This window comes from Sus scrofa, chromosome 18 (genome assembly GCF_054392235.1).
Source record: "Sus scrofa isolate SSC_HxYL_T2T_F1_AM1 chromosome 18, Sscrofa_HxYL_maternal_Yorkshire_Landrace_v2.0, whole genome shotgun sequence".
Lineage (NCBI taxonomy): Eukaryota > Metazoa > Chordata > Mammalia > Artiodactyla > Suidae > Sus > Sus scrofa.
In genome coordinates, this window is record NC_139400.1 from 1,366,396 (window position 1) to 1,438,484 (window position 72,089).

Consider the following 72,089-nt stretch of genomic DNA (forward strand, 5'->3'; position numbering starts at 1 on the left):
ATAGAGCAGAAGAGAACAGAATACAATGGAATAGAATAGAACAGAACCGAACAGAACAGAATAGAATAGAATAAAACAGAACAGAATAGAACAGAACAGAACAGAATAGAATAGTAAAGAACAGAATAGAATAGAAATGAATAGAACAGAATACAATACAACAGAACAGAATAGAATAGATGGAATAGAATAGAATAGAACAGAATAGAATAGAATAGACGAGAATAGAATACAATAGAACAGAACAGAACAGAATAAAATAGAATAGAACAGAATAGAAGAGAACAGAACAGAACAGAATAGAATAGAATAGAACAGAACAGAACAGAATAGAATATAATAGAACAGAACAGAACAGAACAGAACAGAATAGAACAGAATAGAATTGAATAGAATAGAATAGAATAGAATAGAATAGAATAGAATAGAATAGAATAGAATAGAATAGAACAGAACAGAGTAGAGTAGAACAGAATAGAATAGAATAGAACAGAACAGAACAAAATAGAATAGAATAGAACAGAATAGAACAGAACAGGATAGAATAGAATAGAAAAGAACAGAATAGAACAGAGCAGAATAGAATAGAATAGAAGAGAACAGAATAGAATAGAACAGAACAGTATAGAAAACAATAGAACAGAATAGATTAGAATAGAACAGAACAGGCTAGAACAGAATAGAACAGAATACAAAAGAACAGAAAATAACAAAATAGAACAGAATAGAACAGAACAGAATAGAACAGAACAGAACGGAATAGAATAGAACAGAACAGATGAGAATAGAATAGAATAGAACAGAACAGAAAAAAATAGAATAGAACAGAACAGCACAGAACAGAATAGAATAGAATAGAATAGAATAGAATAGAACAGAACAGAACACAGTAGAATAATACAATATAGAATAGAATAGAACAGTACAGACCAGAATAGTATAGAACAGAATAGAACAGAATAGAACAGTACAGAATAGAACAGAACAGAACAGAACAGATTAGAATAGAATAGAATAGAATAGAACAGAATACACCAGAACACAATAGAATAGTATAGAACAGAACAGAATAGAATAGAATAGAATAGAATAGAATAGAATAGAATAGAACAGAAAAGAACAGAACAGAACAGAACAGAATAGAATAGAATAGAATAGAATAGATCAGAATAGAATAGAACAGAACAGAATACAATAGAATAGAATAGAAAAGAACAGAATAGAAGAGAACAGAACAGAATCGATATAATAGAACAGAATAGAACAGAACTGAATAAAACATAAAAGAATAGAATAAATTAGAATAGAACAGAACAGAAAAGAACAGAACAGATCAGAATAGAATAGAATAGAACAGAACAGAATAGAATATAACAGAATGGAACAAAATAGAATAGGACAGAATAGAAGGGAACAGAACAGAATAGAACAGAATAGAATAGAATAGAATAGAACTAAACAGAACAGAATGAATAGAATATAATAGAATAGAACAGAGCAGAATAGACTAGGACAGAACAGAATAGAATAGAATAGAATAGAATAGATCAGAAAAGAATACAACAGACAGAATAGAACAGAACAGAATAGAATAGAATAGAACAGAATACAACAGCATAGAATAGAATAGAATAGAATAGAATAGAATAGAATAGAATAGAATAGAATAGAATAGAATAGAATAGAATAGAATAGAACAGAATAGCACAGAATAGAATAGAATAGAACACAACACAACAGAACAGAACAGAATAGAACAGAACAGATCAGAACAGAACAGACTAGAATAGAACAGAACAGCACAGAACGGAATAGAACAGAATAGAATAGAATAGAACAGAAGAGAATAGACTAGAACGGAATAGAATAGAATAGAATAGAACAGAACAGAATAGAACAAAATAGAACTGAACAGAATAGAAGAGAATAGAATAGAATAGAACAGAATAGAACAGAATAGAATAGAATATAACAGAATAGAATAGAATATAATAGAACAGAATAGAACAGAAGAGGAAAGAACAGAATAGAACAGAACAGAATACAACAGTACAGAACAGTATATAATAGAACAGAATAGAATAGAATAGAAGAGAATAGAATAGAGCAGAACAGAATAGAAGAGAAGAGAAGAATAGAACAGAACGGAATAGAAAAGAACAGAATATAATAGAATAGAACAGAATAGAACAGAACGGAATAGAATAGAATAGAAGAGAATAGAACAGAATAGAATAGAATAGATCAGAATAGAGCAGAAATGAATAGAACAGAGCAGAACAGAATAGAATAGAACACAACAGTATAGAATAGAATGGAACAGAACAGAACAGAATAGAATAGAAAAGAATAGAATAGAATAGAATAGAATAGAACAGAACAGAATAGAATAGAATAGAATAGAACAGATCAAATCAGAATAGAATAGAATAGAACATAATAGAATAGAATAGAACAGAACAGAATAGAATAGAAAAGAACAGAACAGATCAGAAAAGAATACAATACAACAGAACAGATCAGAATAGAATAGAATATAATAGAACAGAACAGAAAAAAATAGAATAGAATAGAACAGAACAGAACAGAACAGAATAGAATAGAATAGAATAGAATAGAATAGAATAGAATAGAACATAACAGAACACAATAGAATACAAAATAAAATAGAATAGAACAGTACAGACCAGAATAGTATAGAACAGAATAGAACAGAATAGAACAGAACAGAATAGAACAGAACAGAATAGAACAGAACAGAACAGAACAGAACAGAACAGAATAGAATAGAATAGAACAGAATACACCAGAACAGAATAGAATAGAATAGAACAGAACAGAATAGAATAGAATAGAATAGAATAGAATAGAATAGAATAGAATAGAATAGAACAGAATAGCACAGAATAGAATAGAATAGAACACAACACATCAGAACAGAACAGAATAGAACAGAAAAGATCGGAACAGAACAGACTAGAATAGAACAGAACAGCACAGAACGGAATAGAAGAGAATAGAATAGAATAGAACAGAATAGAGCAGAAGAGAACAGAATAGAATAGAATAGAAAAGAATGAATAGTATAGAACAGAATAGAATAGAATAGAATAGAATAGAACAGAATAGAATAGAATAGAATAGAATAGAGTAGAAGAGAACAGAATAGAATAGAATAGATTACAACAGAACAGAATAGAATAAAACAGAACAGAATAGAATAGAATAGAACAGAACAGAATAGAATAGAATAGAACAGAACAGAATAGAATAAAATAGAATAGAACATAGCAGAATAGAGTAGAAGAGAATTGAATATAATAGAACAGAACAGAATAGAATAGAATAGAATAGAATAGAATAGAATAGAACAGAACAGAAGAGAATAGAATAGAATAGAATACAACGGAATATAATAGAATAGAAGAGAATAGAACAGAATAGAATAGAATACAACAGAACAGAACAGAATGTAACGGAATAGAATACAATAGAATAGAATAGAACAGAATAGAATAGAATAGAATAGAATAGAATAGAATAGAATAGAATAGAACAGAACAGAATAGAATACAACAGAACAGACAGAATAGAATAGAACAGAACAGAATAGAATAGAATAGAATAGTATAGAATAGAATAGAACAGAATAGAACAGAACAGAATAGAATAGAATAGAATAGAATAGAATAGAATAGAATAGAATAGAATAGAATAGAATAGTATAGAACAGAATAGAATAGAATAGAATAGAATGGAACAGAACAGAATAGAATAGCATAGAATAGAACAGAATAGAACAGAACAGAACAGAATAGAATAGAATACAATACAATACAATACAATAGAATAGTATAGAAAAGAATAGAATAGAATAGAATAGAATAGAACAGAACAGAATAGAATAGAATAGAACAGAACAGAATAGAACAGAACAGAATAGAATAGAATAGAACATAGCAGAATAGAGTAGAACAGAATTGAATATAATAGAACAGAACAGAATAGAATAGAATAGAATAGAATAGAACAGAATAGAATAGAACAGAACAGAATAGAGTAGAATAGAATAGAATAGAATAGAATAGAATAGAATAGAATAGAATAGAATAGAATAGAATTGAACAGAATAGAATAGAATAGAAAAGAATGAATAGTATAAAACAGAATAGAATAGAATAGAATAGAATGGAGCTGAACAGAATAGAATAGAATAGAATAGAACAGAGTAGAGTAGAATAGAAAAGAATAGAATAGAATAGAATAGAATAGAATAGAATAGAATAGAATAGAACAGAACAGAATTGAATAGAATAGAATAAAACAGAATTGAATAGAATACAATAGAACAGAATAGAATAGAATAGAATAGAATAGAATAGAATAGAACAGAATAGAACAGAACAGAATTGAATAGAATAGAACAGAATAGAACAGAACAGAATAGAATAGAATAGACAGAACAGAACAGAATAGAATCGAACAGAATAGAATAGAACAGAATAGAATAGAATAGAATAGAATAGAAGAGAACAGAATAGAATAGAATAGATTACAACAGAACAGAATAGAATAAAACAGAACAGAATAGAATAGAATAGAACAGAACAGAATAGAATAGAATAGAACAGAACAGAATAGAACAGAACAGAATAGAATAGAATAGAACAGAACAGAATAGAGTAGAACAGAATTGAATATAATAGAACAGAACAGAATAGAATAGAATAGAATAGAATAGAATACAACAGAACAGAATAGAATAGAATAGAATAGAATACAACGGAATATAATAGAATAGATGAGAATAGAACAGAATAGAATAGAATAGAATAGAACAGAACAGAATGTAACGGAATAGAATACAATAGAATAGAATAGAACAGAATAGAATAGAATAGAATAGAATAGAATAGAACAGAATAGAACAGAACAGAACAGAATAGAATAGAATAGAACAGAATAGAATAGAATAGAATTGAATAAAATGGAATAGAATAGTATAGAAAAGAATAGAATAGAATAGAATAAAATAGAACAGAATAGAATAGAATAGAATAGAATAGAATAGAATAGAATAGAATAGAACAGAACAGAATAGAATAGAATAGAATAGAATAGAAGAGAATAGAATAGAAAAGAACAGAATAGAATAGAATAGAACAGAATAGAATAAAACAGAACAGAAAGAATAGAATAGAACAGAATAGAATAGAATAGAATAGAATAGAATAGAATAGAACAGAATAGCACAGAACAGAATAGAATAGAATAGAATAGATTAGAATAGAATAGAATAGAACAGAACAGAATAGAATAGAATAGAATAGAATAGAATAGAATAGAATAGAACAGAATAGAACAGAACAGAACAGAAGAGAATAGAATACAATACAATACAATACAATAGAATAGTATAGAAAAGAATAAAATAAAATAGAACAGAACAGAATAGAATAGAATAGAATAGAAAAAAATAGAATAGAATAGAACAGAACAGAATAGAATGGAATAGAATAGAATAGAATAGAATAGAATAGTATAGGAAAGAACAGAATAGAATAGAACAGAATAGAAGGGAACAGAACTGAATAGAACAGAACAGAATAGAATAGAATAGAAGAAAACAGAACAGAATGAATAGAATAGAATAGAATAGAACAGAACAGAATAGAATAGGACAGAACAGAATAGAATAGATTAGAATAGATCAGAATAGAATACAACAGACAGAATAGAACAGAACAGAATAGAATAGAATAGAACAGAATACAACAGCATAGAATAGAATAGAATAGAATAGAACAGAATAGCACAGAATAGAATAGAATAGAACACAATACAACAGAACAGAACAGAATAGAACAGAACAGATTGGAACAGAACAGACTAGAATAGAACAGAACAGCACAGAACGGAATAGAAGAGAATAGAATAGAATAGAACAGGACAGTATAGACTAGAACGGAATAGAATAGAATAGAATAGAACAGAACAGAATAGAACAGAATAGAACTGAACAGAATAGAAGAGAATAAAATAGAATATAACAGAATAGAACAGAATAGAATAGAATATATCAGAATAGAATAGAATAGAATATTACAGAATAGAACAGAATAGAACAGAAGAGAAAAGAACAGAATAGAACAGAACAGATACAACAGTACAGAACAGAATATAATAGAACAGAATAGAATAGAACAGAACAGAGTAGAATAGAATAGAATAGAATAGAATAGAATAGAATAGAATAGAATAGAGTAGAAGAGAATAGAATATAATAGAACAGAACAGAATAGAATAGAAAAGAATAGAATAGAATAGAGTAGAACAGAACAGAATAGAATAGAATAGAACAGAATAGAACAGAATAGTATAGAACAGAACAGAATAGAACAAAACAGAAAAGAACAGAATAGAACAGAACAGAACAGAACCGAATAGAATAGAATAGAACAGAACAGAATAGATAAGAATAGAATAGAACAAAAAAAAAAACAGAACAGAACAGGACAGAATAGAATAGAATAGAATAGAATAGAATAGAATAGAATAGAATAGAATAGAATAGAACAGAATAGAATAGAAAAGAATAGAACAGAACAGAACAGAATAGAATAGAATAGAATAGAACGGAATATAATTGAATAGAACAGAACAGAATAGAATAGAATAGAACAGAACAGAACAGAATACATTAGAACAGAACAGAATAGAATAGAATAGAATAGAATAGACCAGAATAGAATACAATAGAAGAGAACAGAACAGAATAGAGTAGAATAGAACAGAATAGAATAGAACATAATAGAGCAGAAGAGAACAGAATACAATGGAATAGAATAGAACAGAACCGAACAGAACAGAATAGAATAGAATAAAACAGAACAGAATAGAACAGAACAGAACAGAATAGAATAGTAAAGAACAGAATAGAATAGAAATGAATAGAACAGAATACAATACAACAGAACAGAATAGAATAGATGGAATAGAATAGAATAGAACAGAATAGAATAGAATAGACGAGAATAGAATACAATAGAACAGAACAGAACAGAATAAAATAGAATAGAACAGAATAGAAGAGAACAGAACAGAACAGAATAGAATAGAATAGAACAGAACAGAACAGAATAGAATAGAATAGAACAGAACAGAACAGAACAGAACAGAACAGAATAGAACAGAATAGAATTGAATAGAATAGAATAGAATAGAATAGAATAGAATAGAATAGAATAGAACAGAACAGAGTAGAGTAGAACAGAATAGAATAGAATAGAACAGAACAGAACAAAATAGAATAGAATAGAACAGAATAGAACAGAACAGAATAGAATAGAATAGAAAAGAACAGAATAGAACAGAGCAGAATAGAATAGAATAGAAGAGAACAGAATAGAATAGAACAGAACAGTATAGAAAACAATAGAACAGAATAGATTAGAATAGAACAGAACAGGCTAGAACAGAATAGAACAGAATACAAAAGAACAGAAAATAACAAAATAGAACAGAATAGAACAGAACAGAATAGAACAGAACAGAACGGAATAGAATAGAACAGAACAGATGAGAATAGAATAGAATAGAACAGAACAGAAAAAAATAGAATAGAACAGAACAGCACAGAACAGAATAGAATAGAATAGAATAGAATAGAATAGAACAGAACAGAACACAGTAGAATAATACAATATAGAATAGAATAGAACAGTACAGACCAGAATAGTATAGAACAGAATAGAACAGAATAGAACAGTACAGAATAGAACAGAACAGAACAGAACAGATTAGAATAGAATAGAATAGAATAGAACAGAATACACCAGAACACAATAGAATAGTATAGAACAGAACAGAATAGAATAGAATAGAATAGAATAGAATAGAATAGAATAGAATAGAATAGAACAGAAAAGAACAGAACAGAACAGAACAGAATAGAATAGAATAGAATAGAATAGATCAGAATAGAATAGAACAGAACAGAATACAATAGAATAGAATAGAAAAGAACAGAATAGAAGAGAACAGAACAGAATCGATATAATAGAACAGAATAGAACAGAACTGAATAAAACATAAAAGAATAGAATAAATTAGAATAGAACAGAACAGAAAAGAACAGAACAGATCAGAATAGAATAGAATAGAACAGAACAGAATAGAATATAACAGAATGGAACAAAATAGAATAGGACAGAATAGAAGGGAACAGAACAGAATAGAACAGAATAGAATAGAATAGAATAGAACTAAACAGAACAGAATGAATAGAATATAATAGAATAGAACAGAGCAGAATAGACTAGGACAGAACAGAATAGAATAGAATAGAATAGAATAGATCAGAAAAGAATACAACAGACAGAATAGAACAGAACAGAATAGAATAGAATAGAACAGAATACAACAGCATAGAATAGAATAGAATAGAATAGAATAGAATAGAATAGAATAGAATAGAATAGAATAGAACAGAATAGCACAGAATAGAATAGAATAGAACACAACACAACAGAACAGAACAGAATAGAACAGAACAGATCAGAACAGAACAGACTAGAATAGAACAGAACAGCACAGAACGGAATAGAACAGAATAGAATAGAATAGAACAGAAGAGAATAGACTAGAACGGAGTAGAATAGAATAGAATAGAACAGAACAGAATAGAACAAAATAGAACTGAACAGAATAGAAGAGAATAGAATAGAATAGAACAGAATAGAACAGAATAGAATAGAATATAACAGAATAGAATAGAATATAATAGAACAGAATAGAACAGAAGAGGAAAGAACAGAATAGAACAGAACAGAATACAACAGTACAGAACAGTATATAATAGAACAGAATAGAATAGAATAGAAGAGAATAGAATAGAGCAGAACAGAATAGAAGAGAAGAGAAGAATAGAACAGAACGGAATAGAAAAGAACAGAATATAATAGAATAGAACAGAATAGAACAGAACGGAATAGAATAGATCAGAATAGAGCAGAAATGAATAGAACAGAGCAGAACAGAATAGAATAGAACACAACAGTATAGAATAGAATGGAACAGAACAGAACAGAATAGAATAGAAAAGAATAGAATAGAATAGAATAGAATAGAACAGAACAGAATAGAATAGAATAGAATAGAACAGATCAAATCAGAATAGAATAGAATAGAACATAATAGAATAGAATAGAACAGAACAGAATAGAATAGAAAAGAACAGAACAGATCAGAAAAGAATACAATACAACAGAACAGATCAGAATAGAATAGAATATAATAGAACAGAACAGAAAAAAATAGAATAGAATAGAACAGAACAGAACAGAACAGAATAGAATAGAATAGAATAGAATAGAATAGAACATAACAGAACACAATAGAATACAAAATAAAATAGAATAGAACAGTACAGACCAGAATAGTATAGAACAGAATAGAACAGAATAGAACAGAACAGAATAGAACAGAACAGAATAGAACAGAACAGAACAGAACAGAACAGAACAGAATAGAATAGAATAGAACAGAATACACCAGAACAGAATAGAATAGAATAGAACAGAACAGAATAGAATAGAATAGAATAGAATAGAATAGAATAGAATAGAATAGAATAGAATAGAATAGAACAGAATAGCACAGAATAGAATAGAATAGAACACAACACATCAGAACAGAACAGAATAGAACAGAAAAGATCGGAACAGAACAGACTAGAATAGAACAGAACAGCACAGAACGGAATAGAAGAGAATAGAATAGAATAGAACAGAATAGAGCAGAAGAGAACAGAATAGAATAGAATAGAAAAGAATGAATAGTATAGAACAGAATAGAATAGAATAGAATAGAATAGAACAGAATAGAATAGAATAGAATAGAATAGAGTAGAAGAGAACAGAATAGAATAGAATAGATTACAACAGAACAGAATAGAATAAAACAGAACAGAATAGAATAGAATAGAACAGAACAGAATAGAATAGAATAGAACAGAACAGAATAGAACAGAATAGAATAAAATAGAATAGAACATAGCAGAATAGAGTAGAAGAGAATTGAATATAATAGAACAGAACAGAATAGAATAGAATAGAATAGAATAGAATAGAATAGAATAGAACAGAACAGAAGAGAATAGAATAGAATAGAATACAACGGAATATAATAGAATAGAAGAGAATAGAACAGAATAGAATAGAATACAACAGAACAGAACAGAATGTAACGGAATAGAATACAATAGAATAGAATAGAACAGAATAGAATAGAATAGAATAGAATAGAATAGAATAGAATAGAATAGAACAGAACAGAATAGAATACAACAGAACAGACAGAATAGAATAGAACAGAACAGAATAGAATAGAATAGAATAGTATAGAATAGAATAGAACAGAATAGAACAGAACAGAATAGAATAGAATAGAATAGAATAGAATAGAATAGAATAGAATAGTATAGAACAGAATAGAATAGAATAGAATAGAATGGAACAGAACAGAATAGAATAGCATAGAATAGAACAGAATAGAACAGAACAGAACAGAATAGAATAGAATACAATACAATACAATAGAATAGTATAGAAAAGAATAGAATAGAATAGAATAGAATAGAACAGAACAGAATAGAATAGAATAGAACAGAACAGAATAGAACAGAACAGAATAGAATAGAATAGAACATAGCAGAATAGAGTAGAACAGAATTGAATATAATAGAACAGAACAGAATAGAATAGAATAGAATAGAATAGAACAGAATAGAATAGAACAGAACAGAATAGAGTAGAATAGAATAGAATAGAATAGAATAGAATAGAATAGAATAGAATAGAATAGAATTGAACAGAATAGAATAGAATAGAAAAGAATGAATAGTATAAAACAGAATAGAATAGAATAGAATAGAATGGAGCTGAACAGAATAGAATAGAATAGAATAGAACAGAGTAGAGTAGAATAGAAAAGAATAGAATAGAATAGAATAGAATAGAATAGAATAGAATAGAATAGAATAGAATAGAACAGAACAGAATTGAATAGAATAGAATAAAACAGAATTGAATAGAATACAATAGAACAGAATAGAATAGAATAGAATAGAATAGAATAGAATAGAACAGAATAGAACAGAACAGAATTGAATAGAATAGAACAGAATAGAACAGAACAGAATAGAATAGAATAGACAGAACAGAACAGAATAGAATCGAACAGAATAGAATAGAACAGAATAGAATAGAATAGAATAGAATAGAAGAGAACAGAATAGAATAGAATAGATTACAACAGAACAGAATAGAATAAAACAGAACAGAATAGAATAGAATAGAACAGAACAGAATAGAATAGAATAGAACAGAACAGAATAGAACAGAACAGAATAGAATAGAATAGAACAGAACAGAATAGAGTAGAACAGAATTGAATATAATAGAACAGAACAGAATAGAATAGAATAGAATAGAATAGAATACAACAGAACAGAATAGAATAGAATAGAATAGAATACAACGGAATATAATAGAATAGATGAGAATAGAACAGAATAGAATAGAATAGAATAGAACAGAACAGAATGTAACGGAATGGAATACAATAGAATAGAATAGAACAGAATAGAATAGAATAGAATAGAATAGAATAGAACAGAATAGAACAGAACAGAACAGAATAGAATAGAATAGAACAGAATAGAATAGAATAGAATAGAATAAAATGGAATAGAATAGTATAGAAAAGAATAGAATAGAATAGAATAAAATAGAACAGAATAGAATAGAATAGTATAGAATAGAATAGAATAGAATAGAATAGAACAGAACAGAATAGAATAGAATAGAATAGAATAGAAGAGAATAGAATAGAAAAGAACAGAATAGAATAGAATAGAACAGAATAGAATAAAACAGAACAGAAAGAATAGAATAGAACAGAATAGAATAGAATAGAATAGAATAGAATAGAATAGAACAGAATAGCACAGAACAGAATAGAATAGAATAGAATAGATTAGAATAGAATAGAATAGAACAGAACAGAATAGAATAGAATAGAATAGAATAGAATAGAATAGAATAGAATAGAATAGAACAGAATAGAACAGAACAGAACAGAAGAGAATAGAATACAATACAATACAATACAATAGAATAGTATAGAAAAGAATAAAATAAAATAGAACAGAACAGAATAGAATAGAATAGAATAGAAAAAAATAGAATAGAATAGAACAGAACAGAATAGAATGGAATAGAATAGAATAGAATAGAATAGAATAGTATAGGAAAGAACAGAATAGAATAGAATAGAATAGAATAGAATAGAACAGAACAGAATAGAATAGAATAGAACAGAAAAGAATAGAATAGAATAGAATAGAATAGAATAGAATAGAATAGAATAGAGTAGAACAGAACAGAATAGAATAGAATAGAACAGAAAAGAATAGAATAGAATATAACAGAATAGAATAGAATGGAACGGAACAGAACAGAATAGAATAGAATAGAACAGAATAGAACAGAACAGCATAGAATAGAATAGAATAGAATAGAACAGAACAGAACAGAAGACATTCGAACAGAATAGAATAGAATAGAACAGAAGAGAATAAAATAGAATAGAATAGAATAGAATAGAACAGAACAGGATAGAACAGAAAAGAATATAATAAAATAGAATAGAATAAAATAGAATAGAATAGAATAGAATAGAACAGAATAGAATAGAATAGAATAGAATAGAATAGAACAGGACAGAATGGAACGGAATAGAATACAATAGAATAGAATAGAATAGAACAGAACAGAATAGAATAGAATAGAAGAGAATAGAATAGAATAGAACAGAACAGAACAGAACAGAACAGAATAGAATAGAATAGAATAAAATAGAATAGAATAGAATAGAACAGAATAGAATCGAAGAGAATAGAATCGAAGAGAATAGCATAGAATAGAATAGAACAGAACAGAATAGAATAGAATAGAATAGAATAGAATAGAATAGAATAGAACAGAACAGAACAGAATGGAATCGAAGAGAATAGCATAGAATAGAACAGAACAAAACAGAGTAGAATAGAATAGAATACAAGAGAAGAGAATAGAATAGAATAGAACAGAACAGAATAGAACAGAACAGAACACAATAGAACAGAATAGAGTAGAACAGATTAGAAAGAACAGAAAAGAATAGAATAGAACAGAAGAGAATAGAACAGAACAGAACAGAACAGAACAGAATAGAATAGAATAGAACAGAACAGAATAGAGTAGAACAGAATTGAATAGAATATAACAGAACAAAATAGAATAGAATAGAATAGAATAGAATAGAACAGAATAGAATAGAATAGAATAGAATAGAACAGAACAGAATGTAACGGAATAGAATAGAATAGAATAGAATAGAATAGAATAGAATAGAATAGAATACAACAGAACAGAATAGAACAGAATAGAACAGAATAGAGTAGAATAGAATAGAACAGAACAGAATAGAATAGAATAGAACAGAATAGAATAGAATAGAATAGAATACAATAGAATAGAATAGTATAGAACAGAATAGAATAGAATAGAACAGAATAGAACAGAACAGAACAGAATAGAATTGAACAGAATAGAATAGAATACAACATAACAGAATAGAATAGAATAGAATAGAATTGAACAGAACAGAATAGAACAGAACAGAATATAATAGAATAGAACAGAACAGAATAGAGTAGAACAGAATAGAAGAGAATAGAACAGAATAGAATAGAATAGAACAGAACAGAACAGAATAGAATAGAATAGAACAGAAGAGAATAGAATAGAATAGAATACCACAGAATAGAACAGAATAGAAGAATACAACAGAATAGAAGAGAATGGAATTGAACAGAATAGAATGTAAGTGAATAGAAAACAATAGAATAGAATAGAATAGAATAGAACAGAATAGAATAGAATAGAATAGAATAGAATAGAATAGAATAGAATAGAATAGAATAGAACAGAACAGAACAGAACAGAACAGAGTAGAATAGAATAGAATAGAATAGAATAGAATAGAATAGAATAGAATAGAATAGATTAGAATAGAATAGAATAGAACAGAACAGAATAGAACAGAACAGAATAGAACAGAACAGAATAGAACAGAACGGAATAGAATAGAATAGAATAGAATAGAATAGAATAGAATAGAATAGAATAGAATAGAATAGAATAGAATAGAGTAGAGTAGAACAGAACAGAATACAATAGAATAGAATAGAATAGAACAGAATAGAATAGAATAGAATAGAACAGAACAGAATAGAATAGAATAGAATAGAAAAGAATAGAATAAAACAGAACAGAATAGAATAGAATAGAACAGAACACAACACAATAGAATAGAATAGAAGAGAAGAGAATAGAATAGAATAGAATAGAACAGAATAGAATGGAATAGAACAGAATAGAATAGAAGAGAACAGAACACAACAGAATAGAATAGAATAGAACAGAACAGGATAGAACAGAAAAGAATATAATATAATAAAATAGAATAGAATAGAATAGAATAGAATAGAATAGAACAGAATAGAATAGAATAGAATAGAATAGAATAGAACAGGACAGAATGGAACGGAATAGAATACAATAGAATAGAACAGAATAGAACAGAACGGAATAGAATAGAATAGAATAGAATAGAATAGAATAGAATAGAATAGAATAGAATAGAGTAGAACAGAACAGAATACAATAGAATAGAATAGAATAGAACAGAATAGAATAGCATAGAATGGAACAGAACAGAATAGAATAGAATAGAATAGAAAAGAATAGAATAAAACAGAACAGAATAGAATAGAATAGAACAGAATAGAATGGAATAGAACAGAATAGAATAGAATAGAACAGAACACAACAGAATAGAATAGAGTAGAATAGAACAGAATAGAAAAGAATAGAATAGAATAGAATGGAAAGGAACAGAATAGAACAGAACAGGTCAGAATAGAGTAGAATAGAATAGAATAGAATAGAATAGAATAGAATAGAATAGAATAGAATAGAATAGAATAGAACAGAACAGAACAGAACAGAATAGAATAGAATAGAATAGAATAGAATAGAATAGAATAGAATAGAATAGAAAAGAATGAATAGTATAGAACAGAATAGAATAGAATAGAATAGAATGGAACAGAACAGAATAGAATAGAATAGAATAGAAAACACTAGAGTAGAATAGATAAGAATAGAATAGAATAGAATAGAATAGAATAGAATAGAATAGAATAGAACAAAAGAGAAGAGAATAGAATAGAATAGAATACAACGGAATATAATAGAATAGAAGAGAATAGAACAGAATAGAATAGAATAGAATAGAACAGAACAGTATGTAACGGAATAGAATACAATAGAATAGAATAGAACAGAATAGAATAGAATAGAATAGAATAGAACAGAACAGAATAGAACAGAACAGAATAGAACAGAACAGAATAGAACAGAACGGCATAGAATAGAATAGAATAGAATAGAATAGAATAGAATAGAATAGAATAGAATAGAATAGAATAGAATAGAATAGAGTAGAGTAGAACAGAACAGAATACAATAGAATAGAATAGAATAGAACAGAATAGAATAGAATAGAATAGAACAGAACAGAATAGAATAGAATAGAATAGAAAAGAATAGAATAAAACAGAACAGAATAGAATAGAATAGAACAGAACACAACACAATAGAATAGAATAGAAGAGAAGAGAATAGAATAGAATAGAATAGAACAGAATAGAATGGAATAGAACAGAATAGAATAGAAGAGAACAGAACACAACAGAATAGAATAGAATAGAACAGAACAGGATAGAACAGAAAAGAATATAATATAATAAAATAGAATAGAATAGAATAGAATAGAATAGAATAGAACAGAATAGAATAGAATAGAATAGAATAGAACAGGACAGAATGGAACGGAATAGAATACAATAGAATAGAACAGAATAGAACAGAACGGAATAGAATAGAATAGAATAGAATAGAATAGAATAGAATAGAATAGAGTAGAACAGAACAGAATACAATAGAATAGAATAGAATAGAACAGAATAGAATAGCATAGAATGGAACAGAACAGAATAGAATAGAATAGAATAGAAAAGAATAGAATAAAACAGAACAGAATAGAATAGAATAGAACAGAATAGAATGGAATAGAACAGAATAGAATAGAATAGAACAGAACACAACAGAATAGAATAGAGTAGAATAGAATAGAAAGGAACAGAATAGAACAGAACAGGTCAGAATAGAGTAGAATAGAATAGAATAGAATAGAATAGAATAGAATAGAATAGAATAGAATAGAATAGAATAGAACAGAACAGAACAGAACAGAATAGAATAGAATAGAATAGAATAGAATAGAATAGAATAGAATAGAATAGAATAGAAAAGAATGAATAGTATAGAACAGAATAGAATAGAATAGAATAGAATGGAACAGAACAGAATAGAATAGAATAGAATAGAAAACACTAGAGTAGAATAGAAAAGAATAGAATAGAATAGAATAGAATAGAATAGAATAGAATAGAATAGAACAAAAGAGAAGAGAATAGAATAGAATAGAATACAACGGAATATAATAGAATAGAAGAGAATAGAACAGAATAGAATAGAATAGAATAGAACAGAACAGTATGTAACGGAATAGAATACAATAGAATAGAATAGAACAGAATAGAATAGAATAGAATAGAATAGAATAGAATAGAACAGAACAGAATAGAATAGAATAGAATAAAATAGAACAGAATAGAACAGAACAGAACAGAATAGAATAGAATAGAACAGAATAGAATAGAATAGAATAGAATTAAATAGAATAGAATAGTATAGAAAAGAATAGAATAGAATAGAATAAAATAGAACAGAATAGAATAGAATAGAATAGAATAGAACAGAATAGAATAGAATAGAATAGAATAGAAAAGAACAGAATAGAATAGAATAGAACAGAATAGAATACAACAGAACAGAAAGAATAGAATAGAACAGAACAGAGTAGAATAGAATAGAATAGAATAGAATAGAATAGAATAGAATAGAACAGAATAGAACAGAACAGAATAGAATAGAATAGAATAGAATAGAATAGAATAGAATAGAATAGAATAGGATAGAATAGTATAGAACAGAATAGCATAGAATAGAATAGAATGGAACAGAACAGAATAGAATAGCATAGAATAGAACAGAATAGAACAGAACACAACAGAATAGAATAAAATACAATACAATACAATAGAATAGAATAGTATAGAAAAGAATAGAATAGAATAGAATAGAATAGAACAGAACAGAATAGAATAGAATAGAACAGAACAGAATAGAACAGAACAGAATAGAATAGAATAGAACAGAACAGAATAGAGTAGAACAGAATTGAATATAATAGAACAGAACAGAATAGAATAGAACAGAATAGAATAGAACAGAATAGAACAGAACAGAACAGAATAGAGTAGAATAGAATAGAATAGAATAGAATAGAATAGAATAGAATAGAATAGAATAGAACAGAACAGAATAGAACAGAACAGAATAGCATAGAATAGAATAGAATAGAATAGAATAGAATAGAATAGAATAGAATAGAATAGAATAGAATAGAAAAGAATGAATAGTATAAAACAGAATAGAATAGAATAGAATAGAATGGAACAGAACAGAATAGAATAGAATAGAATAGAACAGAGTAGAGTAGAATAGAAAAGAATAGAATAGAATAGAATAGAATAGAATAGAATAGAATAGAATAGAATAGAACAGAACAGAATTGAATAGAATAGAATAGAACAGAATAGAATAGAATAGAATAGAATAGAATAGAATAGAATAGAATAGAATAGAACAGAATAGAACAGAACAGAATTGAATAGAATAGAACAGAATAGAACAGAACAGAATAGAATAGAATAGACAGAACAGAACAGAATAGAATCGAACAGAATAGCATAGAACAGAATAGAATAGAATAGAATAGAATAGAAGAGAACAGAATAGAATAGAATAGATTACAACAGAACAGAATAGAATAAAACAGAACAGAATAGAATAGAATAGAACAGAACAGAATAGAATAGAATAGAACAGAACAGAAAAGAACAGAACAGAATAGAATAGAATAGAACAGAACAGAATAGAGTAGAACAGAATTGAATATAATAGAACAGAACAGAATAGAATAGAATAGAATAGAATAGAACAGAAGAGAATAGAATAGAATAGAATAGAATACAACGGAATATAATAGAATAGATGAGAATAGAACAGAATAGAATAGAATAGAATAGAACAGAACAGAATGTAACGGAATAGAATACAATAGAATAGAATAGAACAGAATAGAATAGAATAGAATAGAATAGAATAGAACAGAATAGAACAGAACAGAACAGAATAGAATAGAATAGAACAGAATAGAATAGAATAGAATAGAATAAAATGGAATAGAATAGTATAGAAAAGAATAGAATAGAATAGAATAAAATAGAACAGAATAGAATAGAATAGAATAGAATAGAATAGAATAGAATAGAATAGAACAGAACAGAATAGAATAGAATAGAATAGAATAAAGGGAATAGAATAGAAAAGAACAGAATAGAATAGAATAGAACAGAATAGAATACAACAGAACAGAAAGAATAGAATAGAACAGAATAGAATAGAATAGAATAGAATAGAATAGAATAGAATAGAATAGAATAGAACAGAATAGCACAGAACAGAATAGAATAGAATAGAATAGAATAGAATAGAATAGAATAGAATAGAACAGAACAGAATAGAATAGAATAGAATAGAATAGAATAGAACAGAATAGAACAGAACAGAACAGAAGAGAATAGAATAGAATACAATACAATACAATAGAATAGTATAGAAAAGAATAAAATAAAATAGAACAGAACAGAATAGAATAGAATAGAATAGAAAAAAATAGAATAGAATAGAACAGAACAGAATAGAATGGAATAGAATAGAATAGAATAGAATAGAACAGAACAGAACAGAAGATATTCGAACAGAATAGAATAGAATAGAACAGAAGAGAATAAAATAGAATAGAATAGAATAGAATAGAACAGATCAGGATAGAACAGAAAAGAATATAATAAAATAGAATAGAATAAAATAGAATAGAATAGAATAGAAGAGAACAGAATAGAATAGAATAGATTACAACAGAACAGAATAGAATAAAACAGAACAGAATAGAATAGAATAGAACAGAACAGAATAGAATAGCATAGAACAGAACAGGAAAGAACAGAACAGAATAGAATAGAATAGAACAGAACAGAATAGAGTAGAACAGAATTGAATATAATAGAACAGAACAGAATAGAACAGAATAGAATAGAATAGAATAGAATAGAACAGAACAGAATAGAATAGAATAGAATAGAATACAACGGAATATAATAGAATAGATGAGAATAGAACAGAATAGAATAGAATAGAATAGAACAGAACAGAATAGAATAGAATAGAACAGAACAGGATAGAACAGAAAAGAATATAATAAAATAGAATAGAATAGAATAGAATAGAATAGAATAGAATAGAATAGAACAGAATAGAATAGAATAGAATAGAATAGAACAGGACAGAATGGAACGGAATAAAATACAATAGAATAGAACAGAATAGAACAGAACGGAATAGAATAGAATAGAATAGAATAGAATAGAATAGAATAGAACAGAACAGAACAGAACAGAAGAGAATAGAATAGAATAGAATAGAATAGAACAGAACAGAATAGAATCGAAGAGAATAGCATAGAATAGAACAGAACAAACCAGAGTAAAATAGAATAGAATACAAGAGAAGAGAATAGAATAGAATAGAACAGAACAGAATAGAACAGAACAGAACACAATAGAACAGAATAGAGTAGAACAGATTAGAAAAGAACAGAAAAGAATAGAATAGAACAGAAGAGAATAGAACAGAACAGAACAGAACAGAACAGAATAGAATAGAATAGAATAGAACAGAACAGAATAGAGTAGAACAGAATTGAATAGAATATAACAGAACAAAATAGAATAGAATAGAATAGAACAGAATAGAATAGAATAGAATAGAATAGAATAGAATAGAATAGAATAGAATAGAATAGAACAGAACAGAATGTAACGGAATAGAATAGAATAGAATATAATAGAATAGAGTAGAGTAGAACAGAACAGAATACAATAGAATAGAATAGAATTGAACAGAATAGAATAGAATAGAATAGAATAGAATAGAATAGAAAAGAACAGAATAGAATAGAATAGAACAGAATAGAATACAACAGAACAGAAAGAATAGAATAGAACAGAACAGAATAGAATAGAATAGAATAGAATTAAATAGAATAGAATAGAATAGAACAGAATAGAACAGAACAGAATAGAATAGAATAGAATAGAATAGAATAGAATAGAATAGAACAGAACAGAATAGAATAGAATAGAATACAATAGAATAGAATAGAACAGAATAGAACAGAACAGAACAGAATAGAATAGAATACAATACAATACAATACAATAGAATATTATAGAAAAGAATAGAATAGAATAGAATAGAATAGAACAGAACAGAATAGAATAGAATAGAACAGAACAGAATAGAACAGAACAGAATAGAATGGAATAGAACAGAACAGAATTGAGTAGAACAGTATTGAATATAATAGAACAGAACAGAATAGAATAGAATAGAACAGAACAGAATAGAATACAACAGAATAGAATAGAATAGAACAGAACAGAACAGAATAGAATAGAATAGAACAGAACAGAATAGAACAGAACAGAATAGAATAGAATAGAACAGAATAGAATAGAATAGAATATAACAGAAGAGAATAGAATGGAACAGAACAGAACAGAATAGAATATAATAGAACAGAATAGAGCAGAACAGCATAGAATAGAATAGAATAGAATAGAATAGAACAGAACAGAACAGAAGATATTCGAACAGAATAGAATAGAATAGAACAGAAGAGAATAAAATAGAATAGAATAGAATAGAATAGAACAGATCAGGATAGAACAGAAAAGAATATAATAAAATAGAATAGAATAAAATAGAATAGAATAGAATAGAATAGAACAGAATAGAATAGAATAGAATAGAATAGAATAGAATAGGACAGAATGGAACGGAATAGAATACAATAGAATAGAATAGAATAGAACAGAACAGAATAGATTAGAATAGAATAGAATAGAATAGAATAGAACAGAACAGAACAGAAGAGAATAGAATAGAATAGAATAGAATAGAATAGAATAGAATAGAACAGAACAGAACAGAATAGAATCGAAGAGAATAGCATAGAATAGAACAGAACAAAACAGAGTAGAATCGAGTAGAATACAAGAGAAGAGAATAAAATAGAATAGAACAGAACAGAACAGAATAGAATAGAATAGAATAGAATAGAATAGAATAGAACAGAACAGAACAGAATAGAATCGAAGAGAATAGCATAGAATAGAACAGAACAAAACAGAGTAGAATAGAATAGAATACAAGAGAAGAGAATAGAATAGAATAGAACAGAACAGAATAGAACAGAACAGAACACAATAGAACAGAATAGAGTAGAACAGATTAGAAAAGAACAGAAAAGAATAGAATAGAACAGAAGAGAATAGAACAGAACAGAACAGAACAGAACAGAATAGAATAGAATAGAACAGAACAGAATAGAGTAGAACAGAATTGAATAGAATATAACAGAACAAAATAGAATAGAATAGAATAGAATAGAACAGAATAGAATAGAATAGAATATAATAGAATAGAATAGAATAGAATAGAACAGAACAGAATGTAACGGAATAGAATAGAATAGAATATAATAGAATAGAGTAGAGTAGAACAGAACAGAATACAATAGAATAGAATAGAATTGAACAGAATAGAATAGAATAGAATAGAACAGAACAGAATAGAATAGAATAGAATAGAAAAGAATAGAATAAAACAGAACAGAATAGAATAGAACAGAACACAACACAATAGAATAGAATAGAATAGAATAGAATAGAATAGAATACAACAGAATAGAATGGAATAGAACAGAATAGAATAGAATAGAACAGAACACAACAGAATAGAATAGAATAGAACAGAACAGGATAGAACAGAAAAGAATATAATAAAATAGAATAGAATAGAATAGAATAGAATAGAATAGAACAGAATAGAATAGAATAGAATAGAATAGAATAGAACAGGACAGAATGGAACGGAATAGAATACAATAGAATAGAATAGAATAGAACAAAACAGAATAGAATAGAATAGAATAGAACAGAACAGAACAGAACAGAACAGAACAGAATAGAATAGAATAGAATAGAATAGAATAGAAGAGAACAGAACAGAATAGAATCGAAGAGAATAGCATAGAATAGAACAGAACAAAACAGAGTAGAATAGAATAGAATACAAGAGAAGAGAATAGAATAGAATAGAACAGAACAGAATAGAACAGAACAGAACACAATAGAACAGAATAGAGTAGAACAGATTAGAAAAGAACAGAAAAGAATAGAATAGAACAGAAGAGAATAGAACAGAACAGAACAGAACAGAACAGAATAGAATAGAATAGAATAGAACAGAACAGAATAGAGTAGAACAGAATTGAATAGAATATAACAGAACAAAATAGAATAGAATAGAATAGAATACAATAGAATAGAATAGTATAGAACAGAATAGAATAGAATAGAACAGAATAGAATAGAGTAGAACAGAATTGAATAGAATATAACAGAACAAAATAGAATAGAATAGAATAGAATAGAACAGAATAGAATAGAATAGAATAGAATAGAATAGAATAGAATAGAATAGAATAGAACAGAACAGAACAGAATGTAACGGAATAGAATAGAATAGAATAGAATAGAATAGAATAGAATAGAATAGAATACAAAAGAACAGAATAGAACAGAATAGAACAGAATAGAGTAGAATAGAATAGAACAGAACAGAATAGAATAGAATAGAACAAAATAGAATAGAATAGAATAGAATACAATAGAATAGAATAGTATAGAACAGAATAGAATAGAATAGAACAGAATAGAACAGAACAGAACAGAATAGAATCGAACAGAATAGAATAGAATACAACATAACAGAATATAATAGAATAGAATAGAATTGAACAGAACAGAATAGAACAGAACAGAATATAATAGAATAGAACAGAACAGAATAGAGTAGAACAGAATAGAAGAGAATAGAACAGAATAGAATAGAATAGAACAGAACAGAACAGAATAGAATAGAATAGAACAGAAGAGAATAGAATAGAATAGAATACCACAGAATAGAACAGAATAGAAGAATACAACAGAATAGAAGAGAATGGAATTGAACAGAATAGAATGTAAGTGAATAGAAAACAATAGAATAGAATAGAATAGAATAGAACAGAAGAGAATAGAATAGAATAGAATAGAAGAGAATAGAACAGAACAGAACAGAACAGAACAGAACAGAGTAGAATAGAATAGAATAGAATAGAATAGAATAGAATAGAATAGAATAGATTAGAATAGAATAGAATAGAACAGAACAGAATAGAACAGAACAGAATAGAACAGAACGGAATAGAATAGAATAGAATAGAATAGAATAGAATAGAATAGAATAGAATAGAATAGAATAGAGTAGAGTAGAACAGAACAGAATACAATAGAATAGAATAGAATAGAACAGAATAGAATAGAATAGAATGGAACAGAACAGAATAGAATATAATAGAATAGAAAAGAATAGAATAAAACAGAACAGAATAGAATAGAATAGAACAGAATAGAATAGAACAGAACAGAACAGAATAAAATAGAATAGAACAGAATATAATAGAATAGTATAGAAAAGAATAGAATAGAATAGAATAAAATAGAAAAGAATAAAATAGAATAGAATAGAATAGAATAGAATAGACTAGAAAAGAATAGAATAGAATAGAATAAAATAGAACAGAATAGAATAGAATAGAATAGAGTAGAATAGAATAGAATAGAACAGAACAGAATAGAATAGAATAGAATAGAATAGAATATAAAAGAACAGAATAGAATAGAATAGAATAGAACAGAATAGAATACAACAGAACAGAAAGAATAGAATAGAACAGAACAGAATAGAGTAGAACAGAATTGAATATAATAGGACAGAACAGAATAGAATAGAATAGAATAGAATAGAATAGAACAGAACAGAACAGAAGAGAATAGAATAGAATACAACGGAATATAATAGAATAGAAGAGAAGAGAACAGAATAGAATAGAATAGAATAGAACAGAACATATTGTAACGGAATAGAATACAATAGAATAGAATAGAACAAAATAGAATAGAATAGAATAGAATAGAATAGAATAGAATCGAACAGAACAGAACAGAACAGAATAGAATAGAATAGAATAGAATAGAATAGAATAGAACAGAACAGAACAGAATAGAATCGAACAGAATAGAATAGAATACAACATAACAGAATAGAACAGAATAGAATAGAATTGAACAGAACAGAATAGAACAGAACAGAATATAATAGAATAGAACAGAACAGAATAGAGTAGAACAGAATAGAAGAGAATAGAACAGAATAGAATAGAATAGAACAGAACAGAACAGAATAGAAAAGAATAGAACAAAAGAGAATAGAATAGAATAGAATACCACAGAATAGAACAGAATAGAAGAATACAACAGAATAGAAGAGAATGGAATTGAACAGAATAGAATGTAAGTGAATAGAAAACAATAGAATAGAATAGAATAGAATAGAACAGAAGAGAATAGAATAGAATAGAATAGAATAGAATAGAATAGAATAGAATAGAACAGAACAGAACAGAACAGAACAGAACAGAACAGAGTAGAATAGAATAGAATAGAATAGAATAGAATAGAATAGAATAGAATAAAATAGAATAGAATAGTATAGAAAAGAATAGAATAGAATAAAATAAAATAGAACAGAATAAAATAGAATAGAATAGAATAGAATAGAATAGAATAGAATAGAAGAGAAAAGAATAGAATAGAATAGAATAAAATAGAACAGAATAGAATAGAATAGAATAGAGTAGAATAGAATAGAATAGAACAGAACAGAATAGAATAGAATAGAATAGAATAGAATAGAATAGAATAGAAAAGAACAGAATAGAATAGAGTAGAATAGAATAGAATAGAACAGAATAGAATACAACAGAACAGAAAGAATAGAATAGAACAGAACAGAATAGAGTAGAACAGAATTGAATATAATAGGACAGAACAGAATAGAATAGAATAGAATAGAACAGAACAGAACAGAAGAGAATAGAATAGAATACAACGGAATATAATAGAATAGAAGAGAAGAGAACAGAATAGAATAGAATAGAATAGAACAGAACAGATTGTAACGGAATAGAATACAATAGAATAGAATAGAACAGAATAGAATAGAATAGAATAGAATAGAATAGAATAGAATAGAATAGAATAGAATAGAATAGAATAGAATAGAACAGAACAGAACAGAACAGAACAGAATAGAATAGAATAGAATAGAATAGAATAGAATAGAACAGAACAGAACAGAATAGAATAGAATAGAACAGAATAGAATAGAATAGTATAGAAAAGAATAGAATAGAATAGAATAAAATAGAACAGAATAAAATAGAATAGAATAGAATAGAATAGAATAGAAAAGAATAGAATAGAATAGAATAAAATAGAACAGAATAGAATAGAATAGAATAGAGTAGAATAGAATAGAATAGAACAGAACAGAATAGAATAGAATAGAATAGAATAGAATAGAATAGAATAGAATAGAATAGAATAGAATAGAAAAGAACAGAATAGAATAGAATAGAATAGAACAGAATAGAATACAACAGAACAGAAAGAATAGAATAGAACAGAACAGAATAGAGTAGAACAGAATTGAATATAATAGGACAGAACAGAATAGAATAGAATAGAATAGAATAGAATAGAACAGAACAGAACAGAAGAGAATAGAATAGAATACAACGGAATATAATAGAATAGAAGAGAAGAGAACAGAATAGAATAGAATAGAATAGAACAGAACAGATTGTAACGGAATAGAATACAATAGAATAGAATAGAACAGAATAGAATAGAATAGAATAGAATAGAATAGAATAGAATAGAATAGAATAGAATAGAATAGAATAGAACAGAACAGAACAGAACAGAATAGAATAGAATAGAATAGAATAGAATAGAACAGAACAGAACAGAATAGAATCGAACAGAATAGAATAGAATACAACATAACAGAATAGAATAGAATAGAATAGAATTGAACAGAACAGAATAGAACAGAACAGAATATAATAGAATAGAACAGAACAGAATAGAGTAGAATAGAATAGAAGAGAATAGAACAGAATAGAATAGAATAGAACAGAACAGAACAGAATAGAATAGAATAGAACAGAATAGAATAGAATAGAATAGAATACCACAGAATAGAACAGAATAGAAGAATACAACAGAATAGAAGAGAATGGAATTGAACAGAATAGAATGTAAGTGAATAGAAAACAATAGAATAGAATAGAATAGAATAGAACAGAAGAGAATAGAATAGAATAGAATAGAATAGAATAGAACAGAACAGAACAGAACAGAACAGAGTAGAATAGAATAGAATAGAATAGAATAGAATAGAATAGAATAGAATAGAATAGAATAGATTAGAATAGAATAGAATAGAACAGAACAGAATAGAACAGAACAGAATAGAACAGAACGGAATAGAATAGAATATAATAGAATAGAATAGAATAGAGTAGAGTAGAACAGAACAGAATACAATAGAATAGAATAGAATAGAACAGAATAGAATAGAATAGAATGGAACAGAACAGAATAGAATAGAATAGAATAGAAAAGAATAGAATAAAACAGAACAGAATAGAATAGAATAGAACAGAATAGAATGGAATAGAACAGAATAGAATAGAATAGAACAGAACACAACAGAATAGAATAGAGTAGAATAGAACAGAATAGAAAAGAATAGAATAGAATATAATAGAATAGAAAGGAACAGAATAGAACAGAACAGGTCAGAATAGAGTAGAATAGAATAGAATAGAATAGAATAGAATAGAATAGAATAGAATAGAATAGAATAGAACAGAACAGAACAGAACAGAACAGAACAGAATAGAATAGAATAGAATAGAATAGAATAGAATAGAATAGAATAGAATAGAAAAGAATGAATAGTATAGAACAGAATAGAATAGAATAGAATAGAATGGAACAGAACAGAATAGAATAGAATAGAATTGAACACAGTAGAGTAGAATAGAAAAGAATAGAATAGAATGGAATAGAATACAATAGAACAAAACAGAAGAGAATAGAATAGAATAGAATACAACGGAATATAATAGAATAGAAGAGAATAGAAGAGAATAGAATAGAATAGAATAGAACAGAACAGAATGTAACGGAATAGAATACAATAGAATAGAATAGAACAGAATAGACTAGAATAGAATAGAAGAGAATAGAATAGAATAGAATAGAACAGAACAGAATAAAATAGAATAGAATAGAATAGAACAGAATAGAACAGAACAGAACAGAATAGAATAGAATAGAACAGAATAGAATAGAATAAAATAGAATAAATTAGAATAGAATAGTATAGAAGAAATAGAATAGAATAGAATAAAATAGAATAGAATAGAAAAGAACAGAATAGAATAGAATAGAACAGAATAGAATACAACAGAACAGAAAGAATAGAATAGAACAGAACAGAATAGAATAGAATAGAATAGAATTAAATAGAATAGTATAGAATAGAACAGAATAGAACAGAACAGAATAGAATAGAATAGAATAGAATAGAATAGAATAGAATAGAATAGAACAGAACAGAATAGAATAGAATAGAATACAATAGAATAGAATAGAACAGAATAGAACAGAACAGAACAGAATAGAATAGAATACAATACAATACAATACAATAGAATATTATAGAAAAGAATAGAATAGAATAGAATAAAATAGAACAGAACAGAATAGAATAGAATAGAACAGAACAGAATAGAAGAGAACAGAATAGAATGGAATAGAACAGAACAGAATTGAGTAGAACAGTATTGAATATAATAGAACAGAACAAAATAGAATAGAATAGAACAGAACAGAATAGAATACAACAGAATAGAATAGAATAGAACAGAACAGAACAGAATAGAATAGAATAGAACAGAATAAACAGAACAGAAAAGAACAGAACAGAAAAGAACAGAATAGAATAGAACAGGACAGAACAGAATGGAATAGATTAGAACAGAATAGAACAGAATAGTATAGAATAGAATAGAAGAGAATAGAACAGAACAGAACAGAATAGAGTAGAATAGAATAGAATAGAATAGAATAGAATAGAATAGAACAGAACAGAATAGAACAGAACAGAATAGATTAGAATAGAATAGAATAGAATAGAAAAGAATGAATAGTATAGAACAGAATAGAATAGAATAGAATAGAATGGAACAGAACAGAACAGAATAGAATAGAATAGAATAGAACAGAGTAGAGTAGAATAGAAAAGAATAGAATAGAATAGAATAGAATAGAATAGAATAGAATAGAACAGAACAGAATTGAATAGAATAGAATAGAACATAATAGAATAGAATAGAATAGAATAGAATAGAACAGAATAGAACAGAACAGAATTGAATAGAATAGAACAGAATAGAACAGAACAGAATAGAATAGAATAGACAGAACAGAACAGAATAGAATCGAACAGAATAGAATGGAACAGAATAGAATAGAATAGAATAGAGTAGAAGAGAACAGAATAGAATAGAATAGATTACAACAGAACAGAATAGAATAAAACAGAACAGAATAGAATAGAATAGAACAGAACACAATAGAATAGAGTAGAACAGAACAGAATAGAACAGAACAGAATAGAATAGAATAGAACAGAACAGAATAGAGTAGAACAGAATTGAATATAATAGAACAGAACAGAATAGAATAGAATAGAATAGAATAGAATAGAACAGAACAGAAGAGAATAGAATAGAATAGAATACAACGGAATATAATAGAATAGAAGAGAAGAGAACAGAATAGAATAGAATAGAATAGAACAGAACAGAATGTAACGGAATAGAATACAATAGAATAGAATAGAACAGAATAGAATAGAATAGAATAGAATAGAATAGAATAGAACAGAACAGAATATAATAGAATAGAATAGAATAGAATAGAATAGAACAGAATAGAATAGAACAGAACAGAATAGAATAGAATAGAACAGAATAGAATAGAATAGAATAGAATAAAATAGAATAGAATAGTATAGAAAAGAATAGAATTGAATAGAATAAAATAGAACAGAATAAAATAGAATAGAATAGAATAGAATAGAATAGAATAGAAAAGAATAGAATAGAATAGAATAAAATAGAACAGAATAGAATAGAATAGAATAGAGTAGAGTAGAATAGAATAGAACAGAACAGAATAGAATAGAATAGAATAGAATAGAATAGAATAGAATAGAATAGAATAGAATAGAAAAGAACAGAATAGAATAGAATAGAACAGAATAGAATACAACAGAACAGAAAGAATAGAATAGAACAGAACAGAATAGAGTAAAACAGAATTGAATATAATAGGACAGAACAGAATAGAATAGAATAGAATAGAACAGAACAGAACAGAATAGAATAGAATAGAATAGAATAGAATAGAATAGAATAGAATAGAACAGAACAGAACAGAACAGAATAGAATAGAATAGAACAGAATAGAATAGAATAGTATAGAAAAGAATAGAATAGAATAGAATAAAATAGAAAAGAATAGAATAGAATAGAATAAAATAGAACAGAATAAAATAGAATAGAATAGAATAGAATAGAATAGAAAAGAATAGAATAGAATAGAATAAAATAGAACAGAATAGAATAGAATAGAATAGAGTACAATAGAATAGAATAGAACAGAACAGAACAGAATAGAATAGAATAGAATAGAATAGAATAGAATAGAATAGAATAGAAAAGAACAGAATAGAATAGAATAGAACAGAATAGAATACAACAGAACAGAAAGAATAGAATAGAACAGAACAGAACAGAATAGAATAGAATAGAATAGAATAGAACAGAATAGAACAGAACAGAATAGAATAGAATAGAATAGAATAGAATAGAATAGAATAGAATAGAATAGAATAGAATAGAACAGAACAGAATAGAATAGAATAGAATAGAATAGAATAGAACAGAATAGAACAGAACAGAACAGAATAGAATAGAATACAATACAATACAATACATTAGAATAGTATAGAAAAGAATAGAATAGAATAAAATAAAATAGAACAGAACAGAATAGAATAGAGTAGAATAGAATAAAATAGAATAGAATAGAACAGAACAGAATAGAATGGAATAGAATAGAATAGAATAGAATAGAATAGAATAGTATAGGAAAGAACAGAATAGAATAGAATAGAACAGAATAGAATAGAACAGAACAGAATAGAATAGAATAGAACAGAAGAGAATCGAATAGAATAGCATAGAATAGAACAGAACAAAACAGGGTAGAATAGAATAGAATACAAGAGAAGAGAATAGAATAGAATAGAACAGAACAGAATAGAACAGAACAGAACACAATAGAACAGAATAGAGTAGAACAGAATAGAAAAGAACAGAAAAGAATAGAATAGAACAGAAGAGAATAGAACAGAACAGAACAGAACAGAACAGAATAGAATAGAGTAGAATAGAACAGAACAGAATAGAGTAGAACAGAATTGAATAGAATATAACAGAGCAAAATAGAATAGAATAGAATAGAATAGAATAGAATAGAATAGAATAGAATAGAACAGAACAGAATGTAACGGAATAGAATACATTAGAATAGAATAGAATATAACAGAATAGAATAGAATAGAACAGAATAGAATAGAATAGAATAGAATAGAACAGAATAGAATACAACAGAACAGAAAGAATAGAATAGAACAGAACAGAATAGAATAGAATAGAATAGAAGAATAGAACAGAATAGAACAGAACAGAATAGAATAGAATAGAATAGAATAGAATAGAATAGAATAGAACAGAACAGAACAGAACAGAATAGAATGGAATAGAATAGAATAGAACAGAATAGAATAGAATGGAACGGAACAGAACAGCATAGAATAGAATAGAACAGAATAGAACAGAACAGCATAGAATAGAATAGAATAGAATAGAACAGAATAGAATAGAATAGAATAGAATAGAATAGAATAGAATAGAATAGAATAGAATAGAACAGAACAGAATAGAATAGAATAGAATAGACTAGAATAGAATAGAATAGGATAGAACAGAACAGAACAGAATAGAATCGAAAAGAATAGCATAGAATAGAACAGAACAAAACAGAGTAGAATAGAATAGAATACAAGAGAAAAGAATAGAATAGAATAGAACAGAACAGAATAGAACAAAACAGAACACAATAGAACAGAATAGAGTAGAACAGAATAGAAAAGAACAGAAAAGAATAGAATAGAACAGAAGAGAATAGAACAGAACAGAACAGAACTTAATAGAATAGAATAGAATAGAACAGAACAGAATAGTTTAGAACAGAATTGAATAGAATATAACAGAACAAAATAGAATAGAATAGAATAGAATAGAACAGAATAGAATAGAATAGAATAGAATAGAACAGAACAAAATGTAACGGAATAGAATACAATAGAATAGAATAGAATACAACAGAATAGAATAGAATAGAATAGAATAGAATAGAATACAACAGAACAGAATAGAACAGAATAGAGTAGAATAGAAGAGAACAGAATAGAATAGAATAGAATAGAACAGAATAGAATAGAATAGAATAGAATACAATAGAATAGAATAGTATAGAACAGAATAGAATAGAATAGAACAGAATAGAACAGAACAGAACAGAATAGAGTCGAACAGAATAGAATAGAATACAACATAACAGAATAGAATAGAATAGAATAGAATTGAACAGAACAGAATAGAACAGAACAGAATATAATAGAATAGAACAGAACAGAATAGAGTAGAACAGAATAGAAGAGAATAGAACAGAATAGAATAGAATAGAACAGAACAGAACAGAAAAGAATAGAATAGAACAGAAGAGAATAGAATAGAAGAGAATACCACAGAATAGAACAGAATAGAAGAATAGAACAGAATAGAATAGAATGGAATTGAACAGAATAGAATGTAAGTGAATAGAAAACAATAGAATAGAATAGAATAGAATAGAACAGAAGAGAATAGAATAGAATAGAATAGAATAGAATAGAACAGAACAGAACAGAACAGAATAGAGTAGAATAGAATAGAATAGAATAGAATAGAATAGATTAGAATAGAATAGAATAGAACAGAACAGAATAGAACAGAACAGAATAGAACAGAACGGAATAGAATAGAATAGAATAGAATAGAATAGAATAGAATAGAATAGAATAGAATAGAATAGAGTAGAGTAGAACAGAACAGAATACAATAGAATAGAATAGAATAGAACAGAATAGAATAGAATAGAATGGAACAGAACAGAATAGAATATAATAGAATAGAAAAGAATAGAATAAAACAGAACAGAATAGAATAGAATAGAACAGAATAGAATAGAACAGAACAGAACAGAATAAAATAGAATAGAACAGAATATAATAGAATAGTATAGAAAAGAATAGAATAGAATAGAATAAAATAGAAAAGAATAAAATAGAATAGAATAGAATAGAATAGAATAGACTAGAAAAGAATAGAATAGAATAGAATAAAATAGAACAGAATAGAATAGAATAGAATAGAGTAGAATAGAGTAGAATAGAACAGAACAGAATAGAATAGAATAGAATAGAATAGAATATAAAAGAACAGAATAGAATAGAATAGAATAGAACAGAATAGAATACAACAGAACAGAAAGAATAGAATAGAACAGAACAGAATAGAGTAGAACAGAATTGAATATAATAGGACAGAACAGAATAGAATAGAATAGAATAGAATAGAATAGAACAGAACAGAACAGAAGAGAATAGAATAGAATACAACGGAATATAATAGAATAGAAGAGAAGAGAACAGAATAGAATAGAATAGAATAGAACAGAACATATTGTAACGGAATAGAATACAATAGAATAGAATAGAACAAAATAGAATAGAATAGAATAGAATAGAATAGAATAGAATCGAACAGAACAGAACAGAACAGAATAGAATAGAATAGAATAGAATAGAATAGAATAGAATAGAACAGAACAGAACAGAATAGAATCGAACAGAATAGAATAGAATACAACATAACAGAATAGAACAGAATAGAATAGAATTGAACAGAACAGAATAGAACAGAACAGAATATAATAGAATAGAACAGAACAGAATAGAGTAGAACAGAATAGAAGAGAATAGAACAGAATAGAATAGAATAGAACAGAACAGAACAGAATAGAATAGAATAGAACAGAAGAGAATAGAATAGAATAGAATACCACAGAATAGAACAGAATAGAAGAATACAACAGAATAGAAGAGAATGGAATTGAACAGAATAGAATGTAAGTGAATAGAAAACAATAGAATAGAATAGAATAGAATAGAACAGAAGAGAATAGAATAGAATAGAATAGAATAGAATAGAATAGAATAGAATAGAATAGAATAGAACAGAACAGAACAGAACAGAACAGAACAGAACAGAGTAGAATAGAATAGAATAGAATAGAATAGAATAGAATAGAATAGAATAGAATAGAATAGAATAAAATAGAATAGAATAGTATAGAAAAGAATAGAATAGAATAAAATAAAATAGAACAGAATAAAATAGAATAGAATAGAATAGAATAGAATAGAATAGAAGAGAAAAGAATAGAATAGAATAGAATAAAATAGAACAGAATAGAATAGAATAGAATAGAGTAGAATAGAATAGAATAGAACAGAACAGAATAGAATAGAATAGAATAGAATAGAATAGAATAGAATAGAATAGAATAGAAAAGAACAGAATAGAATAGAATAGAATAGAATAGAATAGAACAGAATAGAATACAACAGAACAGAAAGAATAGAATAGAACAGAACAGAATAGAGTAGAACAGAATTGAATATAATAGGACAGAACAGAATAGAATAGAATAGAATAGAACAGAACAGAACAGAAGAGAATAGAATAGAATACAACGGAATATAATAGAATAGAAGAGAAGAGAACAGAATAGAATAGAATAGAATAGAACAGAACAGATTGTAACGGAATAGAATACAATAGAATAGAATAGAACAGAATAGAATAGAATAGAATAGAATAGAATAGAATAGAATAGAATAGAATAGAATAGAATAGAATAGAATAGAACAGAACAGAACAGAACAGAATAGAATAGAATAGAATAGAATAGAATAGAATAGAACAGAACAGAACAGAATAGAATAGAATAGAACAGAATAGAATAGAATAGTATAGAAAAGAATAGAATAGAATAGAATAAAATAGAACAGAATAAAATAGAATAGAATAGAATAGAATAGAATAGAAAAGAATAGAATAGAATAGAATAAAATAGAACAGAATAGAATAGAATAGAATAGAGTAGAATAGAATAGAATAGAACAGAACAGAATAGAATAGAATAGAATAGAATAGAATAGAATAGAATAGAATAGAATAGAATAGAATAGAATAGAAAAGAACAGAATAGAATAGAATAGAATAGAACAGAATAGAATACAACAGAACAGAAAGAATAGAATAGAACAGAACAGAATAGAGTAGAACAGAATTGAATATAATAGGACAGAACAGAATAGAATAGAATAGAATAGAATAGAATAGAACAGAACAGAACAGAAGAGAATAGAATAGAATACAACGGAATATAATAGAATAGAAGAGAAGAGAACAGAATAGAATAGAATAGAATAGAACAGAACAGATTGTAACGGAATAGAATACAATAGAATAGAATAGAACAGAATAGAATAGAATAGAATAGAATAGAATAGAATAGAATAGAATAGAATAGAATAGAACAGAACAGAACAGAACAGAACAGAATAGAATAGAATAGAATAGAATAGAATAGAACAGAACAGAACAGAATAGAATCGAACAGAATAGAATAGAATACAACATAACAGAATAGAATAGAATAGAATAGAATTGAACAGAACAGAATAGAACAGAACAGAATATAATAGAATAGAACAGAACAGAATAGAGTAGAATAGAATAGAAGAGAATAGAACAGAATAGAATAGAATAGAACAGAACAGAACAGAATAGAATAGAATAGAACAGAATAGAATAGAATAGAATAGAATACCACAGAATAGAACAGAATAGAAGAATACAACAGAATAGAAGAGAATGGAATTGAACAGAATAGAATGTTAGTGAATAGAAAACAATAGAATAGAATAGAATAGAATAGAACAGAAGAGAATAGAATAGAATAGAATAGAATAGAATAGAACAGAACAGAACAGAACAGAACAGAGTAGAATAGAATAGAATAGAATAGAATAGAATAGAATAGAATAGAATAGATTAGAATAGAATAGAATAGAACAGAACAGAATAGAACAGAACAGAATAGAACAGAACGGAATAGAATAGAATATAATAGAATAGAATAGAATAGAGTAGAGTAGAACAGAACAGAATACAATAGAATAGAATAGAATAGAACAGAATAGAATAGAATAGAATGGAACAGAACAGAATAGAATAGAATAGAATAGAAAAGAATAGAATAAAACAGAACAGAATAGAATAGAATAGAACAGAATAGAATGGAATAGAACAGAATAGAATAGAATAGAACAGAACACAACAGAATAGAATAGAGTAGAATAGAACAGAATAGAAAAGAATAGAATAGAATATAATAGAATAGAAAGGAACAGAATAGAACAGAACAGGTCAGAATAGAGTAGAATAGAATAGAATAGAATAGAATAGAATAGAATAGAATAGAATAGAATAGAATAGAACAGAACAGAACAGAACAGAACAGAACAGAACAGAATAGAATAGAATAGAATAGAATAGAATAGAATAGAATCGAACAGAACAGAACAGAACAGAATAGAATAGAATAGAATAGAATAGAATAGAATAGAATAGAACAGAACAGAATAGAGTAGAACAGAATTGAATATAATAGGACAGAACAGAATAGAATAGAATAGAATAGAACAGAACAGAACAGAAGAGAATAGAATAGAATACAACGGAATATAATAGAATAGAAGAGAAGAGAACAGAATAGAATAGAATAGAATAGAACAGAACAGATTGTAACGGAATAGAATACAATAGAATAGAATAGAACAGAATAGAATAGAATAGAATAGAATAGAATAGAATAGAATAGAATAGAATAGAATAGAATAGAATAGAACAGAACAGAACAGAACAGAATAGAATAGAATAGAATAGAATAGAATAGAATAGAACAGAACAGAACAGAATAGAATAGAATAGAACAGAATAGAATAGAATAGTATAGAAAAGAATAGAATAGAATAGAATAAAATAGAACAGAATAAAATAGAATAGAATAGAATAGAATAGAATAGAAAAGAATAGAATAGAATAGAATAAAATAGAACAGAATAGAATAGAATAGAATAGAGTAGAATAGAATAGAATAGAACAGAACAGAATAGAATAGAATAGAATAGAATAGAATAGAATAGAATAGAATAGAATAGAATAGAATAGAAAAGAACAGAATAGAATAGAATAGAATAGAACAGAATAGAATACAACAGAACAGAAAGAATAGAATAGAACAGAACAGAATAGAGTAGAACAGAATTGAATATAATAGGACAGAACAGAATAGAATAGAATAGAATAGAATAGAATAGAACAGAACAGAACAGAAGAGAATAGAATAGAATACAACGGAATATAATAGAATAGAAGAGAAGAGAACAGAATAGAATAGAATAGAATAGAACAGAACAGATTGTAACGGAATAGAATACAATAGAATAGAATAGAACAGAATAGAATAGAATAGAATAGAATAGAATAGAATAGAATAGAATAGAATAGAATAGAATAGAACAGAACAGAACAGAACAGAACAGAATAGAATAGAATAGAATAGAATAGAATAGAACAGAACAGAACAGAATAGAATCGAACAGAATAGAATAGAATACAACATAACAGAATAGAACAGAATAGAATAGAATTGAACAGAACAGAATAGAACAGAACAGAATATAATAGAATAGAACAGAACAGAATAGAGTAGAATAGAATAGAAGAGAATAGAACAGAATAGAATAGAATAGAACAGAACAGAACAGAATAGAATAGAATAGAACAGAATAGAATAGAATAGAATAGAATACCACAGAATAGAACAGAATAGAAGAATACAACAGAATAGAAGAGAATGGAATTGAACAGAATAGAATGTAAGTGAATAGAAAACAATAGAATAGAATAGAATAGAATAGAACAGAAGAGAATAGAATAGAATAGAATAGAATAGAATAGAACAGAACAGAACAGAACAGAACAGAGTAGAATAGAATAGAATAGAATAGAATAGAATAGAATAGAATAGAATAGATTAGAATAGAATAGAATAGAACAGAACAGAATAGAACAGAACAGAATAGAACAGAACGGAATAGAATAGAATATAATAGAATAGAATAGAATAGAGTAGAGTAGAACAGAACAGAATACAATAGAATAGAATAGAATAGAACAGAATAGAATAGAATAGAATGGAACAGAACAGAATAGAATAGAATAGAATAGAAAAGAATAGAATAAAACAGAACAGAATAGAATAGAATAGAACAGAATAGAATGGAATAGAACAGAATAGAATAGAATAGAACAGAACACAACAGAATAGAATAGAGTAGAATAGAACAGAATAGAAAAGAATAGAATAGAATATAATAGAATAGAAAGGAACAGAATAGAACAGAACAGGTCAGAATAGAGTAGAATAGAATAGAATAGAATAGAATAGAATAGAATAGAATAGAATAGAATAGAATAGAACAGAACAGAACAGAACAGAACAGAACAGAACAGAATAGAATAGAATAGAATAGAATAGAATAGAATAGAATAGAATAGAATAGAAAAGAATGAATAGTATAGAACAGAATAGAATAGAATAGAATAGAATGGAACAGAACAGAATAGAATAGAATAGAATTGAACACAGTAGAGTAGAATAGAAAAGAATAGAATAGAATGGAATAGAATACAATAGAACAAAACAGAAGAGAATAGAATAGAATAGAATACAACGGAATATAATAGAATAGAAGAGAATAGAAGAGAATAGAATAGAATAGAATAGAACAGAACAGAATGTAACGGAATAGAATACAATAGAATAGAATAGAACAGAATAGACTAGAATAGAATAGAAGAGAATAGAATAGAATAGAATAGAACAGAACAGAATAAAATAGAATAGAATAGAATAGAACAGAATAGAACAGAACAGAACAGAATAGAATAGAATAGAACAGAATAGAATAGAATAAAATAGAATAAATTAGAATAGAATAGTATAGAAGAAATAGAATAGAATAGAATAAAATAGAATAGAATAGAAAAGAACAGAATAGAATAGAATAGAACAGAATAGAATACAACAGAACAGAAAGAATAGAATAGAACAGAACAGAATAGAATAGAATAGAATAGAATTAAATAGAATAGTATAGAATAGAACAGAATAGAACAGAACAGAATAGAATAGAATAGAATAGAATAGAATAGAATAGAATAGAACAGAACAGAATAGAATAGAATAGAATACAATAGAATAGAATAGAACAGAATAGAACAGAACAGAACAGAATAGAATAGAATACAATACAATACAATACAATAGAATATTATAGAAAAGAATAGAATAGAATAGAATAAAATAGAACAGAACAGAATAGAATAGAATAGAACAGAACAGAATAGAAGAGAACAGAATAGAATGGAATAGAACAGAACAGAATTGAGTAGAACAGTATTGAATATAATAGAACAGAACAAAATAGAATAGAATAGAACAGAACAGAATAGAATACAACAGAATAGAATAGAATAGAACAGAACAGAACAGAATAGAATAGAATAGAACAGAATAAACAGAACAGAAAAGAACAGAACAGAAAAGAACAGAATAGAATAGAACAGGACAGAACAGAATGGAATAGATTAGAACAGAATAGAACAGAATAGTATAGAATAGAATAGAAGAGAATAGAACAGAACAGAACAGAATAGAGTAGAATAGAATAGAATAGAATAGAATAGAATAGAATAGAACAGAACAGAATAGAACAGAACAGAATAGATTAGAATAGAATAGAATAGAATAGAAAAGAATGAATAGTATAGAACAGAATAGAATAGAATAGAATAGAATGGAACAGAACAGAACAGAATAGAATAGAATAGAATAGAACAGAGTAGAGTAGAATAGAAAAGAATAGAATAGAATAGAATAGAATAGAATAGAATAGAATAGAAAAGAATAGAATAGAACAGAACAGAATTGAATAGAATAGAATAGAACATAATAGAATAGAATAGAATAGAATAGAATAGAATAGAACAGAATAGAACAGAACAGAATTGAATAGAATAGAACAGAATAGAACAGAACAGAATAGAATAGAATAGACAGAACAGAACAGAATAGAATCGAACAGAATAGAATGGAACAGAATAGAATAGAATAGAATAGAGTAGAAGAGAACAGAATAGAATAGAATAGATTACAACAGAACAGAATAGAATAAAACAGAACAGAATAGAATAGAATAGAACAGAACACAATAGAATAGAGTAGAACAGAACAGAATAGAACAGAACAGAATAGAATAGAATAGAACAGAACAGAATAGAGTAGAACAGAATTGAATATAATAGAACAGAACAGAATAGAATAGAATAGAATAGAATAGAATAGAACAGAACAGAAGAGAATAGAATAGAATAGAATACAACGGAATATAATAGAATAGAAGAAAAGAGAACAGAATAGAATAGAATAGAATAGAACAGAACAGAATGTAACGGAATAGAATACAATAGAATAGAATAGAACAGAATAGAATAGAATAGAATAGAATAGAATAGAATAGAACAGAACAGAATATAATAGAATAGAATAGAATAGAATAGAATAGAACAGAATAGAATAGAACAGAACAGAATAGAATAGAATAGAACAGAATAGAATAGAATAGAATAGAATAAAATAGAATAGAATAGTATAGAAAAGAATAGAATTGAATAGAATAAAATAGAACAGAATAAAATAGAATAGAATAGAATAGAATAGAATAGAATAGAAAAGAATAGAATAGAATAGAATAAAATAGAACAGAATAGAATAGAATAGAATAGAGTAGAATAGAATAGAATAGAACAGAACAGAATAGAATAGAATAGAATAGAATAGAATAGAATAGAATAGAATAGAAAAGAACAGAATAGAATAGAATAGAACAGAATAGAATACAACAGAACAGAAAGAATAGAATAGAACAGAACAGAATAGAGTAAAACAGAATTGAATATAATAGGACAGAACAGAATAGAATAGAATAAAATAGAACAGAACAGAACAGAATAGAATAGAATAGAATAGAATAGAATAGAATAGAATAGAACAGAACAGAACAGAATAGAATAGAATAGAACAGAATAGAATAGAATAGTATAGAAAAGAATAGAATAGAATAGAATAAAATAGAAAAGAATAGAATAGAATAGAATAAAATAGAACAGAATAAAATAGAATAGAATAGAATAGAATAGAATAGAAAAGAATAGAATAGAATAGAATAAAATAGAACAGAATAGAATAGAATAGAATAGAGTACAATAGAATAGAATAGAACAGAACAGAACAGAACAGAATAGAATAGAATAGAATAGAATAGAATAGAATAGAATAGAATAGAATAGAAAAGAACAGAATAGAATAGAATAGAACAGAATAGAATACAACAGAACAGAAAGAATAGAATAGAACAGAACAGAACAGAATAGAATAGAATAGAATAGAATAGAACAGAATAGAACAGAACAGAATAGAATAGAATAGAATAGAATAGAATAGAATAGAATAGAATAGAATAGAATAGAATAGAACAGAACAGAATAGAATAGAATAGAATAGAATAGAATAGAACAGAATAGAACAGAACAGAACAGAATAGAATAGAATACAATACAATACAATACATTAGAATAGTATAGAAAAGAATAGAATAGAATAAAATAAAATAGAACAGAACAGAATAGAATAGAGTAGAATAGAATAAAATAGAATAGAATAGAACAGAACAGAATAGAATGGAATAGAATAGAATAGAATAGAATAGAATAGTATAGGAAAGAACAGAATAGAATAGAATAGAACAGAATAGAATAGAACAGAACAGAATAGAATAGAATAGAACAGAAGAGAATCGAATAGAATAGCATAGAATAGAACAGAACAAAACAGGGTAGAATAGAATAGAATACAAGAGAAGAGAATAGAATAGAATAGAACAGAACAGAATAGAACAAAACAGAACACAATAGAACAGAATAGAGTAGAACAGAATAGAAAAGAACAGAAAAGAATAGAATAGAACAGAAGAGAATAGAACAGAACAGAACAGAACAGAACAGAATAGAATAGAGTAGAATAGAACAGAACAGAATAGAGTAGAACAGAATTGAATAGAATATAACAGAGCAAAATAGAATAGAATAGAATAGAATAGAATAGAATAGAATAGAATAGAATAGAATAGAACAGAACAGAATGTAACGGAATAGAATACATTAGAATAGAATAGAATATAACAGAATAGAATAGAATAGAACAGAATAGAATAGAATAGAATAGAATAGAACAGAATAGAATACAACAGAACAGAAAGAATAGAATAGAACAGAACAGAATAGAATAGAATAGAATAGAAGAATAGAACAGAATAGAACAGAACAGAATAGAATAGAATAGAATAGAATAGAATAGAATAGAATAGAACAGAACAGAACAGAACAGAATAGAATGGAATAGAATAGAATAGAATAGAACAGAATAGAATAGAATAGAATAGAATAGAACAGAATAGAATAGAATGGAACGGAACAGAACAGCATAGAATAGAATAGAACAGAATAGAACAGAACAGCATAGAATAGAATAGAATAGAATAGAACAGAACAGAACAGAATAGATTCGAACAGAATAGAATAGAATAGAACAGAAGAGAATAAAATAGAATAGAATAGAATAGAATAGAACAGAACAGGATAGAACAGAAAAGAATATAATAAAATAGAATAGAATAGAATAGAATAGAATAGAATAGAATAGAATAGAATAGAATAGAACAGAACAGAATAGAATAGAATAGAATAGACTAGAATAGAATAGAATAGGATAGAACAGAACAGAACAGAATAGAATCGAAAAGAATAGCATAGAATAGAACAGAACAAAACAGAGTAGAATAGAATAGAATACAAGAGAAAAGAATAGAATAGAATAGAACAGAACAGAATAGAACAAAACAGAACACAATAGAACAGAATAGAGTAGAACAGAATAGAAAAGAACAGAAAAGAATAGAATAGAACAGAAGAGAATAGAACAGAACAGAACAGAACTTAATAGAATAGAATAGAATAGAACAGAACAGAATAGTTTAGAACAGAATTGAATAGAATATAACAGAACAAAATAGAATAGAATAGAATAGAATAGAACAGAATAGAATAGAATAGAATAGAATAGAACAGAACAGAATGTAACGGAATAGAATACAATAGAATAGAATAGAATACAACAGAATAGAATAGAATAGAATAGAATAGAATAGAATACAACAGAACAGAATAGAACAGAATAGAGTAGAATAGAAGAGAACAGAATAGAATAGAATAGAATAGAACAGAATAGAATAGAATAGAATAGAATACAATAGAATAGAATAGTATAGAACAGAATAGAATAGAATAGAACAGAATAGAACAGAACAGAACAGAATAGAGTCGAACAGAATAGAATAGAATACAACATAACAGAATAGAATAGAATAGAATAGAATTGAACAGAACAGAATAGAACAGAACAGAATATAATAGAATAGAACAGAACAGAATAGAGTAGAACAGAATAGAAGAGAATAGAACAGAATAGAATAGAATAGAACAGAACAGAACAGAAAAGAATAGAATAGAACAGAAGAGAATAGAATAGAAGAGAATACCACAGAATAGAACAGAATAGAAGAATAGAACAGAATAGAATAGAATGGAATTGAACAGAATAGAATGTAAGTGAATAGAAAACAATAGAATAGAATAGAATAGAATAGAACAGAAGAGAATAGAATAGAATAGAATAGAATAGAATAGAACAGAACAGAACAGAACAGAATAGAGTAGAATAGAATAGAATAGAATAGATTAGAATAGAATAGAATAGAACAGAACAGAATAGAACAGAACAAAATAGAACAGAACGGATTAGAATAGAATAGAATAAAATAGAATAGAATAGAGTAGAGTAGAACAGAACAGAATACAATAGAATAGAATAGAATAGAACAGAATAGAATAGAATAGAACAGAACAGAATAGAATAGAATAGAATAGAAAAGAATAGTATAAAACAGAGCAGAATCGAATAGAAAAGACAGAACAGAACACAATAGAATAGAATAGAAGATAAGAGAATAGAATAGAATAGAATAGAACAGAATAGAATGGAATAGAACAGAATAGAATAGAATAGAACAGAACAGAACAGAACAGAACAGAACAGAACAGAATAGAATCGAGGAGAATAGAATAGAATAGAACAGAACAAAACAGACTAGAATAGAGGAGAATAGATTAGAATAGAATAGAATACAATAGAATAGAACAGAATAGAACAGAACGGAATAGAATAGAATAGAATAGAATAGAATAGAACAGATCAGAATAGAATCGAACAGAATAGAATAAAATAGAACAGAACAGAACAGAAAAGAATAGAATAGAATACAAGAGAAGAGAATAGAATAGAATAGAACAGAACAGAATAGAACAGAACAGAACACAATAGAACAGAATAGAGTAGAACAGAATAGTAAAGAACAGAAAAGAATAGAATAGAACAGAACAGAATAGAACAGTACAGAACAGAACACAACAGAATAGAAGAGAATAGAATAGAACAGAACAGAATAAAGTAGAACAGAATTGAATAGAATAGAACAGAAGAAAATAGAATAGAATAGAATAGAATAGAACAGAATAGAATAGAATAGAATAGAATAGAACAAAACAGAATGTAACGGAATAGAATACAATAGAATACAATAGAATACAACAGAACAGAATAGAATAGAATTGAATAGAACAGAATAGAATAGAATACAACAGAACAGAATAGAACAGAATAGAGTAGAATAGAATAAAATAGAATAGAATAGAATAGAATAGAATAGAATAGAACAGAACAGAACAGAACAGAATAGAATAGAATAGAATAGAACAGAATAGAATAGAATAGAATAGAATACAATAGAATATAATAGTATAGAACAGAATAGAATAGAATAGAACAGAATAGAACAGAACAGAACAGAATAGAATCGAACAGAATAGAATAGAATAGAACATAACAGAATAGAATAGAATAGAATAGAATTGAACAGAACAGAATAGAACAGAACATAATAGAATAGAATAGAATAGAATAGAATAGAATAGAATAGAATAGAATAGAATAGAACAGAATAGAATAGAATAGAATAGAAAAGAACAGAACAGAATAGAATAGAACCGAATAGAATAGAATAAAACAGAACAGAATAGAATAGAATAGAACAGAACAGAATAGAATAGAATAGAACAGAACAGAATAGAACAGAACAGAATAGAATAGAATAGAACAGAACAGAATAGAGTAGAACAGAATTGAATATAATAGAACAGAACAGAATGGAATAGAATAGAATAGAATAGAACAGAATAGAACAGAACAGGTCAGAATAGAGTAGAATAGAATAGAATAGAATAGAATAGAATAGAATAGAATAGAATAGAATAGAATAGAATAGAACAGAACAGAATAGAACAGAACAGAACAGAATAGAATAGAATAGAATAGAATAGAATAGAATAGAATAGAATGAATAGTATAGAACAGAATAGAATAGAATAGAATAGAATGGAACAGAACAGAATAGAATAGAATAGAATAGAACAGAGTAGAGTAGAATAGAAAAGAATAGAATAGAATAGAATAGAATAGAATAGAATAGAATAGAATAGAATAGAATAGAACAGAACAGAACAGAATAGAATAGAATAGAACAGAATAGAATAGAATAGAATAGAATAGAATAGAATTTAATAGAATAGAATAGAACAGAATAGAACAGAACAGAATTGAATAGTATAGAACAGAATAGAACAGAACAGAATAGAATAGAATAGACAGAACAGAACAGAATAGAATCGAACAGAATAGAATAGAACAGAATAGAATAGAATAGAATAGAATAGAGTAGAAGAGAACAGAATAGAATAGAATAGATTACAACAGAACAGAATAGAATAAAACAGAAGAGAATAGAATAGAACAGAACAGAATAGAATAGAATAGAACAGAACAGAATAGAGTAGAACAGAATTGAATATAATAGAACAGAACAGAATAGAATAGAATAGAATAGAATAGTACAGAACAGAAGAGAATAGAATAGAATAGAATACAACGGAATATAATAGAATAGAAGAGAATAGAACAGAATAGAATAGAATAGAATAGAACAGAACAGAATGTAACGGAATAGAATACAATAGAATAGAATAGAACAGAATAGAATAGAATAGAATAGAATAGAATAGAATAGAATAGAATAGAATAGAACAGAACAGAACAGAATAGAATAGAATAGAATAGAATAGAACAGAATAGAACAGAACAGAACAGAATAGAATAGAATAGAACAGAATAGAATAGAATAGAATAGAATAAAATAGAATAGAATAGTATAGAAAAGTATAGAATAGAATAGAATAAAATAGAACAGAATAGAATAGAATAGAATAGAATAGAGTAGAATAGAATAGAATAGAACAGAACAGAATAGATTAGAATAGAATAGAATAGAACAGAATAGAACAGAACAGAACAGAATAGAATAGAATAGAACAGAATAGAATAGAATAGAACAGAATAAAATAGAATAGAATAGCATAGAAAAGAATAGAATAGAATAGAATAAAATAGAACAGAATAGAATAGAATAGAATAGAATAGAATAGAATAGATTAGAACAGAACAGAATAGAATAAAATAGAATAGAATAGAATAGAATAGAAAAGAACAGAATAGAATAGAATAGAACAGAATAGAATACAACAGAACAGAAAGAATAGAATAGAACAGAACAGAATAGATTAGAATAGAATAGAATAGAACAGAATAGAACAGAACAGAACAGAATAGAATAGAATAGAATAGAATAGAATAGAATAGAATAGAATAGAATAGAACAGTATAGAACAGAACAGAATAGAATAGAAAAAAACAGAACAGAATAGAGTAGAACAGAATTGAATATAATAGAACAGAACAGAATAGAATAGAATAGAATAGAATAGTACAGAACAGAAGAGAATAGAATAGAATAGAATACAACGGAATATAAGAGAATAGAAGAGAATAGAACAGAATAGAATAGAATAGAATAGAACAGAACAGAATGTAACGGAATAGAATACAATAGAATAGAATAGAACAGAATAGAATAGAATAGAATAGAATAGAATAGAATAGAATAGAATAGAATAGAACAGAACAGAATAGAATAGAATAGAATAGAATAGAATAGAACAGAATAGAACAGAACAGAACAGAATAGAATAGAATAGAACAGAATAGAACAGAATAGAGTAGAATAGAATAGAATAGAATAGAATAGAATAGAACAGAACAGAACAGAATAGAATAGAATAGAATAGAATAGAACAGAATAGAACAGAACAGAACAGAATAGAATAGAATAGAACAGAGTAGAATAGAATAGAATAGAATAAAATAGAATAGAATAGTATAGAAAAGTATAGAATAGAATAGAATAAAATAGAACAGAATAGAATAGAATAGAATAGAATAGAATAGAATAGAACAGAACAGAATAGATTAGAATAGAATAGAATAGAACAGAATAGAACAGAACAGAACAGAATAGAATAGAATAGAACAGAATAGAATAGAATAGAACAGAATAAAATAGAATAGAATAGTATAGAAAAGAATAGAATAGAATAGAATAAAATAGAACAGAATAGAATAGAATAGAATAGAATAGAATAGAATAGATTAGAACAGAACAGAATAGAATAAAATAGAATAGAATAGAATAGAATAGAAAAGAACAGAATAGAATAGAATAGAACAGAATAGAATACAACAGAACAGAAAGAATAGAATAGAACAGAACAGAATAGATTAGAATAGAATAGAATAGAACAGAATAGAACAGAACAGAACAGAATAGAATAGAATAGAATAGAATAGAATAGAACAGTATAGAACAGAACAGAATAGAATAGAATAGAACAGAACAGAATAGAGTAGAACAGAATTGAATATAATAGAACAGAACAGAATAGAGTAACAGAATTGAATATAATAGAACAGAACAGAATAGAATAGAATAGAATAGAATAGAACAGAATAGAGCAGAACAGAACAGAATAGAGTAGAATAGAATAGAATAGAATAGAATAGAATAGAATAGAATAGAATAGAATAGAATAGAACAGAACAGAACAGAATAGAATAGAATAGAATAGAATAGAATAGAATAGAATAGAATAGAATAGATAAGAATGAATAGTATAGAACAGAATAGAATAGAATAGAATAGAATGGAACAGAACAGAATAGAATAGAATAGAATAGAACAGAGTAGCGTAGAATAGAAAAGAATAGAATAGAATAGAATAGAATAGAATAGAATAGAATAGAACAGAACAGAATTGAATAGAATAGAATAGAGCAGAATAGAATAGAATAGAATAGAATAGAATAGAATAGAACAGAATAGAACAGAACAGAATTGAATAGAATAGAACAGAATAGAACAGAACAGAATAGAATAGAACAGAATAGAATAGAATAGAACAGAATAAAATAGAATAGAATAGTATAGAAAAGTATAGAATAGAATAGAATAAAATAGAACAGAATAGAATAGAATAGAATAGAATAGAATAGAATAGAACAGAACAGAATAGATTAGAATAGAATAGAATAGAACAGAATAGAACAGAACAGAATAGAATAGAATAGAATAGAACAGAACAGAATAGAACAGAACAGAATAGAATAGAATAGAACAGAACAGAATAGAGTAGAGCAGAATTGAATATAATAGAACAGAATAGAATAGAATAGAATAGAATAGAATAGAATAGAACAGAACAGAAGAGAATAGAATAGAATAGAATACAACGGAATATAATACAATAGAAGAGCATAGAACAGAATAGAATAGAATAGAATAGAACAGAACAGAATGTAACGGAATAGAATACAACAGAATAGAATAGAATAGAATAGAATAGAATAGAATAGAATAGAATAGAATAGAATAGAATAGAACAGAACAGAACAGAAGAGAATAGAATAGAATAGAATAGAATAGAACAGAATAGAACAGAACAGAACAGAATAGAATAGAATAGAACAGAATAGAATAGAATAGAATAGAATAAAATAGAGTAGAATAGTATAGAAAAGAATAGAATAGAATAGAATAAAATAGAACAGAATAGAATAGAATAGAATAGAAGAGAATAGAATAGAATAGAATAGAACAGAACAGATTAGAATAGTATAGAATGGAATAGAATAGAATAGAAAAGAACAGAATAGAATAGAATAGAACAGAATTGAATACAACAGAACAGAAAGAATAGAATAGATCAGAACAGAATAGTATAGAACAGAATAGAATAGAATAGAATAGAATAGAATAGAACAGAACAGAACAGAATAGAATAGAATAGAATAGAATAGAATAGAATAGAATAGAATAGAATAGAACAGAATAGAACAGAACAGAGCAGAATAGTATAGAATACAATACAATACAATAGAATAGAATAGTATAGAAAAGAATAGAATAGAATAGAATAAAATAGAACAGAACAGAATAGAATAGAATAGAATAGAATAAAATAGAATAGAATAGAACAGAACAGAATAGAATGGAATAGAATAGAATAGAATAGAATAGAATAGTATAGGAAAGAACAGAATAGAATAGAATAGAAAAGAATAGAATAGAAGAGAACAGAATAGATTAGAATAGAACAGAAGAGAATAGAATAGAATAGAATAGAATAGAATAGAATAGAATAGAATAGAACAGAACAGAATAGAATAGAATAGAACAGAATAGAATAAAATAGAATATAACAGAATAGAATAGAATGGAACGGAACAGAACAGAATAGAATAGAATAGAACAGAATATAACAGAACAGCATAGAATAGAATAGAAAAGAATAGAACAGAACAGAACAGAATAGATTCGAACAGAATAGAATAGAATAGAACAGAAAGAATAAAATAGAATAGAATAGAATAAAATAGAACAGAACAGGATAGAACAGAAAAGAATATAATAAAATAGAATAGAATAGAATAGAATAGAATAGAATAGAATAGAATAGAATAGAATAGAATAGAATAGAATAGAATAGAACAGAATAGAATAGAATAGAATAGAATAGAACAGGACAGAATGTAACGGAATAGAATACAATAGAATAGAATAGAATAGAACAGAACAGAATAGAATAGAATAGAATAGAATAGAATAGAATAGAATAGAACAGAACAGAACAGAACAGAATAGAATAGAATAGAATAGAATAGAATAGAACAGAACAGAACAGAATAGAATCGAAGAGAATAGCATAGAATAGAACTGAACAAAACAGAGTAGAATAGAATAGAATACAAGAGAAGGGAATAGAATAGAATAGAACAGAACAGAATAGAACAGAACAGAACACAATAGAACAGAATAGAGTAGAACAGAATAGAAAAGATCAGAAAAGAATAGAATAGAACAGAAGAGAATAGAACAGAACAGAACAGAACAGAACAGAACAGAATAGAATAGAATAGAATAGAACAGAACAGAATATAGTGGAACAGAATTGAATAGAATATAACAGAACAAAATAGAATAGAACAGAATAGAATAGAACAGAATAGAATAGAATAGAATAGAATAGAACAGAACAGAATGTAACGGAATAGAATACAATAGAATAGAATAGAATACAACAGAATAGAATAGAATAGAATAGAATAGAATAGAATAGAATACAACAGAACAAAATAGAACAGAATAGAACAGAATAGAGTAGAATAGAATAGAACAGAACAGAATAGAATAGAATAGAACAGAATAGAATAGAATAGAATCGAATACAATAGAATAGAATAGTATAGAACAGAATAGAATAGAATAGAACAGAATAGAACAGAACAGAACAGAATAGAATCGAACAGAATAGAATAGAATACAACATAACAGAATAGAATAGAATAGAATAGAATTGAACAGAACAGAATAGAACAGAACAGAATATAATAGAATAGAACAGAACAGAATAGAGTAGAACAGAATAGAAGATAATAGAACAGAATAGAATAGAATAGAACAGAACAGAACAGAATAGAATAGAATAGAACAGAAGAGAATAGAATAGAATAGAATACCACAGAATAGAACGGAATAGAAGAATAGAACAGGATAGAATAGAATGGAATTGAACAGAATAGAATGTAAGTGAATAGAAAACAATAGAATAGAATAGAATAGAATAGAACAGAATAGAATAGAATAGAATACAATAGAATAGAATAGTATAGAACAGAATAGAATAGATTAGAATAGAATAGAATAGAACAGAACAGAATAGAACAGAACAGAATAGAACAGAACGGAATAGAATGGAATAGAATAGAATAGAATAGAATAGAATAGAATAGAATAGAGTAGAGTAGAACAGAACAGAATACAATGGAATAGAATAGAATAGAACAGAATAGAATAGAATAGAATAGAACAGAACAGAATAGAATAGAATAGAATAGAAAAGAATAGAATAAAACAGAACAGAATAGAATAGAATAGACAGAACAGAACACAATAGAATAGAATAGAAGAGAAGAGAATAGAATAGAATAGAATAGAACAGAATAGAATGGAATAGAACAGAATAGAATAGAATAGAACAGAACACAACAGAATAGAATAGAATAGAATAGAACAGAATAGAACAGAATAGAATAGAATAGAATAGAATAGAATAGAATAGAATAGAATAGAATAGAATAGAATAGAATAGAACAGAACAGAACAGAACAGAATAGAATCGAGGAGAATAGAATAGAATAGAACAGAACAAAACAGACTAGAATAGAGGAGAATAGATTAGAATAGAATAGAATACAATAGAATAGAACAGAATAGAACAGAAAGGAATAGAATAGAATAGAATAGAATAGAATAGAATAGAATAGAACAGAACAGAATAGAATCGAACAGAATAGAATAAAATAGAACAGAACAGAACAGAAAAGAATAGAATAGAATACAAGAGAAGAGAATAGAATAGAATAGAACAGAACAGAATAGAACAGAACAGAACACAATAGAACAGAATAGTGTAGAACAGCATAGTAAAGAACAAAAAGAATAGAATAGAACAGAACAGAATAGAACAGAACAGAACAGAACAGAACAGAATAGAATAGAATAGAATAGAATAGAACAGAACAGAATAAAGTAGAACAGAATTGAATAGAATAGAACAGAAGAAAATAGAATAGAATAGAATAGAATAGAACAGAACAGAATAGAGTAGAGCAGAATTGAATATAATAGAACAGAACAGAATAGAATAGAATAGAATAGAATAGAATAGAATAGAATAGAACAGAACAGAACAGAAGAGAATAGAATAGAATAGAATACAACGGAATATAATACAATAGAAGAGCATAGAACAGAATAGAATAGAATAGAATAGAACAGAACAGAATGTAACGGAATAGAATACAACAGAATAGAATAGAATAGAATAGAATAGAATAGAATAGAATAGAATAGAATAGAATAGAATAGAATAGAATAGAATAGAATAGAACAGAACAGAACAGAATAGAATAGAATAGAATAGAATAGAATAGAACAGAATAGAACAGAACAGAACAGAATAGAATAGAATAGAACAGAATAGAATAGAATAAAATAGAGTAGAATAGTATAGAAAAGAATAGAATAGAATAGAATAAAATAGAACAGAATAGAATAGAATAGAATAGAAGAGAATAGAATAGAATAGAATAGAACAGGACAGATTAGAATAGTATAGAATGGAATAGAATAGAATAGAAAAGAACAGAATAGAATAGAATAGAACAGAATAGAATACAACAGAACAGAAAGAATAGAATAGATCAGAACAGAATAGTATAGAATAGAAGAGAATAGAATAGAATAGAATAGAATAGAACAGAATAGAACAGAATAGAATAGAATAGAATAGAATAGAATAGAACAGAACAGAATAGAATAGAATAGAATAGAATAGAATAGAATAGAACAGAATAGAACAGAACAGAGCAGAGTAGTATAGAATACAATACAATACAATAGAATAGAATAGTATAGAAAAGAATAGAATAGAATAGAATAAAATAGAACAGAACAGAATAGAATAGAATAGAATAGAATAAAATAGAATAGAATAGAACAGAACAGAATAGAATGGAATAGAATAGAATTTGAATAGAATAGAATAGTATACGAAAGAACAGAATAGAATAGAATAGAAAAGAATAGAATAGAAGAGAACAGAATAGATTAGAATAGAACAGAAGAGAATAGAATAGAATAGAATAGAATAGAATAGAATAGAATAGAATAGAACAGAACAGAATAGAATAGAATAGAACAGAATAGAATAAAATAGAATATAACAGAATAGAATAGAATGGAACGGAACAGAACAGAATAGAATAGAATAGAACAGAATAGAACAGAACAGCATAGAATAGAATAGAAAAGAATAGAACAGAACAGAACAGAATAGATTCGAACAGAATAGAATAGAATAGAACAGAAAGAATAAAATAGAATAGAATAGAATAAAATAGAACAGAACAGGATAGAACAGAAAAGAATATAATAAAATAGAATAGAATAGAATAGAATAGAATAGAATAGAATAGAATAGAATAGAATAGAATAGAATAGAACAGAATAGAATAGAATAGAATAGAATAGAATAGAACAGGACAGAATGTAACGGAATAGAATACAATAGAATAGAATAGAATAGAACAGAACAGAATAGAATAGAATAGAATAGAATAGAATAGAATAGAATAGAACAGAACAGAACAGAATAGAATAGAATAGAATAGAATAGAATAGAATAGAATAGAACAGAACAGAACAGAATAGAATCGAAGAGAATAGCATAGAATAGAACTGAACAAAACAGAGTAGAATAGAATAGAATACAAGAGAAGGGAATAGAATAGAATAGAACAGAACAGAATAGAACAGAACAGAACACAATAGAACAGAATAGAGTAGAACAGAATAGAAAAGAACAGAAAAGAATTGAATAGAACAGAAGAGAATAGAACAGAACAGAACAGAACAGAACAGAACAGAATAGAATAGAATAGAATAGAACAGAAGAGAATATAGTAGAACAGAATTGAATAGAATATAACAGAACAAAATAGAATAGAACAGAATAGAATAGAACAGAATAGAATAGAATAGAATAGAATAGAACAGAACAGAATGTAACGGAATAGAATACAATAGAATAGAATAGAATACAACAGAATAGAATAGAATAGAATAGAATAGAATAGAATACAACAGAACAAAATAGAACAGAATAGAACAGAATAGAGTAGAATAGAATAGAACAGAACAGAATAGAATAGAATAGAACAGAATAGAATAGAATAGAATCGAATACAATAGAATAGAATAGTATAGAACAGAATAGAATAGAATAGAACAGAATAGAACAGAACAGAACAGAATAGAATCGAACAGAATAGAATAGAATACAACATAACAGAATAGAATAGAATAGAATAGAATTGAACAGAACAGAATAGAACAGAACAGAATATAATAGAATAGAACAGAACAGAATAGAGTAGAAAAGAATAGAAGATAATAGAACAGAATAGAATAGAATGGAACAGAACAGAACAGAATAGAATAGAATAGAACAGAAGAGAATAGAATAGAATAGAATACCACAGAATAGAACGGAATAGAAGAATAGAACAGGATAGAATAGAATGGAATTGAACAGAATAGAATGTAAGTGAATAGAAAACAATAGAATAGAATAGAATAGAATAGAATAGAACAGAATAGAATAGAATAGAATACAATAGAATAGAATAGTATAGAACAGAATAGAATAGATTAGAATAGAATAGAATAGAACAGAACAGAATAGAACAGAACAGAATAGAACAGAACGGAATAGAATGGAATAGAATAGAATAGAATAGAATAGAATAGAATAGAATAGAATAGAGTAGAGTAGAACAGAACAGAATACAATGGAATAGAATAGAATAGAACAGAATAGAATAGAATAGAATAGAACAGAACAGAATAGAATAGAATAGAATAGAAAAGAATAGAATAAAACAGAACAGAATAGAATAGAATAGACAGAACAGAACACAATAGAATAGAATAGAAGAGAAGAGAATAGAATAGAATAGAATAGAATAGAACAGAATAGAATGGAATAGAACAGAATAGAATAGAATAGAACAGAACACAACAGAATAGAATAGAATAGAATAGAACAGAATAGAACAGAATAGAATAGAATAGAATAGAATAGAATAGAATAGAATAGAATAGAATAGAATAGAATAGAATAGAATAGAACAGAACAGAACAGAACAGAATAGAATCGAGGAGAATAGAATAGAATAGTACAGAACAAAACAGACTAGAATAGAGGAGAATAGATTAGAATAGAATAGAATACAATAGAATAGAACAGAATAGAACAGAAAGGAATAGAATAGAATAGAATAGAATAGAATAGAATAGAATAGAACAGAACAGAATAGAATCGAACAGAATAGAATAAAATAGAACAGAACAGAACAGAAAAGAATAGAATAGAATACAAGAGAAGAGAATAGAATAGAATAGAACAGAACAGAATAGAACAGAACAGAACACAATAGAACAGAATAGTGTAGAACAGCATAGTAAAGAACAAAAAGAATAGAATAGAACAGAACAGAATAGAACAGAACAGAACAGAACAGAACAGAATAGAATAGAATAGAATAGAACAGAACAGAATAAAGTAGAACAGAATTGAATAGAATAGAACAGAAGAAAATAGAATAGAATAGAATAGAATAGAACAGAACAGAATAGAATAGAATAGAATAGAACAAAACAGAATGTAACGGAATAGAATACAATAGAATAGAATAGAATAAAACAGAATAGAATAGAATAGAATTGAATAGAACAGAATAGAATAGAATACAACAGAACAGAATAGAACAGAATAGAACAGAATAGAGTAGAATAGAATAAAATAGAATAGAATAGAATAGAATAGAACATAACAGAACAGAACAGAACAGAATAGAATAGAATAGAACAGAATATAATAGAATAGAATAGAATACAATAGAATAGAATAGTATAGAACAGAATAGAATAGAATAGAACAGAATAGAACAGAACAGAACAGAATAGAATCGAACAGAATAGAATAGAATAGAACATAACAGAATAGAATAGAATAGAATAGAATTGAACAGAACAGAATAGAACAGAACAGAATAGAATAGAATAGAATGGAATAGAATAGAATAGAATAGAATAGAATAGAATAGAATAGAATAGAATAGAATAGAATAGAATAGAACAGAACAGAATAGAATAGAATAGAACAGAATAGAATAGAATAGAATAGGATAGAATAGAATAGAACAGAATAGAACAGAACAGAATTGAATAGTATAGAACAGAATAGAACAGAACAGAATAGAATAGAATAGACAGAACAGAACAGAATAGAATCGAACAGAATAGAATAGAACAGAATAGAATAGAATAGAATAGAATAGAGTAGAAGAGAACAGAGTAGAATAGAATAGATTAAAACAGAACAGAATAGAATAAAACAGAACAGAATAGAATAGAACAGAACAGAATAGAATAGAATAGAACAGAACAGAATAGAGTAGAACAGAATTGAATATAATAGAACAGAACAGAATAGAATAGAATAGAATAGAATAGAACAGAACAGAAGAGAATAGAATAGAATTGGATACAACGGAATATAATAGAATAGAAGAGAATAGAACAGAATAGAATAGAATAGAATAGAACAGAACAGAATGTAACGGAATAGAATACAATAGAATAGAATAGAACAGAATAGAATAGAATAGAATAGAATAGAATGGAATAGAATAGAATAGAACAGAACAGAATAGAATAGAATAGAATAGAACAGAATAGAACAGAACAGAACAGAATAGAATAGAATAGAACAGAATAGAGTAGAATAGAATAGAACAGAACAGAATAGAATAGAATAGAAGAGAATAGAATAGAATAGAATAGAATACAATAGAATAGAATAGTATAGAACAGAATAGAATAGAATAGAACAGAATAGAACAGAACAGAACAGAATAGAATCGGACAGAATAGAATAGAATACAACATAACAGAATAGAATAGAATAGAATAGAATTGAACAGAACAGAATAGAACAGAACAGAATATAATAGAATACAACAGAACAGAATAGATTAGAACAGAATAGAAGATAATAGAACAGAATAGAATAGAATAGAACAGAACAGAACAGAATAGAATAGAATAGAACAGAAGAGAATAGAATAGAATAGAATACCACAGAATAGAACAGAATAGAATAATAGAACAGAATAGAATAGAATAGAATTGAACAGAATAGAATGTAAGTGAATAGAAAACAATAGAATAGAATAGAATAGAATAGAACAGAATAGAATAGAAGAGAATGGAATAGAATAGAACAGAACAGAACAGAACAGAATAGAGTAGAATAGAATAGAATAGAATAGAATAGAATAGAATAGAATAGAATAGAATAGAATAAAATAGAATAGAACAGAACAGAATAGAACAGAACAGAATAGAACAGAACGGAATAGAATAGAATAGAATAGAATAGAGTAGAGTAGAACAGAACAGAATACAATAGAATAGAATAGAATAGAACAGAATAGAATAGAATAGAATAGAACAGAACAGAATAGAGTAGAATAGAATAGAAATGAATAGAAAAAAACAGAACAGAATAGAATAGAATAGAACAGAACTGAACACAATAGAATAGAATAGAAGAGAAGAGAATAGAAGAGAATAGAATAGAACAGAATAGAATGGAATAGAACAGAATAGAATAGAATAGAACAGAACACAACAGAATAGAATAGAATAGAATAGAACAGAATAGAATAGAATAGAATCGAAGAGAATAGAATAGAACAGAACAGAACAGAACAGAATAGAATCGAAGAGAATAGAATAGAATAGAACAGAACAAAACAGAAAAGAATAGAATAGAATAGAACAGAATAGAACAGAACAGAACAGAACAGAACAGAATAGAATAGAATAGAACAGAATAGAATAGAATAGAATAGAATAGAATACAATAGAATAGAATAGGATAGAACAGAATAGAATAGAATAGAACAGAATAGAACAGAACAGAACAGAATAGAATCGAACAGAATAGAATAGAACAGAATAGAATAGAATAGAATAGAATAGAATAGAATAGAATAGAGTAGAGGAGAACAGAATAGAATAGAATACAACAGAACAGAATAGAACAGAATAGAAGAGAATAGAGTAGAATAGAATAAAATAGAATAGAATTGAATAGAATAGAATAGAACAGAACAGAACAGAACAGAACAGAATAGAATATAATAGAACAGAATAGAATAGAATAGAATAGAATACAATAGAATAGAATAGTATAGAACAGAATAGAATAGAATAGAACAGAATAGAACAGAACAGAACAGAATAGAATCGAACAGAATAGAATAGAATAGAACATAACAGAATAGAATAGAATAGAATAGAATTGAACAGAACAGAATAGAACAGAACAGATTAGAATAGAATAGAATAGAACAGAATAGAATAGAATAGAATAAAATAGAACAGAATAGAATAGAATAGAATAGAAAAGAACAGAACAGAATAGAATAGAACCGAATAGAATAGAATAAAACAGAACAGAATAGAATAGAATAGAACAGAACAGAATAGAATAGAATAGAACAGAACAGAATAGAACAGAACCGAATAGAATAGAATACAACAGAACAGAATAGAGTAGAACAGAATTGAATATAATAGAACAGAACAGAATAGAATAGAATAGAATAGAATAGAACAGAATAGAACAGAACAGGTCAGAATAGAGTAGAATAGAATAGAATAGAATAGAATAGAATAGAATAGAATAGAATAGAACAGAACAGAATAGAACAGAACAGAATAGAATAGAACAGAATAGAATAGAATAGAATAGAATAGAATAGAACAGAATAGAACAGAACAGAATTGAATAGTATAGAACAGAATAGAACAGAACAGAATAGAATAGAATAGACAGAACAGAACAGAATAGAATCGAACAGAATAGAATAGAACAGAATAGAATAGAATAGAATAGAATAGAGTAGAAGAGAACAGAGTAGAATAGAATAGATTAAAACAGAACAGAATAGAATAAAACAGAACAGAATAGAATAGAACAGAACAGAATAGAATAGAATAGAACAGAACAGAATAGAGTAGAACAGAATTGAATATAATAGAACAGAACAGAATAGAATAGAATAGAATAGAATAGAACAGAACAGAAGAGAATAGAATAGAATTGGATACAACGGAATATAATAGAATAGAAGAGAATAGAACAGAATAGAATAGAATAGAATAGAACAGAACAGAATGTAACGGAATAGAATACAATAGAATAGAATAGAACAGAATAGAATAGAATAGAATAGAATAGAATGGAATAGAATAGAATAGAACAGAACAGAATAGAATAGAATAGAATAGAACAGAATAGAACAGAACAGAACAGAATAGAATAGAATAGAACAGAATAGAGTAGAATAGAATAGAACAGAACAGAATAGAATAGAATAGAAGAGAATAGAATAGAATAGAATAGAATACAATAGAATAGAATAGTATAGAACAGAATAGAATAGAATAGAACAGAATAGAACAGAACAGAACAGAATAGAATCGGACAGAATAGAATAGAATACAACATAACAGAATAGAATAGAATAGAATAGAATTGAACAGAACAGAATAGAACAGAACAGAATATAATAGAATACAACAGAACAGAATAGATTAGAACAGAATAGAAGATAATAGAACAGAATAGAATAGAATAGAACAGAACAGAACAGAATAGAATAGAATAGAACAGAAGAGAATAGAATAGAATAGAATACCACAGAATAGAACAGAATAGAAGAATAGAACAGAATAGAATAGAATAGAATTGAACAGAATAGAATGTAAGTGAATAGAAAACAATAGAATAGAATAGAATAGAATAGAATAGAACAGAATAGAATAGAAGAGAATAGAATAGAATAGAACAGAACAGAACAGAACAGAATAGAGTAGAATAGAATAGAATAGAATAGAATAGAATAGAATAGAATAGAATAGAATAGAATAGAATAGAACAGAACAGAATAGAACAGAACAGAATAGAACAGAACGGAATAGAATAGAATAGAATAGAATAGAGTAGAGTAGAACAGAACAGAATACAATAGAATAGAATAGAATAGAACAGAATAGAATAGAATAGAATTGAACAGAACAGAATAGAGTAGAATAGAATAGAAATGAATAGAAAAAAACAGAACAGAATAGAATAGAATAGAACAGAACTGAACACAATAGAATAGAATAGAAGAGAAGAGAATAGAAGAGAATAGAATAGAACAGAATAGAATGGAATAGAACAGAATAGAATAGAATAGAACAGAACACAACAGAATAGAATAGAATAGAATAGAACAGAATAGAATAGAATAGAATCGAAGAGAATAGAATAGAACAGAACAGAACAGAACAGAATAGAATCGAAGAGAATAGAATAGAATAGAACAGAACAAAACAGACTAGAATATAGTAGAATAGATTAGAATAGAATAGAATACAATAGAATAGAACAGAATAGAACAGAACGGAATAGAATAGAATAGAATAGAATAGAAGAGAATAGAATAGAATAGAATAGAATAGAATAGAATAGAATAGAATAGAACGGAACAGAATAGAATCGAACAGAATAGAATAAAATAGAACAGAACAGAACAGAAAAGAATAGAATAGAATACAAGAGAAGAGAATAGAGTAGAATAGAACAGAACTGAATAGAACAGAACAGAACACAATAGAACAGAATAGAGTAGAACAGAATAGTAAAGAACAGAAAAGAATACAATAGAACAGAACAGAATAGAACAGAACAGAACAGAATAGAATAGAACAGAACAGAATAAAGTAGAACAGAATTGAATAGAATAGAACAGAAGAAAATAGAATAGAATAGAATAGAACAGAATAGAATAGAATAGAATAGAATAGAACAGTACAGAATGTAACGGAATAGAATACAATAGAATAGAATAGAATACAACAGAATAGAATAGAATAGAATTGAATAGAACAGAACAGAATAGAGTACAACAGAACAGAATAGAACAGAATCGAGTAGAATACAATAAAATAGAATAGAATAGAATAGAACAGAACAGAACAGAACAGAATAGAATAGAATAGAACAGAATAGAATAGAATATTATAGAATACAATAGAATAGAATAGTATAGAACAGAATAGAATAGAGTAGAACAGAATAGAACAGTACAGAACAGTATAGAATCGAACAAAATAGAATAGAATAGAACATAACAGAATAGAATAGAATAGAATTGAACAGAACAGAATAGAACAGAACAGAATAGAATAGAATAGAATAGAATAGAATAGAATAGAATAGAATAGAACAGAATAGAATAGAATAGAATAGAAAAGAACAGAACAGAATAGAATACAACCGAATAGAATAGAATAAAACAGAACAGAATAGAATAGAATAGAACAGAACAGAATAGAATAGAATAGAACAGAACAGAATAGAACAGAACAGAATAGAATAGAATAGAACAGAACAGAATAGAGTAGAACAGAATTGAATATAATAGAACAGAACAGAATAGAATAGAATAGAATAGAATAGAACAGAATAGAACAGAACAGAACAGAATAGAGCAGAATAGAATAGAATAGAATAGAATAAAATAGAACAGAACAGAATAGAACAGAACAGAATAGAATAGAATAGAAAAGAATAGAATAGAATAGAATAGAAAAGAATGAATAGTATAGAACAGAATAGAATAGAATAGAATAGAATGGAACAGAGTAGAGTAGAATAGAAAAGAATAGAATAGAATAGAATAGAATAGGATAGAATAGAATAGAACAGAACAGAATAGAATAGAATAGAATAGAACAGAATAGAATAGAATAGAATAGAATAGAATAGAACAGAATAGAACAGAACAGAATTGAATAGAATAGAACAGAATAGAACAGAACAGAATAGAATAGAATAGACAGAACAGAACAGAATAGAATCGAACAGAATAGAATAGAACAGAATAGAATAGAATAGAATAAAATAGAATATAATAGAATAGAAACGAACAGAATACAATAGAATAGAACAGAATAGAATACAACAGAACAGAATAGAACAGAATAGAACAGAATAGAGTAGAATAGAATAGAACAGAACAGAATAGAATAGAATAGAACAGAATAGAATAGAATAGAATAGAATACAATAGAATAGAATAGTATAGAACAGAATAGAATAGAATAGAACAGAATAGAACAGAACAGAACAGAATAGAATCGAACAGAATAGAATAGAATACAACATAACAGAATAGAATAGAATAGAATAGAATTGAACAGAACAGAATATAATAGAATACAACAGAACAGAATAGATTAGAACAGAATAGAAGAGAATAGAACAGAATAGAAGAGAATAGAACAGAATAGAATAGAATAGAACAGAACAGAACAGAATAGAATAGAATAGAACAGAAGAGAATAGAAGAGAATAGAATACCACAGAATAGAACAGAATACCACAGAATAGAACAGAATAGAAGAATAGAACAGAATAGAATAGAATAGAATTGAACAGAATAGAATGTAAGTGAATAGAAAACAATGAAATAGAATAGAATAGAATAGAATAGAACAGAATAGAATAGAATAGAATAGAATAGAATAGAACAGAACAGAACAGAACAGAATAGAGTAGAATAGAATAGAATAGAATAGAACAGAACAGAATAGAACAGAACAGAACAGAACAGAACAGAATAGTATCGAAGAGAATAGAATAGAATAGAACAGAACAAAACAGACTAGAATAGACTAGAATAGATTAGAAAAGAATAGAATACAATAGAATAGAACAGAATAGAACAGAACGGAATAGAATAGAATAGAATAGAATAGAATAGAATAGAATAGAATAGAATAGAATAGAATAGAATAGAGTAGAATAGAACGGAACAGAATAGAATCGAACAGAATAGAATAAAATATAACAGAACAGAACAGAAAAGAATAGAATAGAATACAAGAGAAGAGAATAGAGTAGAATAGAACAGAACTGAATAGAACAGAACAGAACACAATAGAACAGAATAGAGTAGAAGAGAATAGTAAAGAACATAAAAGAATAGAATAGAACAGAACAGAATAGAACAGAACAGAACAGAACAGAACAGAATAGAATAGAATAGAACAGAACAGAATAAAGTAGAACAGAATTGAATAGAATAGAACAGAAGAAAATAGAATAGAATAGAATAGAATAGAACAGAATAGAATAGAATAGAATAGAATAGAATAGAATAGAATAGAACAGAACAGAATGTAACGGAATAGAATACAATAGAATAGAATAGAATACAACAGAATAGAATAGAATAGAATTGAATAGAACAGAATAGAATAGAATACAACAGAACAGAATAGAACAGAATAGAACAGAATAGAGTAGAATAGAATAAAATAGAATAGAATTGAATAGAATAGAATAGAACAGAACAGAACAGAACAGAACAGAATAGAATATAATAGAACAGAATAGAATAGAATACAATAGAATAGAATAGTATAGAACAGAATAGAATAGAATAGAACAGAATAGAACAGAACAGAACAGAATAGAATCGAACAGAATAGAATAGAATAGAACATAACAGAATAGAATAGAATAGAATAGAATTGAACAGAACAGAATAGAACAGAATAGAATAGAATAGAATAGAATAGAATAGAATAGAACAGAATAGAATAGAATAGAATAGAAAAGAACAGAACAGAATAGAATAGAACCGAATAGAATAGAATAAAACAGAACAGAATAGAATAGAATAGAACAGAACAGAATAGAATAGAATAGAACAGAACAGAATAGAACAGAACAGAATAGAATAGAATAGATTAGAACAGAATTGAATATAATAGAACAGAACAGAATAGAATAGAATAGAATAGAACAGAATAGAACAGAACAGAACAGAATAGAGTAGAATAGAATAGAATAGAATAGAACAGAACAGAATAGAACAGAACAGAATAGTATAGAATAGAATAGAATAGAAAAGAATGAATAGTATAGAACAGAATAGAATAGAATAGAATAGAATGGAACAGAGTAGAGTAGAATAGAAAAGAATAGAATAGAATAGAATAGAATAGAATAGAATAGAATAGAATAGAATAGAATAGAATAGAATAGAACAGAACAGAACAGAATAGAATAGAATAGAATAGAACAGAATAGAATAGAATAGAATAGAATAGAATAGAATAGAACAGAATAGAACAGAATAGAACAGAATAGAGTAGAATAGAATAAAATAGAATAGAATAGAATAGAATAGAATAGATCAGAACAGAACAGATCAGAAAAGAACAGAATAGAATAGAATAGAACAGAATAGAATAGAATAGAATAGAATAGAATAGAATAGAATAGAATAGAATAGAATAGAATAGTATAGAACAGAATAGAATAGAATAGAACAGAATAGAACAGAACAGAACAGAATAGAATCGAACAGAATAGAATAGAATACAACATAACAGAATAGAATAGAATAGAATAGAATTGAACAGAACAGAATAGAACAGAACAGAATATAATAGAATACAACAGAACAGAATAGATTAGAACAGAATAGAAGAGAATAGAACAGAATAGAATAGAATAGAACAGAACAGAACAGAATAGAATAGAATAGAACAGAAGAGAATAGAATAGAATAGAATAGAATAGAATAGAATAGAATAGAATAGAACAGAACAGAATAGAACAGAACAGAATAGAACAGAACGGAATAGAATAGAATAGAATAGAATAGAGTAGAGTAGAACAGAACAGAATACAATAGAATAGAATAGAATAGAACAGAATAGAAGAATAGAACAGAATAGAATATAATAGAATTGAACAGAATAGAATGTAAGTGAATAGAAAACAATAGAATAGAATAGAATAGAATAGAACAGAATAGAATAGAAGAGAATAGAATAGAATAGAACAGAACAGAACAGAACAGAATAGAGTAGAATAGAATAGAATAGAATAGAATAGAATAGAATAGAATAGAATAGAATAGAACAGAACAGAATAGAACAGAACAGAATAGAACAGAACGGAATAGAATAGAATAGAATAGAATAGAGTAGAGTAGAACAGAACAGAATACAATAGAATAGAATAGAATAGAACAGAATAGAATAGAATAGAATTGAACAGAACAGAATAGAGTAGAATAGAATAGAAATGAATAGAAAAAAACAGAACAGAATAGAATAGAATAGAACAGAACTGAACACAATAGAATAGAATAGAAGAGAAGAGAATAGAAGAGAATAGAATAGAACAGAATAGAATGGAATAGAACAGAATAGAATAGAATAGAACAGAACACAACAGAATAGAATAGAATAGAATAGAACAGAATAGAATAGAATAGAATCGAAGAGAATAGAATAGAACAGAACAGAACAGAACAGAATAGAATCGAAGAGAATAGAATAGAATAGAACAGAACAAAACAGACTAGAATATAGTAGAATAGATTAGAATAGAATAGAATACAATAGAATAGAACAGAATAGAACAGAACGGAATAGAATAGAATAGAATAGAATAGAAGAGAATAGAATAGAATAGAATAGAATAGAATAGAATAGAATAGAATAGAATAGAATAGAACGGAACAGAATAGAATCGAACAGAATAGAATAAAATAGAACAGAACAGAACAGAAAAGAATAGAATAGAATACAAGAGAAGAGAATAGAGTAGAATAGAACAGAACTGAATAGAACAGAACAGAACACAATAGAACAGAGTAGAGTAGAACAGAATAGTAAAGAACAGAAAAGAATACAATAGAACAGAACAGAATAGAACAGAACAGAACAGAATAGAATAGAACAGAACAGAATAAAGTAGAACAGAATTGAATAGAATAGAACAGAAGAAAATAGAATAGAATAGAATAGAACAGAATAGAATAGAATAGAATAGAATAGAACAGTACAGAATGTAACGGAATAGAATACAATAGAATAGAATAGAATACAACAGAATAGAATAGAATAGAATTGAATAGAACAGAATAGAATAGAGTACAACAGAACAGAATAGAACAGAATCGAGTAGAATAGAATAAAATAGAATAGAATAGAATAGAACAGAACAGAACAGAACAGAATAGAATAGAATAGAACAGAATAGAATAGAATATTATAGAATACAATAGAATAGAATAGTATAGAACAGAATAGAATAGAGTAGAACAGAATAGAACAGTACAGAACAGTATAGAATCGAACAAAATAGAATAGAATAGAACATAACAGAATAGAATAGAATAGAATAGAATTGAACAGAACAGAATAGAACAGAACAGAATAGAATAGAATAGAATAGAATAGAATAGAATAGAATAGAACAGAATAGAATAGAATAGAATAGAAAAGAACAGAACAGAATAGAATACAACCGAATAGAATAGAATAAAACAGAACAGAATAGAATAGAATAGAACAGAACAGAATAGAATAGAATAGAACAGAACAGAATAGAACAGAACAGAATAGAATAGAATAGAACAGAACAGAATAGAGTAGAACAGAATTGAATATAATAGAACAGAACAGAATAGAATAGAATAGAATAGAATAGAACAGAATAGAACAGAACAGAACAGAATAGAGCAGAATAGAATAGAATAGAATAGAATAAAATAGAACAGAACAGAATAGAACAGAACAGAATAGAATAGAATAGAAAAGAATAGATTAGAATAGATTAGAACAGAAGAGAATAGAATAGAATAGAATAGAATAGAATAGAATAGAATAGAATAGAATAGAATAGAATAGAATAGAAGAGAATAGAACAGAATAGAAGAGAATAGAACAGAATAGAATAGAATAGAACAGAACAGAACAGAATAGAATAGAATAGAACAGAAGAGAATAGAATAGAATAGAATAGAACAGAACAGAACAGAATAGAATAGAATAGAACAGAAGAGAATAGAATAGAATAGAATACCACAGAATAGAACAGAATAGAAGAATAGAACAGAATAGAATAGAATAGAATTGAACAGAATAGAATGTAAGTGAATAGAAAACAATGAAATAGAATAGAATAGAATAGAATAGAACAGAATAGAATAGAATAGAATAGAATAGAATAGAACAGAACAGAACAGAACAGAATAGAGTAGAATAGAATAGAATGGAATAGAATAGAATAGAATATAATAGAATAGAACAGAACAGAATAGAACAGAACAGAACAGAACAGAACAGAATAGTATCGAAGAGAATAGAATAGAATAGAACAGAACAAAACAGACTAGAATAGAGTAGAATAGATTAGAAAAGAATAGAATACAATAGAATAGAACAGAATAGAACAGAACGGAATAGAATAGAATAGAATAGAATAGAATAGAATAGAATAGAATAGAATAGAATAGAATAGAGTAGAATAGAACGGAACAGAATAGAATCGAACAGAATAGAATAAAATATAACAGAACAGAACAGAAAAGAATAGAATAGAATACAAGAGAAGAGAATAGAGTAGAATAGAACAGAACTGAATAGAACAGAACAGAACACAATAGAACAGAATAGAGTAGAAGAGAATAGTAAAGAACATAAAAGAATAGAATAGAACAGAACAGAATAGAACAGAACAGAACAGAACAGAACAGAACAGAATAGAATAGAATAGAACAGAACAGAATAAAGTAGAACAGAATTGAATAGAATAGAACAGAAGAAAATAGAATAGAATAGAATAGAATAGAATAGAACAGAATAGAATAGAATAGAATAGAATAGAATAGAATAGAACAGAACAGAATGTAACGGAATAGAATACAATAGAATAGAATAGAATACAACAGAATAGAATAGAATAGAATTGAATAGAACAGAATAGAATAGAATACAACAGAACAGAATAGAACAGAATAGAACAGAATAGAGTAGAATAGAATAAAATAGAATAGAATAGAATAGAATAGAATAGAATAGAACAGAAAAGAACAGAACAGAACAGAATAGAATAGAATAGAACAGAATAGAATAGAATAGAATAGAATACAATAGAATAGAATAGGATAGAACAGAATAGAATAGAATAGAACAGAATAGAACAGAACAGAACAGAATAGAATCGAACAGAATAGAATAGAACAGAATAGAATAGAATAGAATAGAATAGAATAGAATAGAATAGAATAGAATAGAATAGAATAGAATAGAGTAGAGGAGAACAGAATAGAATAGAATACAACAGAACAGAATAGAACAGAATAGAAGAGAATAGAGTAGAATAGAATAAAATAGAATAGAATTGAATAGAATAGAATAGAACAGAACAGAACAGAACAGAACAGAATAGAATATAATAGAACAGAATAGAATAGAATACAATAGAATAGAATAGTATAGAACAGAATAGAATAGAATAGAACAGAATAGAACAGAACAGAACAGAATAGAATCGAACAGAATAGAATAGAATAGAACATAACAGAATAGAATAGAATAGAATAGAATTGAACAGAACAGAATAGAACAGAATAGAATAGAATAGAATAGAATAGAATAGAATAGAATAGAATAGAATAGAATAGAACAGAATAGAATAGAATAGAATAGAAAAGAACAGAACAGAATAGAATAGAACCGAATAGAATAGAATAAAACAGAACAGAATAGAATAGAATAGAACAGAACAGAATAGAATAGAATAGAACAGAACAGAATAGAACAGAACAGAATAGAATAGAATAGAGTAGAACAGAATTGAATATAATAGAACAGAACAGAATAGAATAGAATAGAATAGAATAGAACAGAATAGAACAGAACAGAACAGAATAGAGTAGAATAGAATAGAATAGAATAGAACAGAACAGAATAGAACAGAACAGAATAGTATAGAATAGAATAGAATAGAAAAGAATGAATAGTATAGAACAGAATAGAATAGAATAGAATAGAATGGAACAGAGTAGAGTAGAATAGAAAAGAATAGAATAGAATAGAATAGAATAGAATAGAATAGAATAGAATAGAATAGAATAGAATAGAACAGAACAGAACAGAATAGAATAGAATAGAATAGAACAGAATAGAATAGAATAGAATAGAATAGAATAGAATAGAACAGAATAGAACAGAATAGAACAGAATAGAGTAGAATAGAATAAAATAGAATAGAATAGAATAGAATAGAATAGATCAGAACAGAACAGATCAGAAAAGAACAGAATAGAATAGAATAGAACAGAATAGAATAGAATAGAATAGAATAGAATAGAATAGAATAGAATAGAATAGAATAGAATAGAATAGTATAGAACAGAATAGAATAGAATAGAACAGAATAGAACAGAACAGAACAGAATAGAATCGAACAGAATAGAATAGAATAGAACATAACAGAATAGAATAGAATAGAATAGAACAGAACAGAATAAAGTAGAACAGAATTGAATAGAATAGAACAGAAGAAAATAGAATAGAATAGAATAGAATAGAACAGAACAGAATAGAATAGAATAGAATAGAACAAAACAGAATGTAACGGAATAGAATACAATAGAATAGAATAGAATACAACAGAATAGAATAGAATAGAATTGAATAGAACAGAATAGAATACAACAGAACAGAATAGAACAGAATAGAACAGAATAGAGTAGAATAGAATAAAATAGAATAGAATAGAATAGAATAGAATATAACAGAACAGAATAGAACAGAATAGAATAGAATAGAACAGAATATAATAATATAGAATAGAAGACAATAGAATAGAATAGTAAAAAACAGAATAGAATAGAATAGAACAGAATAGAACAGAACAGAACAGAATAGAATCGAACAGAATAGAATAGAATAGAACATAACAGAATAGAATAGAATAGAATAGAATAGAATAGAACAGAACAGAATAGAACAGAATAGAATAGAATAGAACAGAACAGAACAGAACAGAATAGAATAGAATAGAACAGAATAGAATAGAATAGAATAGGAAAGAACAGAACAGAACAGAATAGAACCGAATAGAATAGAATAAAACAGAACAGAATAGAATAGAATAGAACAGAACAGAATAGAATAGAATAGAACAGAACAGAATAGAAAAGAACAGAATAGAATTGAATACAACAGAACAGAATAGAGTAGAACAGAATTGAATATAATAGAACAGAACAGAATAGAATAGAATAGAATAGAATAGAACAGAATAGAACAGAACAGGTCAGAATAGAGTAGAATAGAATAGAATAGAATAGAATAGAATAGAACAGAACAGAATAGAACAGAGCAGAATAGAATAGAATAGAATAGAATAGAATAGAATAGAATAGAATAGAATAGAATAGAATAGAATAGAATGAATAGTATAGAACAGAATAGAATAGAATGGAACAGAACAGAATAGAATAGAATAGAATAGAACAGAGTAGAGTAGAATAGAATAGAATAGAAGAGAATAGAATAGAATAGAATAGAATAGAACAGAACAGAACAGAACAGAATAGAATAGAACAGAATAGAATAGAATAGAATAGAGTAGAATAGAATAGAATAGAATAGAATAGAACAGAATAGAACAGAACAGAATTGAATAGTATAGAACAGAATAGAACAGAACAGAATAGAATAGAATAGACAGAACAGAACAGAATAGAATCGAACAGAATAGAATAGAACAGAATAGAATAGAATAGACTAGAATAGAGTAGAAGAGAAAAGAATAGAATAGAATAGATTACAACAGAACAGAATAGAATAAAAAAGAACAGAAGAGAATAGAACAGAACAGAATAGAATAGAATAGAACAGAACAGAATAGAGTAGAACAGAATTGAATATAATAGAACAGAACAGAATAGAATAGAATAGAATAGAATAGAACAGAACAGAAGAGAATAGAATAGAATAGAATACAACGGAATATAATAGAATAGAAGAGAATAGAACAGAATAGAATAGAATAGAATAGAACAGAACAGAATGTAACGGAATAGAATACAATAGAATAGAATAGAACAGAATAGAATAGAATAGAATAGAATAGAATAGAATACAATAGAATAGAATAGAATAGAATAGAATAGAATAGAACAGAACAGAATAGAATAGAATAGAATAGAACAGAATAGAACAGAACAGAACAGAATAGAATAGAATAGAACAGAATAGAATAGAATAGAATAGAATAAAATAGAATAGTATAGAACAGAATAGAATAGAATAGAACAGAATAGAACAGAAAAGAACAGAATAGAATCGAACAGAATAGAATAGAATAGAACATAACAGAATAGAATAGAATAGAAGAGAACAGAATAAAGTAGAACAGAATTGAATAGAATAGAACAGAAGAAAATAGAATAGAATAGAATAGAATAGAACAGAACAGAATAGAATAGAATAGAATAGAACAAAACAGAATGTAACGGAATAGAATACAATAGAATAGAATAGAATACAACAGAATAGAATAGAATAGAATTGAATAGAACAGAATAGAATAGAATACAACAGAACAGAATAGAACAGAATAGAACAGAATAGAGTAGAATAGAATAAAATAGAATAGAATAGAACAGAATAGAATAGAACATAACATAACAGAACAGAACAGAATAGAATAGAATAGAACAGAATAGAATAGAATAGAATAGAATACAATAGAATAGAATAGTATAGAACAGAATAGAATAGAATAGAACAGAATAGAACAGAACAGAACAGTATAGAATCGAACAGAATAGAATAGAATAGAACATAACAGAATAGAATAGAATAGAATAGAATTGAACAGAACAGAATAGAACAGAACAGAATAGAATAGAATAGAATAGAACAGAATAGAATAGAATAGAATAGAATAGAACAGAATAGAATAGAATAGAA